The sequence below is a fragment of the Mercenaria mercenaria genome, unplaced genomic scaffold, assembly GCF_021730395.1.
Source record: "Mercenaria mercenaria strain notata unplaced genomic scaffold, MADL_Memer_1 contig_4177, whole genome shotgun sequence".
Classification (NCBI taxonomy): Eukaryota; Metazoa; Mollusca; class Bivalvia; order Venerida; family Veneridae; genus Mercenaria; species Mercenaria mercenaria.
Window position 1 is genome coordinate 6,357 of NW_026462387.1, and position 70,210 is coordinate 76,566.

At 36.2% G+C, this 70,210-nt stretch overlaps 3 protein-coding genes across 3 annotated transcripts in view; 1 reads left to right on the top strand and 2 right to left on the bottom strand.

The window, feature by feature from the left end:
* Positions 1-4,284, bottom strand: part of LOC123544465 (uncharacterized) — a gene marked incomplete at its 3' end in the record, with an annotated part of 5,125 nt that extends 841 nt beyond the window's left edge. Inside the window, 1 exon segment of the mRNA XM_053534855.1 lies at positions 2,995-4,284. Coding sequence (XP_053390830.1) covers positions 2,995-3,897 — 903 coding nt within the window.
* A 21,920-nt stretch (positions 4,285-26,204) lies between these two features.
* On the top strand, positions 26,205-33,210 carry LOC123544463 (uncharacterized). Its single transcript, XM_045330534.2, has 2 exons — positions 26,205-26,661; positions 32,851-33,210. Exons 1-2 carry the CDS (start codon positions 26,397-26,399, stop codon positions 33,195-33,197), a joined length of 612 nt encoding a protein of 203 aa, XP_045186469.1. The 5' UTR covers positions 26,205-26,396; the 3' UTR covers positions 33,198-33,210.
* A 3,488-nt stretch (positions 33,211-36,698) lies between these two features.
* Positions 36,699-60,733, bottom strand: LOC123544464 (ubiquitin carboxyl-terminal hydrolase 47-like). The gene is made up of 12 exons (XM_053534854.1): positions 59,747-60,733; positions 57,618-57,741; positions 57,052-57,222; positions 55,384-55,475; positions 54,216-54,296; positions 51,578-51,658; positions 51,193-51,308; positions 50,260-50,378; positions 48,466-48,596; positions 46,202-46,249; positions 44,998-45,200; positions 36,699-38,341 (listed from the first exon to the last, which is right to left on the bottom strand). The coding sequence occupies exons 1-12, from the start codon at positions 60,647-60,649 to the stop codon at positions 38,215-38,217; spliced, it is 2,196 nt and encodes a 731-aa protein (XP_053390829.1). The 5' UTR covers positions 60,650-60,733; the 3' UTR covers positions 36,699-38,214.
* Between the last annotated feature and the right edge of the window lie 9,477 nt (positions 60,734-70,210).

Below are 70,210 nucleotides of genomic sequence, written 5' to 3' on the forward strand. Positions count from 1 at the left end.
AAACAAATATCTTAGTTAAAGAGGGGCATAATTCTAGAACTATTGCAGGCAGAGCTACACAAAATTGCAATAGTAATGAACATTGCCACTATTAGTAAGTACAGAAATATCTAAGTACTAAAGAAGATATTGGGCTTATGGTGTATCCCTTAAATTACTGCAGGTACAGCTACGCATCTTGTCATACTATTTACATTATCATTACGAGCAAGTACAGCAAGTTTTAGTTTGAAAACAAATATCTTAGTTAAAGAGGGGCATAATTCTAGAACTATTGCAGGCAGAGCTACACAAAATTGCAATAGTAATGAACATTGCCACTATTAGTAAGTACAGAAATATCTAAGTACTAAAGAAGATATTGGGCTTACTGAAAGACTTTGATAAACGAGGACGCCGACGCCGAGTCCAGTGCAATTAGCCTTTCTTGTTGCTCGTAAAGTTAGCAGGAAATGAAAAAAAAAATATTCAAGAAAGACAAAAGAAACAGATGGCTTAGTACAAAAAGCGCATAATTACACAAAAGATAATAAGAGTTGTTGAACCTATGACATTTATTTGGTATTAGCATGGCAAAGAAGGATGACCGAATCAATGTTGTCGCAGAGTTGCCTCGGCCTAGCGTTTGTTTCGGAGAGGGTCCGATATTTCACGTTTGTTCTGAGAAATATTGCATTTCTCATACCTCATTTGTTCAACTTGCATATTATATAACATATTTCCGGCCTGAAATTTAATAATCTGCGCATGTGATATTCTCTTACACAGTTTACTAGGCGCTTATAGATATTTTGCTTATAAACCGTTTGTCTTTTGGCAAACCACATTACCAAAATAAAAACAATGACGAAAAATGACAAACAATGACTGGATTACTGCAAAGTCGCACGACTTCCCTTGATTTTTAATATATTTTTTTTTCTTTTTTAACTGTTGTTGATATTGTGTTTTGTTGTTTGTTTTTCATTGATAATTTTGAAACATTGTTTAAACAATTATACTGATTTTTAAAAAATGTTAACTCTTTTTATCTTATCGGCCGTCGCCTCGGTCAATATTCATATTTCTCCCGGTAAACATTCTTCATATCACCCTCTCAGAACGCAATATTAAACGGCTTTTTTGTCTTTTAAGGTTCTTGTAAAGCCTTTTGAAACCACCTCTAGTGATTTAAAAGGAATTATAAATGTTACCTTTTTTGGTGGAGGTGGGTGAAGGGACTACAAGCAAATATCTACTTTGTTTAACTTTATATTATACAATGAATAGGGATCTTGCAAACTGCACACGTTTTAGTGGTATGAGCAATTTGCATATGAAATTTATGGTTCACTGTACACATCACAGTGAAGATCATTCTAAATTCAAGATGGTAGGAATATCTTTAAGAATACTTTGGCGACCTGTGGAGTTTTAACTTATGGGTCGGCTAGTTTTAAGAAATAAAGAAAAGATCAAACGAAAGAAAAAACACACAACTAGAAGGAAGCGATGGTGATATAATAAGGCCAAAAAGGAAGCCGCAAGCGATTAAGAGGCAAATCATGCGAATCGCACCGAATGGCTGATGTAACTTATATGTTCCATTGTATAAGGCTGAGAATTTGGACACTTAAACGTCTTTAATTAGTGTGTCTGCTGGAATATTGAAGGTTTCAGGAACAAAATATTTCATACTGATTGGACCATATTCTTCTTTTTTAGAAACATAACAACAGCATTTATAGAAATTTACATCAAATTTCGTCCCCGCTGCGATAAAATAGGGTTATTATGATAGAAGCTAGATCTCGGCTTGAGTGGATTTTGCCAGATGGTGCGCAAGCGTTGAAACATCCAAAACATCTTATTTGTCACAAAGGTTAACATACATCGTAACCTTCGAATACATGGTCAATATGTGAAAACAGACTCCATTGCGACCCTCTCATTGTGCGCAACAAATTCAAGCATCGAACCCGGATGTCACACTCACGAGATTTAGGGCTAAATTATAGCCACGAATTACATTATCCGTGGCCACTAAGTTTGTTATGTTCGAGGACGAAGACTTAGCGCATCAAATCACTACATTAGGATGTTAAACAGAAAAAAGCGAATATATGTAAAGACGGTAGAATGGTCCTGTCCTTGAGTCCAATCCTGGGGTACCACAACTGATGACCAAAATTTAAAACAGACATTGCAACCAAAATTTTACAAGATGATCATTATATATTTATATAGATGTGCCCTAGAAGAAACTTTTGCTATGCTTTAACTTGTATTATATATACCTCCAACTTTTGGTTTGTTGTTTTGTTATCGAATGTTTATCGATGTGAAAATAGAACTGAATGAAGTTTTTATGTGCGCTATTGATAGAACGCATATTGAATGAAAGTAGTCAAGGAACTACGGTGGCACAGAGGTTACACATATGTTTTTATACTAATACGTGCGCATGTAATAACTAATACGTGCGCACATACTAGTATAAAACATCTTCGCAGGTATAAAGTAACACTTGCGCACGTAATAGCTATTACTTGCGCACGTAATAAGTTATGTGTGCAGATGTTTTTTGTAAAAAAAATTGTAAAAATGCAAAGTAGAGTTATGGAAAAGCGTTATAACTTATTACGTGCGCAAGTAAAAGCTATTACGTGCGCATATGTTTTTTCTACTAATATGTGAGCTGATATTTTATACAAATACGTGTGGTGATGTTTTTAAACTAATACGTGCGCACGCATTAGCTATTACGTGCGCATGCAATAAGTTATACGTGTGCAGATGTGTTTTTTTCTACTTATATGTACGCTTATGTACATGCGCACCTATTAGTTATTAGGTGCGCAAGTATTAGTATAAAAAATCTATGCCACCTCTGTGCCTACGTAAGCAATTCATATTTACTTGTGAAATACATGCCGCATTTTTGACAGAATTCATATAGGTATATAATAAAAAAAATCAACTGATTTAATTCGATATAAAAAAAAACGCTATTACCTCTAGTGCTTTCTCCTGGACCAAACATTTTGAGATACTGGTATCTTCGGGTTGTTTGAATACAATTTTCCCTAACTGCACAGATGTTTGTAAGATGTGTTCGATATCTGCAACGGATTCAAACTCGTAACTGCTCACATGGTGTTCTTTCATCCGCCTCAATTCGTCTTCAAACATTTTCCCCTTGTTCTGTGCACTCTTCATTGTCATGAACAGTTCGCATCGTTTGGCGTCTTTTAATTTCTGTACTATATCAGACTGTACAGCTGATGTCTGTGACATTATCACAGACAGTCTTGACGAGTTATCTTGTATCACTGTCATGTCTTTGTCATTTATTGCTTTTACATCTGATTTCATTTTCTCTATCCTTGTTTCTACCCATTTCAATATCTGTTCTCTTAGCAATTCTATTTTTGACAGCGCTGTTTCAGAAATCGCCTCTGCAGATTTCGTCTCACTTGCTAGAAAAGAATCCATACTAGATGTTTCATCAACAAGTGCCTCTAAATCGCGTTTAAATGCGGAAAATTCTTGTCCCTTTTCCAGTTGCTTTACCAACTCAGGTAAATGATTTACCTCAGTACAATCTTTGTGGCTGTTCTTCTTGCAAAGAGAACAAAAGAACGTGTTACAACTGGAACAATAGAACTTGATAATCTCTTCTTCGTGACCAGGGCACGGGTTAAAGCATACGTCTTGGGGCATATTTGTCTTGTCCTTGTGCACATGATCTGGTAAAAATTCTGTATGGTAATTCAAACATTTTCCACATAAATACCGTACACAATCCACACAATATCCGTCGGCGCTGCGATTTTTACCTTTCTTCTTGCATAATTCGCAATACATTTCCACAATTTCTTCTGATCCTTTGTCTTCTAAAAACTCTTTTGATGACATGATAATTATATCTAGCAGTCGACACAAACCCTCAAGTCAATAAACCTGATATCACAATATCACTTTTCAAAATCATATGCTCAGTGTTTTACACTTCCTTGTGTAGTTGTATTTATACAATACTACCAAACACAGGTATAAATATAGAAGGATAACAAAAACGTTATCGGAAACGTCAATTATGTCTTTATTGGTAATTCAGGTTTACTTCATGGTAAATCAGGGTTTTCTTTATAGTCAATACGATTCAAAATTGTCACGGATAATGGTTTCACTACCCGATTTACCTTTTCCCAATAGTAACATTTAACATGTTATTGTTACAAATACCGTGCGAGAGTAGTATTGTACAATTTATTTGACCTATCAAAATTTGTTCCCGGCTTTCATTATATTTTGTTCACGCCTATATAAGATTAACATGAAAGCCAGAAACATGTTTTGACAGATCAATAAAATAGTACAATATCGCATATAATTACTACCGTGTCCAATCGTTACTTTGTAAAACCGGATAAAATTGAGCGGTTTGGGTAACAAAAAAATTGGTCTTTTCTCAGTTATTTAGAAATTATTGTCTGAGACGGCAAACAGCGCAAGATGTGCTCTGAACATTATGGAATGCTCGTTCCTATTCGTTTTCCAGCAAATCTAAGCACTTTTCTCAATTATTTCGGAAAACATGCCAAAATAGCGGGAAAACAATGCCATGACTCAGAAAAAGCGTTATTTCCAGTGCGTTCTCTGAAAAACATACAATATTACTAATTCCGTGATGTAACTGATACATTCATGTAACACGTTGGTGCTACAAATGATCAATTAAATTTCTTGGAAGCGATTCATGACTTAACTGATCGGTAACGCAGGAGTCAAAGGATCAGCGACTGCAAAATTCAGTAACCCGTGGGCTTTGGACTTTTCTTCTGCGTTCGTTTCCATCAATTCCAAGGGAAACGTACCATCATTCACTCAGTCTAACAGAAAAAGCCAATAAGTACTGTCACCTGATAACGTTCTAGTCTAATCAGCTTATTGTTTTTATATAGTTAAACATTCTTCTGCTGAAACCCCGTGTATTACTATTGCTTTAATGGCAGCAATTCGGTCGCACTGTGGTCAAAACGTTTTAGACAGAAAAAGGCATGCATGCACTAAATCATGTTATCTATACTTTCTAAATAAAGTAAAAAATATGTACGAATAGTTTGCCCCATTTTAAATTATTAGCACGATGGCGAGAAAGCTATTTTCGAGAGATTTTTCCTGAGATCAAAATTAAAATGATGTGACTTGGAATTACTTTTCATACTACAATTGAGTTTTATTTCTCACCTTAACACATCTGTTAATGCGATTCTACCAAAATGTCAAAACCATTCGTAATGAACACGCACGTTTACCTTAATGCGATTTTACCTCCTTTAGACTAGTGTGTAGATTTTCCTTTTTCAGACTAAAAGTTAGGCAAAAGCTCTTGGGTCCTTGACGACACTGCTACGAACTTTATTCAGTAGCAAAAATCGACAATAATTAAACTTAAGAAATACGGGATTAGCATTCTAGCAGCAATAATTTAATGTGTCTAAAAATGCAAATTATCATACCACTGCTTTGCGAGTTCTTCTCTCAAAATCGCGGCATGTAAGCACTAGCTCCACCTCTTTTTGGAGGCGGGTTGAAAAAAGAGTCAATGATACCTCCATGGCAGCACTGTAATTACCGGAGTTCTAAATGTAAGCAAAGAAAGAGGGTGAGTCGTTGCATTATATTCTTTCATTATTATGACTTATGTGCTACATATGCTATCAAACATGCTCAACAAAATCAAACATGGAGAGACGTATGAAAGATACAAAGACAAAATTCTCTAATGTAACAGAGGTTATAAATCATCCTACTGTGCTGGCGAGCTGATGTAAACCTTCATGGAACAGGGAATCCAATGGTTTGTCCACAGAGTGGAACGCTTTTTAATTACAACCAGCTTTGTATATCTTAAGAATCAGTACTGATTTCAAATTCTCAGATAAGTTGGAGCCGTCCTGTTTGTTCATTTATTCAATTTTAATATACTTCAATTAAGTAGCAACATATGGTGACGTTACTTTTGTTAGTGTGAAGCATTAATCATCTTTTTGATCATGTTGTTCTTTGGGTTGCCACTACTTATCACAGTTTTGAAAGATCTATTAAGTGAATGAATTTGTATGTTTGCCTTAGAAAACGAACACAGAAGAAATATCCGAAGCTCCTATGTTACTGCATTTTGCAGTCGCTGATCCTGTGTCTCCTGCATTAGTGACCAGCACTGTCATGAATCGCCTTATATTGGTCATTCTAGAAACCTAATTCATCATGTATGATAAAACATGTTACAGGAATGTATCAGTGATATCGTGGAAGTGGTAATTTAGTGTTTATGTTTTTTTGTTTGCTTTTTTTTTTCTTTTTTTTTTTGTTTTGCTTTTGTTTTTGCCGAAGAACGCATTACATTAACGCGTCATTGTTTACCTGCAATTTTCGCATGTTTTTCAAAGTAATTGAGAAAAGTTCTTAATTTTGCTGGAAAACGAATAGCTACGAGTATTTCATAATATTTGGAAGACATCTGGCGCTGTATGTCGTCTTTGACAATAATTTCTAAATAACAGAAAAATACGATTTTCTTACCAAGAAACACCAAAACCGCTCCATTTTATCCAAGATCATACGTTTCTGATCCGGTTTTTAAAGTAACGATTGGACACGGTGATTACGGCGTTTAAAAATGTAAACAGATATTGTACAATTTATTTGACCTGTCAAAATTTGTTCCCGGTTTTCATTATATTTTGTTCACGCCTATATAAGATTAACATGAAAGCCAGAAACATGTTTTGACAGATCAATAAAATAGTACAATAATTGATAACATATTAAGATAAAGTGCATAAACAACGTTTCTGATATGTTGATCGAGCGATAACGCGCCCTGTTTTCGTACTTTTCGTCATGAGTTCGATTCCCAGACCCGTACTTTTGTTAAAACGTTCAAGGGAGACAAGTCAATTTAGTTCATTTAGTTCCATCAGAAATATGTCTTTATAAACGCGTATCTTTTTAAAATACTTTTCATGTAAAATATGATGTAATGTTTTTTAAGTTCTACTGTGTTATATTTAAGCACACCGGTTAGTTTTATAAATTTTATGACAATCTTAAACTTCAGTCGATTTCCCGGTTATAATTTCAGTATTGATCAATGTAATGATACTGGCATTTTTATACGAAAATAGAAACCGAAGAAAAACGAACTAATACAAAATAAAACAAAAATGGACGGATGGAAGATTCAAACCGTTAAAAGTATCATTATAACACCCAGTCATCCCCTGCGCCAGCATACCAACTGTTGATCAGACCTCATATATAATTTGTTTTAAACGAGAATGCTATACGAAAATAAAAACGCCATAATACTGTGCAGTATTTTTTTATACCAGTACTTATTGTATACGATAGTTCTTTACATAAATAGTGAATATATATATGCATTTATTGCCCGTTCTATAAGCAATGAACTCGGCCTGAAAATAATTCCAAACCGATCGTGACATTGAAGATGTTTTTCACAATTATTTCTAGCGGACAGATTTTTCTATAACTTTGCATATTTATAGATTGATGTATCACAAGTTAAAATAAAAATATAAAAAAATGATAGCTACCCGTGCTTCTTTTTTCAATATTCAAAGTTTATTAAGAACACCAAATTGGTATTTTTGTCTGAAGAAACAATACATACATGTTATAATAAAACAAGTGCAAACAGCTATTTACTTAAAAAAAATCCATTCTGATGTTACTGTTTTTTCATCACAGTTAATGGATCTACTATAACTATGCACAAAATGTCAACATATAGATATATTAACACAGAAAAAGTACTCTTGACAGATGTCGAATGTATCTGAAACTGAGAAAAACACAAAGTATTTCCTAAAGATATGAAAAATCTAGCGGACAGATTTTTACCAAATTTTTTATTATGTTAGCTATAACTAGGACAAAAAAATACTAAACCAAAAAAAATAATATCAACCCGTGCTTCTTTTCAAGAAAAATTAAAAAATGTTCACTCCACCCACAAAAAATATTTTTTCATTACCCCATCCACCTAAACAATATGAATTTTTTTTTCTTACACAACAAATTGCACAATGTTCTAAACAGTTTCATAACTAATTTTCTTACTCACATGCTGAATAATATTCATTTAAGTTTTCATGCCTCTAAGTCAAATACTTTTTAAGATACGTGCTACACAGGCTGTCATGCCATTTACGTTTATATTTGACTAAGTCAAGGGACATAAATCTGTTTTTACAGAGTTACATCAAATAAAAGCGCCGGTGCACAACTTCGCATGCTGAATTAACTTTTGTATGGTTTCATGACTCTAGGCCATATAGTTTTGAGGTACATGCGACATTTTTAGGCTCTTTATTTACATTTTGACTGTCAATGGCTATAACTCTGGTCTTACTTTGTGAAGTCCGGAATTAGCCTGGCACAAAAAGTATAACGACATTTTTAGCAAGTCACATTTGTACTTTAATGAGATAAATCTACATTCAGATTTTCTGGAATTTTTTGTAACTTAGAGTCTGCTGAATCATTACTCGACGAAATAGTTTAACTTGGCTGTCCACAATGTAATCGATTCGAGCAAGATGATTTTTTGAACACGAACATCCTACGACTACTCCTCCCATAAAGCATCACTTTTAAAAGTAAAATATGCACGACCTATATTGTCAGCATATACGATATTTTTTGCGCAAGTGCGCTGCATATGCGACAATTATGCACCTTCGGCGGCGGTTCCTTATATGATTACAGCCGTTATCGCTTGCTGCGCGATTAAGTTGCGCTCAAAATATTGTGATGAACACCTTTAAAACACAAAAATCTAGTAAAAATGTAGTTCTGTCCAACCAGTTATTAAATACCTTGAAAACTTAACTCTTTTATTTAAGTCAAAAATGTAAAATGCTCCCTGTGTATAAAACAAGAAACTTCCGATGAACAAAATTACATTCCAGCTTTATTTCTTCTAACATTTTATTAAATATACCCTATGACACACCCAGATATTATAATCTAGCAACTCTGTCAATCATCCGCTTGATCGTTGTTGGCTGGAATCCACTGTTTGTTACTGAATGTTATAAAGTCAGACTAGATTATTACAACAGTGGCAATTTTAAAATCGAACAAAATGTATAACAGATCATCTGTGTTATAATATGTTTTGAGCTATAAACAATATCAACAATATTTTAAAACAATTTATTCTAGATGGTCTGAAACAATTTCGTTGAAAATGAATATGTTAATATTGGTGGTAGGGGCCTACATCTAGGTTTGCTTTACTGTTGATTTTGCCAGCGATACATGTAGAGGCTGATTTAGGACATTTTGTTATGGTGCGTTAACGTGCGCGCTGTTTATATGAAGAACATATCCCTGTGTCGTCCTGGCGCGCCTGCCAACGCGCCATAACGAAATTTTGAAAGTTTTGTATGCTGTTTGGCGCACGTGCCAACGCGACAAAATTGAAATAACAACGCGACAGAACGAAACATGGAACGCATCAAAACAAGACATATCATTTCGTACTGGCGCGGGCGCGCCATCAACAATAATTCATGTTGGCGCGCACGCCATAACGAAATAAAATGTTTCATTGTCTCGCGTCAGCTTTTCGTTATGTTGTGTTGTTAGCTTCGTTTTGTCGCGTTAGCACACACACCAAAACATTCAAAATTTCTGCAGCATTGAGTAGTATTGTAGAGGCGTTTGCTTGATCATGTTATATCTATTTACCAAACAATGCTCCTGTGTATCCCCCACTAATCATAGCATCCAGCAATATTTAGTGGTACGGTAGAGTCTTTTGCTTTTGGATACAATATAGGGCCTAATGTTGTTTTTAGCTCTCCAACCTCGTTATAACCTCCGTGGCGTATATCAGCGCCTCCGATTATCGCATAGGAGATGTAAAGAACTACAACGCTGTGCCCAATTCTACCTTTAATCGTTGTAACGTATCACAGAATCATGTAACAACAACGGATATGACGTAGACGTCACTAGCGCGACGTCGTATGTTAAAGCGCGGTAAATAAAGTTATAACATTTTCTACACCGATCTTACTCCTGTAGAATAACAGGATTGATAATAACACTAATACGACGTGCAGTATATTTCATATCAGCTTTGATTTTATAAACGTACAGTAAGTTTCATTTCATTCGAAAGAAAACAAGAAAAAAAAACAACTACAACAGACTATTGCCATATTTCCATTTTACTTTCGTTTTATCTCAGAAACTTAAACGTGTTGTCAAACAAGAAACCTTTGGAGGCATATTTCTGTCGAAAGATATCCTCTTGAGGTTTGCGAACAGATATTCATTAGCTAGATAAAAATCGAGATTTTTTTTATTAGTTTTGTAGTTAATGTTGGCGAACTTTTTTTCCGGTGAGATCAAATTTTAATACAAATGATAGCCCCAAAAATGCTTAGAATTGCCACAAAATTGGACATATCTGCTCAATATGAATATTATCTAGTAAGATTCATCTACTTACATCACACACATCTACCAGGTACTGTTTGTTTTATCAAGACACCAAGACAGTACGTAGATATGTCTACCTACTTACACCACATAGATATACCAGGTACTGCTTGCTTTATCAAGCCACCAAGACAGTACGTAGATATGTCCTTCCTACACTATACAAATCTATTAGATACTTGTTGTTATATCCAGACATAAAAACGGTTAAGTAAATATGGCCTGTTTATATACTGTACAAATCTGAAAGGTACCGGTTGCATTATCTAGACATCATCAAAACGGTATATAGGTTTGTCCCACTAACTTTCTTTGAGCAGATCATCCAAGTACTTGTTGTTTTGTCAAGACATCAAGACGGCAAGTAGATATGTCCTTGTCATACTGTACAAATATACTAGATATTTTATTCAGACATCAAAACGTTACGTATATGTTTGTTACTTGTGGTACATAAATCTCCTTCATACATGTTTTTCATCAGACACCCATATGATATGGTAAGTAGATATGCTCTACTCATTATGTTCAAATCTCCTAGATATTGGATTTTTTTCTAAACACTAGACATCGAGAGGGTGAGTAGAAATGTCCTAGTATATGAATACTGTAAAAATATACTACTTACTTGTTGATTTATCCAGACATCCAGAGGGTACGTAGATATATCCCACTGTATCCATACTGTACATACCAGGTGTTGTGACATAGAAAAAGTCGTCCTGACTAAACTTTGTCAACTTCAAAAATATGCAGAAATAGAAATAAATATAAGAAAAACATTCGCAATCCTTCGATAAAAGTATGTTCCCTTTGTTACTTATTCTTTGAAAATAATCTCTATTTCTGTATTTAAATTTCAGATTTTATTCACATTATGTATAATCTTGGCTTAGAAGTCTGAGACTTAGATTTTTAAATGCTTTAATTTCATTTTGCTCTGGCATTGCCAAATATGCAGGGATTGCATTTTACAAATCTATATTTTGCAGCTAATTATGGCTCAGCGAAATTTTAGCAGTATGGATATGCTATAGATTCCATGATCTCAAAGAACCAGAAATATGATTGAATGGACGTCATCTAACCCTGACTATACGCGGACTTCTTCAAAACAGCTGCCCGTTATCACTAAGCAGCATTCTCGTAACTTCAGCGCCTTTCTTTTTTTCTGTTCATACAAAATAAACGTCATAATTTTCAATGGAAAAGAATAGGACGCATGTAAATACATATGGAATAAATTGTGGTTATGTAGCAACCATCTTGATGTAAAATACATTGGACTGTTTAAGTTGGTACAGACGGAAGACCTTCGGGCGTGCTTTAAATAGCCTAGTGTACAATAAATACCCAAATAATTATAACCACTATATGTTCATAATATCTGTAATTATTATTCTCTTTCTTTTATATAGATTGACTTGATCATGTGCTGCATATTTTTAAAATAATAAATTTTTGTTATGATACAATCGTCATCGAACGGCGGTTGTTGAATAAGCAAACGCTCTAACGTCGCATCACAACGCATGCTTTCAATTGACAGTTTCCGGTCGTATTAGATATGTATATTTTTCATGTAAAACCAAGACGTATGTTAGCAATCAAACAGAGCGTTGTTATCTTCGGAACGTTCAGTCGTAGGGATCAAAAGATTCATAAAAATTGGTATGCATCAACAGTATATAGCTCCATATCTACATCGAAGAACACAGATTTGGACTATAAATACGTGTATTTATTTGCTGCTTAGATTATATTCTTTACTATACAATATTCTTACGCAAGAGAGGATACTAACACGTGTGAGGGAATGTGTATTTGTATACGAAGCAACATATGACAGATTTGGTCAAAACCTTTTCCAGTGGAAAAACTGTCCAGTGAATAGCTTTGTTTTTAGTATGTGCATCGAATATTATGCATATTTCATGGCTTCTTTCAGATTAGTAGATCTATGTGATGTTTCGATAAGAGGCAGACACATTTTTTTCGAAACTTAGAAAGTTAAAATAAATGTGGCAAAAGTTCTTGGGCACAAAATCACTTGAAATATTAAAATATTAAAATATCTATATTAAAATATAGAATGAACCATTTGTATTATCAACTGGCACACAAAAGTAATAGGAGAACACTAAAATAATTTATTCCTAAAGGTGGAAAGAACCGTTACACATACACAAATCCAACTTGTCGCAAATACTAGTTTGCTTCTTACTTTAGGCTTGACTTCCAGGGCATCAAGCTAACCTAGCGTTGCACTTTTTTCAACAAGCATTCCATGTAGTTTCGATGCGAAGGCTGTTTTCACTTGAATCGTGTCTTTAAGGTGGAATACGCCCAAATTTTTTATTGCCGAATATCTTCCTGAAATTTATACTGTACAAAATTCAGGATATATGCGATTGAGTTACGATTTTATTTTGTCGCCATAATAGTCACAATAGTATAAAATATACATTTTGTTAAAAGTGTTCTCCTTTCACCAGTACATGGCATCTGCAGTTCAGATCGAATATATCGTGAAAATTTCTTATAATAGGTACATCTCGTTTTTAACACGAACGTAAGTTGTGTAAGTTGAAAATATATTCTTTTTAACGCTAACGTCATATAGCCTCAAATCAAGTGGGGGTAGGGGTAAAGTTATATTATATTGCGCAAAATAGAAGTCAGTGACCCTTAAGTATTTATGTGTCTGCTAGACATACACATACTGTGAAAAAACATACCAAAGTTCTACGTTTTTTTATTCAGTCATTTTTTTTATAAATTGAATTTTAAGGCAAAATTTGTAGCAAAACATAATGTGAGTTTTTTCGTTCTGACGTCACAATATCGTCTCTGACGTCTTAAGCGTCAATCTTATTTCGCTGAATTTTGTACCATTGAGTAGCATTTTCTGCATGCAAAGGTACCATTATTTTTTATGTTTCATTAATATGACATTCAGAGCGCAGGATAGGAAAAATGCCGAGAGCATTCTGAAACGGGCGTAGCACGAAAAGTGACGTCAGGGGCCACGTTTCTGACACAATAGACCTATGCCAAGAATACAACGATTCTTAATATAGGACCTATTTCAACGGCGTACGCTGTCCTTCTTCCAACCATTTTTGTATTTTTGTACACGAGTAGGCAATGTTTAGCGAGCGATAGACACAACTAAAGTGAACGGATTTTAATGGGTGTGGTATCAATGTAAAGCTAACATGTTTATCTACCAAATTAATCATAATTTCCTCGTGGTTTTCGCATTATTGAGCGAAATAACGTTCTAGATGCATTCATATTTGAACAATCCTCGTAAAAGTATTATCTATCTGAAAAAGGGTTACTTGTAGTTTTGTTGAGTTTAACGTCGCACCAACACAATTATAGATCATATGGCCACTTTCCAGCTTTTGATTGTGGAGGGAGACCCCAGGTGCATTATTTCATCACGGGCAGACATCTGGGTAGAACCACCGACCTTCCGTGAACCAGCTAGGTGGCTTCCTCACATGTAGAATTCTACGTCACAAGTGCGGCTCGAACCCACATCAGTGAGGGGCAAGTGCTTTGAAATCAGCGACTTTAACCATTCGGACAGGAAGGCATCACGAAAGAGTCTATACAGAAGAACTCCATGAACATAAAATGACTGAGTCCGCTATAACTCCCACTAATGGAAGTACGGCTATCGCCGATTTGTTGTCTCTCAGCTTGTATATAACATGTCGAATTTCCATTGCATTTCTCATGATACAGCGTATTTCCGGAGAATAACGGGAATGTACAGTCAGTATTCTGGTTGAAACTGCAGCAGAGAGAGAACTCATATGATGTGTTATAAGTTGAAAGACAGCCAGCAGAATCTGGTTTTGCACCCACCGTGAGATCACCAATAGCTATGACGTGTCCATCATTACATGTTGCATTCATGTTGGTTTCTTCCGAATACGAGCCGTAACAAGCTGACGTGGATTGATAGGCTTGGAGGCTCTGTGGCTGACATTTTACTTTAAAAAAAAATGATTTTGTTTCATAAAACATAGTTTTTTTAATAAATAACCAGTATTTAAACAAAATGCATACATGGGCCTAAGTCACTCGCCTGAGGAGGACCTTAACAATCTGACCCTTAAAGGGGCCAAGCATTCCAAAATAGAACAAATTTATGAGAGGACCTTATGTTAATACTACAGACCAGGTTTGATGAAGATCCGTTGAGTGGTTCATGAGAAGTAGTCATTAAAAGATATTTTTACTTTTAGCCCTAGCACTCCCTAAAAGGGGCTAACTGCCCCCGTTTGAATAAATTTGTGAGAGGATCTTATAATAACCCTACATACCAAATCTGATGAAAATCCATCTATCCATTCATTAGAAGAAGTTGTTTAAATGTATTTCTAGTTTTAGCTTTAGCAGCCCCTAAAAGGGGCCTGTAGATTTCTTTCAAGAATAAAAAAGTACTTTTACTAAAGTTTAGTAATATTTTCATACACTAACTACAGTGTTCCTTCATATCGTTTGATTACAAATACAAGAAGCAGTTGGTTAAATTTATCAAAGTGAATTGTTGCACTTTTTTGACGCTATGGAAGGTCAAGACTGAAGTGCAGGTAGGCTTTTATAAAAAATGGATCTGAAATCCACTAAAATTAAACAATCCTCCAAGATCCACCAATAAAATGAGAAGGATTTCCGAGACCCAAATCCAGAATTATAGCGGCTGCCATATTGAAATGTACCACGAGAAATGAATAAAATAATGATCAATAAAGTGCGTAATAAATCAATAGTAGCCGATAGATTTCTGGGATTTAACAGTAATAAATTACAAATAAATACAGATCATGAGTTGTTCTTAGGTAGAAACAGTGACTATAAATTGAAATCATATAAGAAAATATTGAATATTTCAAATATTTCCGCCAGTGAAACTTTTGATAACGATGAAATCTGAGAAGACTGACATATTTCTGTCAATAGGTAAGTTTTTCATAATGTTATAGTGGTTTTCATGTACAATATGTTCAGCTCTATTCAGTTCACACAAGTTTTGCAAGTTCATAAGGTAAGTGAATCTATAGGGCCTACTTTGTAAAGATCAGTTCACGACACAGGATTTCGCATTGTCACCAGGATTTCCCTGTAGAGTTAAGGTAAAACTCCTATGCGATGCCCTATAGCTCGAAACCTTGTTGAAATTCTGCAACTCTTCTTTAGTCTATGAACTTCAAACGTTTTCTTTTTAATAATTCATCCGTCCTGACAGTGTAGTTGCAATAACTTCCTTATCAAGGTACTGGGATAAATTATTAGTTGAGTCCTCGATGTGTCGCTATTTAGAGTACAGACCCCCGGCATGTCACCAGGCATGCCGTTAAAGATGCTTTTTGAAGCCAAATGGTGAAATTTTACCTCTATGCAATTTCCGTAGAGTATATGCCAAAGATAAGTAATTTTGATGCCAAAAGCCGGTCACTGTCGCGGCCAATGAGACCTAAAGGACAGCTCCCCCATGGTAGCCAATAGACAATATGAGAAGGTGTGGCAAGGGTCGCCCTTAAAAGGGCGGTTGAGGCCTCTAGTGCAAGGTGTCTCCCGTGGTGTTGATGCCCCTCCCCACTCGCCCCTCACGTTGAGCGTGAAGTCTGAGTAGCCCGGGGTCTTCTCCGCATGCTGTCAGTGGATTCGTCGATATACTGGCAGGTCTTCTATCTGGTCAACACGGCTGTGCCACCCAGAAGTGTCCCGCGAAGATATGCCGCAGCGTTCTGTTGTTCACTTGCCGTCTATCGCAATACAGGTGTTCCATCATTACCCCCCGAGTTGAATGGAAGCCTTTTTGTGAATAAACAACCGAAGTTGAGTACGTTGGCTCCCCCGGGTAGAGTCGTTAGAAGTCTGCATGGCCCATCCTCGTCGTCCCACCCTTTGCAGGGCAACTCCCTCCGGATTAGTCAGGACACCGACAGCTGTCTTGGCTCCACTTTTGTCGATGCCCTGTGCCTTCTCCGCGACGTGCACGATCCGGAGGGAAGGAGAAGCGAATGCCCTCTCTGTCATCCATCTACCTATTTATACCTCACCAGACGTGCTATTTTAAGAACTTGTTTCTGACTGGTCCAAATTTAAACATACATTTTACAACGAGTACTTGCTCTATCAAATAGCTGGTTCCCTTTAACTTCCGTATATGACATAATGTGTGATGTTGGGATCCAGCTATCCACATAATGAACCGAATTAGCCACAAATGACCCAAATTCTATTATTTACAGCAATTCAGCAATAATTATAGTAATGATAGCATGGAAAGTTAGTCAAGCACTATCTATGCTTAATGTGTTACGTTATCCAATATATCAAACATACAAATTATTCTGACAGACTCTGTGCATCACCAAATAGGAGGAGTGGTAATGTAAAACTCGTTTCCATAGAAAATGAGTGAAAATACGTTACCATGGATTCATGAGCCCCGCGAAATATACATTTTAAGCTTATATTAGAAAGCTAACGCGCATACTAGTAAAATTATCAATTATGCAGAAACCAAAATACACTGAAAAGTATTAAATATCCGTATTTTCCTACTTATTTAATATAAAATACCTTTGGAGGGATATGTACTTACAACCTACATATAAATTGTACTTGAAGGGACAGAGATAAACGAAATTGAGATTGTAGCAGTTAAAGCATTTAATTACACGTTCAACTAATTTGAATTTACCCTGGTGACAAGGTAACCTACCTCCTTAAAAGCATTGTAGCTCTTGAAATAGTGAAGATAATTACATAAAAAAAATCAGATTTGAAAGGTAAACGAATGTTCTTCTTGCATATTCTGTTATCTCAATTTTGATTTTTTTTTTTTGTCACTAATAAAGACTTTCTCATTGACTGGCCCATAAAGAAATATGCATTCGGACTTGTTTGAAGACTTCACCCGTGTTAGGAAAATGCAAATGCGGAAATCGAGAGACCGGGTTTCAAATTGTTTTACCAAAACATATAATTCTTTAGCAAAACGAATTTTATTTTTGCTTTAAGCGCATTAACAACGCTAGTAACTATATATGTACTTTAAACTAAAACTGCGTACTATTTTTTTTAAATACTTAAAACATAAAAAATCAACATACCTTGGGATACAAGAGTAAATGTAGCTATGAAGAATACAACCAGATGTTTTAATGTTTTCATCCCGTATTCAAACTATAAAGAAAACCACTTTATTATTTCATACTTTAATAAATATATAATGAATGGCAAAAGAAAATTGTAAGGTTCCAAAATTCAACATAGTGTTCGCTTCCTTTCATAGAAATTCAAATTACAAATGTTAGAGGGCTGTCCCGAAAATTATTCTAAAAACTTCCTTTTCTAAAACTGTTTTGAATTACAGTTGTAGTGTGCGTGTGCGATTAAAAACAGTTGATTGAAGTTTGAAGCAGTGTTATAGATGTGCGTGTGTGTGTATTTTCGTGTATACAAATAGATGAGATCCTGCTATTTTACTTGTTACAAATAAAGATAAAATGACTGAAAATAACATTTTATTTTATTTTTATTGGACGACTGGGCGTTAGTATTAATTTTAATTTAATATTTCTACTAAATGTTAGGCTTTTGTCTAAACTGAATATATTGGACAGCCCTTCCGATCAAATCAATTTGTTTTTGTCTTTCAATAAGGAAGAAAAGTGTAGGGTTTCAATAGAAATAATAAAAAAAAGAACAATTTGATTGGTTGCACTCATAAGTTTATAAAATTCCGTTTTAATCAATCGATATACAAGTAGTTCAGTAGGTAGAACAGTTAAGAGACAATCAGGTTTATTATTGGGTTGAATATTAGCGTTTTTAATAATACTGTTATACCGTTATTACTCATTTTGAAATATCTCATAGGCGCTGATATCTCATAGTCGAATCGCCGTAAAATTAAACTCATGTTCACTTATGCGCTAAGAGTAAGATTTATTTTTGCCGGCGGCAGAGTACTGGTTCGTCGTTTATAGTATTTAACACTTACCACATACATACCTATTTGTTTTATATTCACATGAAACAATATTTTAAGTTAAAACTGTATTGATTTGCTACAAATGTGTAGAGTTTAAACGAATATCTCTTTTTTATAATAGAAATACCTTGGCCAAATGCAATACATGTGCATGTGTTTTTAAGTTTATTCATAGTCAGTTGCCTCTAGGAGAATCAAGTATTCAAGATACAGAAGATGTCCTGATTCTAGCATCTTAACGTGCAAGATGTGAAACACATAAACGTAACTTCCACTTAATGTTTATTATCATTTTTATATGGGAAGTCCAGCCTTCGGTGACGTTAAACCGTTAGAACCAAAGACCCCCCCCCCCACCCCGCCACCCAACCCAACCCCGACTGAGAAGCCGGTACACTTTAAATACCACTGAACTACAAAAGACTCATTCAAATGCAATGGCAGTGTATTTAAATGCGACCGAGCACCTCTTTGTAGAGTTACACGGTGTTTTCCTCGACACATATTTATATAGCCAACTTAATAGCAGCGTTTGGGTACCGTCATCATAAAACAAGAGGGCCATGATGGCCCTATATCGCTCACTTTAGTTGCTTGTTTGAATAATTTTCTTTGCTAAAGCTTTCAAAAACAAAAACACTAGATGAGTAGAACAAGGTAAAAAGTATTCAAGATAACTATTGAAATCTGTTAAAAAATCATACAAGTGGTCCAAATCTCTTTGCTGTAGCTTCAAAAATAAGAAAGTAGGTCAGGGTTAAGAATATTCAAGGTGATTACTGAAATCTATATCAAGGCCAAATCTCTTTGCTGTACCTTCAGAAACAAGACAGAAGGTCGGTAGGTCAGGATTAAGACTATTCAAGGTAAGTATTGAAATCTGTATCAAATATTATATATGTGGTCAAAATTTCTATGCTGTAATTTCAAAAACGAAAACGTAGGTCAGTAGGTCATGATTATGACAAGTATTGAAATCTGTATCAAAAAATGATACTTGTGACCCAAATTTCTTTGCCATTGCTTCAAAAACAAATGTCCATGTAAAACTTGGGACCACCCGGGCATGGCCTATATCGACCCCAGGGTCATGATTTGAGCAATCTTGGTAGAGAATCCCTAGAGCATGCCAAATACCAAATATCTAAGATCTGGGCTTATGGTTTCAGAATAGAATGTTTCTTTTTTCAAGGTTTTTCACTATATAAGCCAATGTAAAAACAGTTGACCCCGGGGGCAGTCAATTTTGACTCCATGTGCATTATTTGAACAAACTTGATAATTGACCACTAGACAAACCTAAACACCAAATATCTGAGGTCTGGGCCTTGTGGTTCTGGACAAGAAGGATTTTTCTATATAAGTCAATGTTAAACAAGGGATCCCTCGGGCGTGGCATATATTGGCCCAAGGGTCATGATTTGAACAGTCTTGGTAGAGAACCACTAGAGCATGCCACATACTAAACAACAAAGCTCTGCGCCTCATGGTTTGAGACAAGAATTTTTTAAAGGTTTTTCTCTATACAAGTCTATTTAAACAATGTGTCCCCCTGGGCAGGGCCAGTTTTAACCCAAGGGGGATAATTTGAGCAATCTTTGTTAACGACTACTGTGTAGCCCTAGGTCATGTTGCTTTGTACAAGAAGAAGTTTTCTCTATATAAGCTTATATAAACCATGTGACCTCCAGGGTGGGACAATATTTTACCCTAGGGGGATAATTTGAACAATCTTTGTAGAGGACCACTAGATGATGCTACATACAACACATCAAAGCCCTAGGCCCTATGGTTCTGGACAAAAAGATTTTCAAGGTTTTTCCCTATATAAACAATGCAAACCCCAGGGCAGAGCCATATTTGACCCTAGGGGGATAATTTGAACAATCTTAGTAGAGGACCACTAGATGATGCTACATACTAAATATCAAAGCCGTGGGTCCTGCGTTTTTGGACAAGAAGATTTTCTAAGTTTTCCCTATGTAAGTCTATATATAAACCATGTGACCCACAGTACAGGTCATATTTCACCCTACGGAGATAATTTGAACATTCTTGGTTGAGGACCACTAGATAATGCTAAATACCAAATATCAAAGGCCTAGGGCCTGTGGTTTTGAACAGGAAGATTTTTTAAATTTTTCCTTTGGCCATAGCAATCAGAGTTCTGCATGGAATTCAATTCTTTGAATAAATTTTAAAGAAGACCATCCAAGAAACATCCCTGTGAAGTTTCATCAAAATTGGCCTCATGGTTTAGGAGATATTGTTTAAAGGAAAGTGTAGCCAGACACAAGATGGAGAGGGATCACAATAGCTCACCCAGAGTACTTTATGCTCAGGTGAGCTTAAAACCAGATCTCATTTTGTGGTCGCAAGATAGAGCAAGATTTTGCTTTAAATTCTTATTTTAAATTCTTGTTTTAGTTTCAGATCTGATTTATTTATTACTGTATAGCGGGTTAATTCACGGTGCCAAATGTTCACGTTTTTTGAAGAGTTTTGAATTCACGGTGTCTTGATTTCGCGGAAACTACTTTGACCGCGAATTATAAATCTTAGTTGTAAACAACAGAAAGGGAGGTCACTTTTCTTAGACATGCAAATAATAATAATTACGCCAATTTTTAGGTAGATTGAAAACTAAAGTAGGATTTACATCAACACCGATAATAAAGTACCTCCTTTGCAGAGCGGAATCAGTATCACTGAACTATCGATTTTTGTTTTCTTAAAAATAAAACAAATAAAATATTGTTCTATTTAATGTTTCCTTTTTAAAATTAAATATTATTATGAATGAATAGAAAGCAATTTTCAGTATCTCGGAATGGCATTTTTCAAAATTACATAAACTTCTCAATTCAAACCGATAACAAATGGTGTGATCGTCCTTTGTTGCGATCTGTTAATCTTTATATATAGATGAAATGGCCAGTAATTATCGGCAATTAACGTGATATTTTTCTCGATTAAAGCAGCATGCCTCCAGATTTGGCTAACAAATAATCTTTCTTTCAAATTGAAGTTTGATCATATTATGAACATTAGAATATGAATTTTTGTTTCTAACATATTTTAAAAGTTCCAAATCAAGGAAAAAAGATGACCACATCGGGAATTTAACCCCAGACCACCGCAGCAATAAAGACATTTTCCCTTCGTCGTAACCAATAGCGCTATAACTGAAGTAGGGAATAATGACTTCAAAATATAGATATTTATCATCGAGGCAGTTTACCTGGACTAAAAGCGTGACAAATGCTTTTCAATTTTCATCGTAAAAAATAGTAACAAGAGATCACAGAGTGATCTTGGCGCCCACCATAGAGCTATTTTTGAATGTTCCAAATTTCAAGACTAGATCAAGGTCAAAATTCATTTCGGTACACAAAACTATGTATGTGTTCCAAATTTGAAGCCTGTAGCTTGAGAAATGTGAAAGTACATCACTAGGTCAAAATCAAGGTCAAAGTTCATTTTGGTACATAAAACTACGCATGTGGTCCAAATATACAAATACAAATACAAATACATGGCATTTATATAGCGCAAAAATTATAAAATATTCTATTGCGCTTTACAATTACATAACACACATTTAACATATATACATACAAAATATGAACAGGATTCTAGAACTTAGATTTAAAGATTTGGACATATATAAATACTATTTTACACCACTTCTGAATATTTTGTATTTTAACAAGACTACACTCATTGTTCATAAAACTGCCTAAATAAATGTGTTTTCAGTTTTGATCTAAAGCTGGCTTCAGACTGAATGTTTTGAAGGCTGTAGCTTAACAATTGTGAAAGTAGGTCACTAGGTCAAAATCACGGTCAAATTTCATTTCGGAACACAAAACTATGCATGTGGTCCAAATCTGAAGCATGTACCTTAAAAATGTGAAAGTAGGTCACTAGGTCAATGTCAAGGTCAAAGTTCATTTCTGTACACAAACCTGCGCATGAGGTCCAAATTTGAAGTCTGTAGCTACAGAAATGTGAAAGTAGGTCACTAGGCCAATCTCAAGGTCGAAGTTCATTTCAGTCCACAAAACAATGCACGTGGTCCAAATTTGAAGGCTGTAGCTTAAGAAATGTGGAAGTAGGTCATTAGGTCAAAAGCAAGGTCAAATTTCATTTCGGAAAACAAAACTATGCAGGTGGTCCAAATTAAATGTGAAAGTAGGACACTAGGTCAATGTTAAGGTCAAAGTTTATTTCGGTACACAAACCTGTGCAAGTGGTACAAATTTGAAGGCTGTAACTACAGAAATGTGAAAGTTGGTCACTAGGTCAAGATCAACTCATGTCAAAGTTCATCTAGCCACTCAAAACTATACATAAGGTCCAAATTTGAATGTTGATGGTTATGACTAGAAGATTTTTAAAGTTTTTCCCTATATAAGTCTATATAAACCATGTTACCCCGGGGCGGGGCCATATTTGACCCTAGGGAAATAATTTGGACAATCTTGGTAGAGGACCGCTAGATGATACTGCATATCAAGTATCAAAGTCCTAGGCCCTGTGGTTTTGGACAAGAAGATTTTCAAAGTTTTTCCCTATATAAATCTATGTAAACTATAAAAAATAAACAAAGGGGCATAACTCACTCAAAAATTGTTTAACCAGTCTCATTTTCTGGGGGACATAACTAGGGTACCAATACATCTGACAAAGTTTGGTCAAAATCCCCCCCCCCCCCCCCCCCGCCCCCCAGTAGTTTCTGAGGAGATGCGATAACAAGAAATTGTTAATGGACGGAAGGACGGACGGACAGAAGGACAACGGATCACGGACGCAGAGTGATTCGATGATGGTGGGCTAAAAACAGCAAATTTTCAAGTGTTTCCGTAACAGAAAGTTTGTCAGTAATTTAGGATTTTTCATATTTCTTTCTTCAAAATGCTATTCAATTTGACGCACACCATGTAAAGTAACAAAAACAAAGTCAATAACGCTGATGAGTAAAGTTTGTAATTAAGTTGTCTTTTTGGTGAAATGTGTATATTCGCAGTAACAAAAAATCGCGGTGCTTAGAGTTCGCGCTGTCAATGTTGACCTCAAATATAACTCGCTATACAGTATATATCTCTTGACAGGGCTCACCATAGTGACATGGTGTGAGCTATATAATATCCTACAAATGGCCAGGACTAGTCAATAAACGTAACTCCCATGCTTTTTTTATTATCTACTTTAATTCATTATTTCTAACAAGATTCTGTTAGAGACTGATTTAATATGCATACATATATTCTCAGTGTAAATACACAGAAAACTCTACAGATAAATTATCACAATGAAATCTAAATATATACGCTGTAAACAAACTTTTTGACAAGACTCTTACTATTTAAAGTTTCATCTATACAACAATATTATCTCCCTTGTGGAAGAACAAACACAATATTACTTCTATATTAATATACAGAAAATACAATTTCAAATAAAAGTCATATTTGTTGTATGGTATTAGTATCTTTAAGGTGGTTTCATGGCCTTTAAGAAACATCTTTTCAAATGTAACACTCCCCACGCTATTCATTTAACTTGCCAAAAAAGTATAAAATATATCTTTATAGCTCTTTGTACATGCATAATGACTGTTAAGAGATTTCAAACCCTAAAAAGCTTTATTAATTTCCAACCTTTAAGTATTTCCCTTTAAAGAGAAAGCATTTGAAAGTTGGGAATTACTTTTGACAACTCTAGGCCTTTGTAAACTTAACACTTTCCTAGATATTCATTTAAAAAAACAAACTGGTTGTTTTCAAGTTGTTTTTCTTATCAGAAAAAAGCTTAATCTTGTTTTTGATTATGAACTTAAATCTGTTATGGGTGATATTGAGACTATATAAACGAATGAAACAGGTACTGTTAACTCTTTTCACAGTTTTTATTTTCTTTTTTTAAACATTACTCCCTTCCTTCTAAGTTTTATTGTCTACAACTACCATGAGTTAACAAATTACATTATTTCGGTGTTCCAAAATATTTATTTTACATCATATTCACTTCACCTGGAAATAGTCCTGAAAACTAAAATCTTAATAAATATTACTACTCAATGAAATATAGATCAGTGTACACATAAAAAATCTATAAAAGCAACTTTCCTGGGAGGAGTCAATATAACATATAAGGACAAAGCCAAGTTTTACAAAAATAGATGATAAGATTTACTGGTACAGTAACTAGTTTTAGAGTCTACGCTAAATGTAAGAACTCCTCGGAGGTGTGGACTGACCTCATTAAAAAGAAATGCTAGTAACAGGCAGAACTCTGGTACAAACGACTATATAAAAAGTGCTTTAGTACATGTACTTTTTATGCGGACCCTTTTCTGGAAAATCTAAAGCTCAGCTTGGCTATAATTTACATTTTACAGACAAATTGCAATTATATTTATAACCCTATAAACAGGTTTTGCTTTTTTCTTCCTGATTCATTCAAAGTCAAAAGTACCACCTTATTGTTTGTTATCTCATCACGATATTTCAAAATACCGGTGCACAATTTATATATTTAACTTTGCTAATTCCACACTTAAGACTTTGTTGTAACATTTGAATCTGTAAGAAATACTGACCTATTTCTTTCTGACAGTGAAAACTGGAGGCTATAATTGATCATTCAATTTTGATAAAATGTAACAATATTCCACCAATTTCAATCCAAATAAAGAAACACTATTCCGAATTGTATCGTTAAAAATTTGAAATCAAGGAATTCAAGTCCAAAATGAAATAGCCATTTTTGTCAAAGATTTGAAACCAAGAAATCTTATGCTCAGGAAATTAAATGATTTCACTGTAAACCTAGTCACATAATGTGTGGTAATTAGAGCCTTCTGCGAGATTTTACAACTGTGACCAATATTTTTTGTGGTAAACAGGTGAACTTAATGAATTACATCATTTCCATGTGTTTTACGTTTACTGCAGTTACAAGGACACTCGGTACTGATGCACTCACGCAATGTGATTTTCTGGTCAGCTTATCGTGACTGTAAGAGCTCAATGACTTTACTCTAATCGGTATCAGATCTAGGTTTTAATAAAATAATCAAGAAATAATTTCACTTGATTATGTCTATATCTGACAGAGATAACAACAATGAATTAATCTTTATCCTTCTAAATTTCTAAAATGGACTGGTCCATCATTCAATCTGGGCAATACCATTTATTATTTGAAGGGGTGTTCACTGAAAACTTACTGACTGAATAGTTAACAGAGCAGACCATGATCAGCCTGCACAGACTGATCTTAGTCTGCGCTGGTCTCTAAGGAAGAATCACTTGTCGCCAGCGGGCTAAAGGTGAGTTAAAAAAGTTTGGAAATATACTTGTCCAGAGTATTTAAGAAGTGCAACGTAAAACTATTTGATGCTTCTAGGAAAAACATGCAATCAATATCTCTTCACTACACACACATTACTTCACACTCAATACTAACAACTAATCATATTACATGTTGTATATTCAAACCATGAAGGATACATAGAAAACAAACACTCATATATACAAAATAACAAGACATAATAAAAATTATTTTTAATTTAATATAATTTGATTTATTTATTTCGAGAAATGTTATGTTTGTTGTCATAGAAACGTATCCAATCAGCTGTCAAACTGGTTCCCGATTTTGTAGTCCTTTATTTATAGCACTTAACCATTCAGCCGAGAGCCAGTCGTCTAAAATAACAGTATAAAACCGAAAATCACGTGCAGTCTGTCTCACTTACGCTGTTTCTTTTGACAAGTCACACCGATAAATTCTTAGTTCTGAGTAACATAAGACTAGTAATTTAACTGGTAGTAAGATGCCACGTGGAAGAGTGCGGCAACGAGGAGGCAGGGCTCGAGGTAGAGCGCATGGCAGGGGTATGCCAAGACCCCAAGACAACGACGCCAACCCGGTACCAGTGGCAAATCAGCCGGAGAACCGCCCGAATACACGCGGACAGAAGAGGAGGGCCGATGACCTTGGTCAGGAGGACAGAAGCCCACAACGTGGTCCGGCGGCACAGGCGTTAGGGGACGAAGAGTTTGATGAAGGGGACAACCAGCTCCTGCAAGGAGAAAAAGGTGGGTCAGTTATTGATTTTGAACGTATTTTACTTGATTCAGGTGTTTTCCCTTCAGATAACAGCAGAAACCCATGTAGTCTGTTAGGTTTGAGTAAAAATGCGAGTACGGGGTGTGGCATCGCTCGTAATAATTTTGTTTCCCTGCCTCCTAGTCAACCTAATGAGTCAACTTTGCATGTGTCAGATTCGGGGCGAAGTTTTCCGTCCGTCCGTTTGGCAAACGACGACCTGTCGGCTCACGTACCCTCTACACTTAAACAACAGATCTGTCGAGGGGAATATATTAATCTCGCTTTACTCTTAAAAGGGGCTGTTGAATTGTCTGAATATTGCACAGGTAACATTTTCAAACTGTCGTCAGACGGTCATATTGAGGCGTCACAGCAAGTGTGCAAAGACAAAATAATGACCATAGAAAAATGGACGAACGCTTTTATCATTTACGCATCCATTTATTTACAAACACACAATGACAAAGTCCATGAATTACTTCATTACATGTTCAACATTCGGGATTGTGCTATGCGCCAGGGGGGAAATGGGTGGAGAGATTACGATGAGCAGTTTCGAATCCGCCAAGCCTTAACACCCGGCTCCTGGTCACAAATGAATAATGAACTTTGGTGGCGCTGCATACAAGTTAAGGATGAGCAGACGTCAAATAATACTAGGTTAAATCCTGGAAAGTACACTTGTAATGATTTCAATATGGGTAACTGCAACTGGCCTAACTGCAAATACGCACATGTATGCTCAAAATGCCGTGCACGACACCCAGAGGTTGCTTGTTTTCAGTCAAGATCCTTTGTTCAAGCTCAAACTCAAAAGCTCAGCCTAATTTTCGTGGCAGAGGCTTCCGCCGACCCTTTAGAAGACCAAGAGGAGGTAACCCGAGAAATCAATAGGCCTAAGGTCATTACGCCCTTGATCAATGCATCAGATCAGCCGCATAACTTGGATGTTGTAAATTTAGCAAAATCCCCTGTTAAAATTGAGGCTGTTAGGCGTTATTCTCGTCTGTACGACCCCAACGAATCAAAGTTTTTAATAAATGGTTTTACTCAAGGATTTCCAATCCAATATACAGGTCCCAGGTTAGCACGAGATGCAAACAATCTACGTTCTACGACATTAAACCCAAATATCATAAAAAATCAAATTAATAAAGAAATAGAGACAGGCAGGGTTGCAGGTCCATTCATTCACCGCCCGCTTAAAAATCTAATCGTGTCACCGATTGGCCTTGTTCCTAAAAAAGCTCCTGGGGAATTCCGCATGATTCACCATTTGTCATACCCCTCTGGCGGTTCAATCAATGATCATATCGACCCGGCTTTATGCACGGTCCAATACACTAGTTTTGATGAAGCGGTTAAGGTATTAGATCACTAATAGAGAACCTCCTTTTTGAAGAGTTTGAAGAGTATTCAATTCCTACCATAAACCTACTTTTACTGCAATTCTTAGGGGGGCGTAGGTTCAAGCCCTACTGGGACCAAATTTTTTTTCCCTTATTTTCCTATTTTCTAGTAAGTTTTTACTTCTTTCAAGACTTATTATTGATTTCTTGTACAAAAATGAAAAAAGATGAATCTTATAAGCGATTTCTTGGTGTTCAAAGTGAATTTACTACTTAAACAGAAGGGGTAGAGTTATACATCTTTAAAAATATTGAGTTACACGCGGTGAAAGTTCTCTATTTTGCTTTCACTCTTACATTATATATTAGGGAAGAAATTTAGGTAGGTTTTACGTCTGCCCTAAGGTTATTTTTGAATGGAGTAAGCAAATTTCAAAACAGAAACAGAATTCAACCTTAGTTTTTCAATGTTGAAGTATGAATTCTGTCTCATTAAATCCGTTTACGTGAGGCACCATAGAAAAAACGATATTGACATTTTTATTTTGTGTTTTATAATTGTTTGCCAATAGTTTTATGTTTCTTTTATTAAGATTAATGGTAAAATGAATTCTCTTCAAGCATTTTGGATAGTGGCTATCACTTTAAAATTTGTCTCTACTTGAGCTTGAGGAGATACCATAAGTTATACAAAATTTATAAAAAACGGCACGGTAAAAGTTGTTACAAAATTGCAAAATTGTGCAAAACATGGTTACCTTTCAGAATATACCAAGCAAAGGCCATTTTATAAACATTACTATTAGTGATCTAATACCTTAAACTGGTTCAAAATTTAGGACGAAACTGCAAGCTTTTCAAGTCCGATATAAAAAGTGCATATCACTTAATTCCAATCCGGCCGTCAGATTTCGAACTGCTAGGATTTTGCTATAATAGCTATTTTTATTTTGATAAGGCCCTTCCTTTCGGAGCGTCGATTAGTTGTATTACATTCGAAAGGTTTTCTAGATTTCTGGAGTTCTGTGTCAAGCTTAAGTTAAAAAACGGAAATTTAATTCACTATCTTGATGATTTTTTGGGGGGAGACAAGTCGTTAGAATCATGTACTCGAGCATTAGAAATTTTCAAAAACACAATGTCAGAACTTGGTGTACCTCTAGCTCTCGAAAAAACGGAAGGCCCGACAGAAGTTTTAATATTCTTAGGATTAGAACTCGATTCAGTCAATATGACGGTGAGAATCCCAATGCCAAAAATTCAAACGGTTGTTCAAACAATTAAAGAAATACTTTCACGAAAAAAAAACAACAACACTTAAGAAAATGCAGTCTCTCATAGGGTCTCTGAATTTTTGTTGCAGGGCAATAGTTGTGGGCAGGCCATTTATTCGCCGCCTAATAAACTCTATTTGCGGCCTTACAAAACCTTATCATCATATCCGGGTAAATGAAGAGATAAGACTGGACTTAAAAATGTGGTTAACTCTGCTTCAGAATTTCAACGGCATTTCCATTTTTCATGATCAATATTGGGTCACAAATGAAGACGCACAATTGTACACTGATAGCGCGGCGGGCACGGAGTTAGGATTCGGGATTTACTTTCAAGGTCATTGGTGTCACGCGAAATTGCCAGTCACGTGGCGTGCATTGTAAGAATCTTAACGTTAAGATGATTTAACCTTAACATCGTAATTAAGGCAGTTCACGTCCCAGGTCATTCTAACAACGTTTGTGATGCTTTATCTCGCTTTCAGCTGGACAGGTTTCGGAAGCTAGCTCCAGACGCAGACCAGTGTCCTCACCCGGTACCAGATTTCCTTTGGGACATCTTCAGTTTAGAGCTAAACAGCTCCTTTTTTCAGGAATCGCAGTAAACTTTAGACTGACGTATAATACAGCTTTAAGAACCTTTGAGAAATTCAGGCAGTCTTATAATCTTCCAAAGTGTTGGCCTCTACCCGAAGAACACATTATGTTATTTACTGCATTCTGTTTCGAAATGAAGTTGTCACCAAAAACCATTACGACGTTTACGACGTATATAGCAGGTTTAAATTATTTTCATAAACTGTTCGGATATTATAATATATCCGGGGTCTTTGCTATTAACAAACTGTTGGAGGGTTGCCATAGGAACCGTATAACGCAAGATAATCGAACTCCTCTGACTTTACCAATCTTGATTGATATATGCAGAAAACTCCCTCACATTTGTTTTAGTGATTATGAATCAAAATTGTTTAATTCATTATTTACCCTGGCCTACTTTGGACTTTTTAGGGTTAGCGAATTAGTTTCTCCGTGTAAAGGATTATCAGAGGTTTCTGTGACAGGAAAGGCCGTACCGGCGACAGTAACCATCAGAACAAATCAACACCCTTTACAATATTTACAAATTTATTTACAAAAGATGATTATTAACAATGAATAGATATGAAAAGAAAAAAAAAAACTGATTATCAGAAAGAAAAAAAAAAAGTTCAGTATCTCTAGATACAAAAGTTCTTATACTTCCATTCTAATCTGACGTGACACAGGTCTTTAATGTAATTGTGAACTTTAAGTAGCACAAACAAAACAGATTTCTAAATTCAGTCCCTTTAAACCGTGAATACGTTGATTCCGTGTTGGCTCCCTATGGTGGTAGGTGATTGCATCCCTGAGCTGACTTCAGAGGATAACAAAAATCATCGTCTTTGCGGTTTACGGCACAACCATGGGACGAAAGCTCTGCGCTGGGAATATCACATCCAGGCGAGTGAAGACAAGTGAACCTCGGGCATTGTACTTCCGGGTTATGACATCACCAGGTAAAATCGTCTGGCGGAAGAAGCTAAAATATATAACATATGGTAAGCACCATAGCAAAACAAAAAGTCAGGGCATAAAACTGCTCCTTTGGGTACACCATACCTCCGTAGGCTCCCATAAATAATACGTGCTACTTATACAAAATATATGTGCTACTAAGTTCAAACGTCACATGATTAAAATACGTCACTTATTACTTCCATTATTACCAAAATTAATTACTTACTTAAAAGACTAAAGTTAAAGTATGAAAAAGATATGAAAAGTATATGATGAAACATTATAGATACGGACATGATAAACTGCAGCCATTATTTACAACTACAAATTAACAAAATTCAATGTAAATCAAACGTTATATGATAGTTGGCATCCATAAAATATCTAATGCCATACACTAAAACGGACATTGTATGTGTATGCAATAGACTGTCACACAATTTCATATTACAATAATATATACATGGTACTAGACTTGCCATATAGATTTATACATAACAATACAATGCAGTAATGGCGTTCCATAATAACGAAATGTTACAAATTTCAGTACAAATTTTACATCTTATATAAATGAAACATTTTAGATTCCTCTTTCCAAATAATTTACAAAAGTCTGAAAAATTTAATAAATCATCCTGACATACCGAAACTAGCCAAAATCATATGCCGAAAAGTAAATGTTACAGAATTCTGTAGAATGCACAAAAATTTACCAAATAAAAATCGTAATGCAAAAATCATACAAAAATCTAACAAATAAATTTCTTACCTCGATCGAGCATAAATTTCTAGCAAGAAAATAATTCAGACATAGATTCGTCTATAAAGTCGTAAGGTGGTGTGCGCAAGGCATATCTAGTCCAGTCTATTTAAAGGATAATGTCCCGCCAAATACTAAATTTCATGGGATTCACGGCCTATGCGTGAACTCTTACTATTTCTATTTTCACGGGATTCACGATATAGCCGGGGAATCTAACTACTTTGGTGCGGATTTAAATTGACAATTTGAGGCCCATTATAGTGGTTTTGGGGATAAAAACATAAATTACTGAAGTTTATAAAATATCAACTTTCTTATTACTGAACCGAATTTAATGAAATTTACATGGAAATTTAAGTTATGAAATACAGAAAAACATGAGAGGTATTTTATGCGTGAAATCTGACATTTACCTCAATAACTCAAAAATTTACAAAAAGATGATGCAATACCTGCATTTACACTACAGATAAAATAAGGCCCGTATGTCAATTTGTGACAGTTTCGCTTCAGTTATCTGACTTGTCCCGGATAGGAAGTCAGTACGCTATAATTAATCTTCGTCATTCTAAAACAAATCAAAGAGGTAAAGTGGTTACATTAAAAATACCCAGAGAATCAGGTTCTGTCTGCTCAGTGCAATCACTACTTGAATTCTTAGCGGTGAGACCAAAACAGGTTGGAATATTGTACTGTCATCAAGACGGCACCCCCGTTACGAGGTCACAATTCTCCGCTGTATTGTCAAAATGCGTTGGAAAGTGTCAAATTCCTGGTACTTTTCGATCACATAGTTTTAGAATCGGTCGGGCTACTGATTTAGCGTCTCAAGGTTTTCCACCAGAAGTTATTATGAAAATGGGTAGATGGACATCAAACTGTTATAAATTATATATCCGCTATCAGAAATAGGTCAGGGCACACAACTCTATCACTCTTGATTCAATAAATATACTTGTTTCCCAAGTACAGCATTTGCGTGGCCTTTGTGTACTTACGAAATATACAGTACAATCTCTTTAAGGCTATCCTGCTATTAAGCAAAAACCTCTTTAGAACAACATTCAAACTTCCTCATGCTGTAACATACCGCCAAAATTACTACCTCCGGGCAACAACCTTTACATAATAGTCAATATTTGTATTTGCCAAACGGTGTTACTTTATAGGGGTTGCACTGTACTTATTTCATTTTCGCTTTAGCGACAAATTCTGACTACCATTTCTGTTTCTCGATACTTGTAGATGTATGGGTTTTAGGGGATTCAATCCCTTACTGGGCCGGCATCCGAGCGACGGACACAGGAAAGGTCAACCTTCGCTTGCCTGACTTAACAATTGCTTGGTGGGGAGTGAGGGGACTCGGCTGGACCTCTTTCCGCAACTCCATAGAGACCCAGGTGCTGCTATCGCCTCCACCCAAGATTATCATCATACATTTAGGTGGTAACGATCTTGCCTCATTATCTTTGATCAAAATGAGAAGAAGTATAAAAGGGGAAATCGAATACCTCCGTGAGGCTTTTCCCGACACCGTTCTGATATGGGTTGACATTTTACCCAGGCGTGTTTGGAGGGGGTCACGAACATAAAGTCATTGGAGACAAAGCGCAAGCGTATCAATAGGTTGGGCCGTATAGCAACATGCCGTTCTAGCAGGGGAGATTTCATAAGCCCTGACATAGATACGGAAACTAACTTTTTTAGGGATGACGGTGTACACTTAAATGATGTGGGGTTGGAGTTTTATCTAGATTATTTGAAGACTGCAATACAGGAAAACTCTGCTCAATAATAATTTTTTGGGGGATAAATTAAAATTTATTGTGGCGGAAAAAAATGTTTATTGACCGGAAGGTGAGCGGGCGCTGTGGTTTAAGCTAAGAAAATTGAACCATATACTTCATAATTTTACCTTCGAAACTTCCGGTTACGGGTGTATCAACTCTCGTCGATGGCATTATTTGCGCTACAGATGAGACTTGTGCGTCTGTGACTTAATTGAGTTGACAGTTTCGGGTCCGTAGACTGTTTAATTACTTTTGTTTTGGGTTATCTCAGGTCACAAGCTTAGTAACGTGGTAAAATAATTGTTATGGCTCGAATGTTGCTTCGGGTCATTATACTGTGTTGACTCGAATGTCGCTTCGGGTCCTTATGCTAGCTTTGACTGTAGACTCAAATGTCGCTTTGGGTCTTTTGTTATTGTTGTTGTTGACTCGAATGTCGCTTCGGGTCCTTATTCTAGCTTTGACTGTAGACTCAAATGTCGCTTTGGGTCTTTTGTTATTGTTGTTGTTGACTCGAATGTCGCTTCGGGTCTATAGGTCTGGCCCTTTGTGTATTGGTAAGACCTAGTTAATGTGGTTACCGTTTTAGATGTATTTAGCCAATGGCATTCCCTAACGCCGAATGTGTGGTTGTGCATTTTTAGTTTCCTAAGCTGGTACCTGTTGAGGGTACATTACATTGGGGAACTGGGGGTTTACGATTACACAGTCGGTAGGACTCTTATGGCTATAGGTTTTGTGTATGGATACAGTTAATATCTCAGTGACCTGAGTATAAATATGCAAGTGCGTTTTATTTCATTTAAAATTTGTTGCCTTTTATATGACACGCCCGGTCTCCTTTCGGTTAACTTCCTTATTGCATTTGTTATTAGTTTTCAATAGTTTGGTAGCGAGCTTTAACGCCTAACATACCGAACTCAGAGCGGCCATTTTACCCAACTCATATTAATAAATATTTGAGCATTCATTTTAATGTAAACCGTATTAGATGATTGATTAAATGTTTGATTATTCGCCGCTCAGGCGCTTAATAAATAGAGTGAAGACTGCACGTGCTTTTGTCTTTTATTTTGAGTAATTACAAATAAATACTTGAAACTGTATGCAGTCTTCAATACTGTACAAATTTAGTATCATACAAAACAATCTGATAAAATATTCCAAATTGGGCTTTTTTCGCACTGAGTTCTAGCATTTCCCAGTACATCAAAATACTAGCCAAAACAAAACAAGGCCTTAATGGGCCACAGTGAGATGCTCACCTAAGGAGAGAACAACCAGACAATATGTAGGATTTCTTTGTTGAAACCCTCAAGATATTTTTACACATGTAAGTGCATGTTCCTAGGCCAGCCCAAGGCAAATTTAACCAAATTCTGTATGGAATAACTAATACTGTCAAATCATAATTCTTCATGGGGGACTATTTTTTGCGTCTTTTATGGATACGTAAATTTACTAATTTAAAAATAACTCCCAGCAAACAAATAAAATTCACATTCATTTGGTCTTCAAAAGTGATAATTCACAAATCCATATCCAAAAGAAACTGCGGTTTTGATGTACGAAACATAAATGTTTTACAGAACTAAATGTAACTATGTAAAGCGGTGAAATGTATTGCAACCCTGAACCTGACACCTAGGACCTGACTTGATCAATCTCTGTAGATAACTAGTCTACCTTCAACATATCTTATGTCTAGGCCTTGCAGAAGTATGATCCTAAAGACATAATCTGACAATGTCAGGTTTTAGGTCTTGCCACATTTTGTTGCGTGTGCGTATGAACTTAAATGGGGTCATTTATGTAGGCTGTAGGCAATCTTGTTATTACGGACAGCTCAATTGCTATATGTCCAGGGGCATAAAAACGTATTAGACTTGCTTAATGGTGTGCAAATGGATACTCATCAAAATAAATCTTGTACAGAACAAAAATGCTAAATTGCCTGACGAGACGACTTTCCAATATCTACATCTTGCATTAGTATCACTTCTGCCAGCAGACAAAAAAATATGTACCCAGACACCACCAATGCCAGGCATAACTTTCATATTTTCACGCCCTGTGTGGCTGTGTTTGCTATATGTAAGGCGCCTTTGAATGTGTTTATCATGAAAAGGGCGCTATATAAATCTGGTATAATAATGATTTTGTTTGTTTGTTTTGGGTTTAACGCCGTTTTTCAACAGTATTTCAGTCATGTACACGGGCAGTTAACCTAACCAGTGTTCCTGGATTCTGTACCAGTACAAACCTGTTCTCCGCAAGTAACTGCCAACTTCCCCACATGAATAATATGTGGAAGACTAATGATTTCAGAAAAAATGTCGTTTATCAAATAGACATACGCCACGCCAGAGGATTGAACTCATGACCCCGCCATCTGTAGACCGACACTCTACCTACGGAGCTAAGCGGGGCTGGTATAATTATAATAATAATAATATTGTTTATTAACGTTTTTTAGCCACCTAGAACAAATACGTCTTATAAAGAAGCTGTCCCTGTATTCTACTAACTGAAGGTGGTAAGGCAAAAAGTGACAAAACATTATTAAGATAGACATGAAAATATCCTTAATTAAAACACCTTTTATTTGAAAATATTCTTCTACAAAATCAAATGACATTAAAAAACAGAAACAAAATCAAATGAAAGACTTTATAATGATTGAGGCATATACACCTGTGAAAACACAACATGTATACAACAAGTTTGCTGGAATATCAGAAAGATTTCATCATTCAACTGTCTAACATATAAAACTATCATATACCTGGACTGTGGAACAACTGATCAATCAACCTTTAGCCTGCTAAACTTCTAAAGTGGAACTTGTCTAATAATCTGAACAGTATCATTTATTATTTGTAGGGGAGTTCACTGGAAATTTCCTGACTGAATAGCGAACAGTGCTGGTCTGCACTGGTCGCAAAAGCAGAATCAATCGTCACCAGCAGGCTAAAAGTTAAAGAGAATTTGTGCAGTCGCTATTAATATTCAAATAACAGATTTTTTGTGAAGGCGTTAGACTGTCAAGCCCAATGTGTGCCAAACTCGTTTTAAGACGCAAGTACGACAGTTCAAAACAAGCTTACATTGGCTTCCTATCAAAGCTAGAATTGAATTTAAGATTGTAACTGTCATGTTTAATTGTTCAATCGGCTAAGCTCCATCTTACTTGACTGAATTATTATCGGAACAAGCACCAAAACGTAGTTTAAGGTCTTCAGACTCTGTTACAGGTTGTTACGAGGTACCATTTAACAAACGTAAAACATTTGGCGACAGAAGTTTTCAAACTGTAGGGCCGACACTATGGAACAAACTACCAGTAGAAGTGAGAAATTCTGATTCGGTAGACACTTTTAAGAAAAAGCTCAAAACACTGTTTTTTAAAAGCTTTGAATCATGGTTCTGATTATTTCTCTGTTGGTGGACTGAATTTAGTAGAGACGCTGAGTATACTCTGCTATGTAGTGTGATCGACGTATGCTTTATACGCAACGTTGTAATTTGCACTGTACAGAAATTTTGTCAAATATGTCGTGTTTCATTGTTTGATACCATTATGTATATAATTTATCATGATTTTTCTTTTTTAATTTAATGCACAGCGCCAGTGAATATACTGTGTAAAATTAGGCGTTTAATCAAATAAAGCAGTTTCAGTTTCAGTTTTTCAGTTTCAATAAAAATTCATTAAAAATGTGGGTTTTTTCCATTTAATGCAAAACCTGGAATATTTCATAACATCAATATTGTTTTAGTATATGAAAATACCTTTACACCTTTGGTAAATTTGTTTAGTTATCACCTCTATTAGCAAATTAAATGCAGTTTGTTTCCCTTTTATCTGACAGCTGAAATAACTAGAACTGTCACAGGAGTGACTCATACCCCCACCATACGGTCTTGTCACAGAAGAATGGCAACCATAAGTAATCATAAAAATACTTAGAATAATATAAAAATGTCAAAAAAGCTTAATACTTAAAAAGAAATTTACTCGTCTTTGGAGTACTTCATCCTGGGCTTCCACATATAAGTAATACTAGTATAATTATGTGCCCTGGATGAGGGATGAGGTAAATATAAAAAATCTCTAATATTAGAGGTACAAAAAAAAGTCTTACCGACCCATGTTACCGCAGAAAAATGTATTTACTTTCTACATAGGACTGATAATAAGAAAGTTAGAAAAATACCAAAAATATTGAAAATCTAAAAATAGGATTTCTAAAATAGACTAATTCCTGGAATTTAAGGGGAACAAACTCAGTACAAAAGTTAATTAAAAAAAGATTACCTCCCTTTAGCTCTAAGCCAATCAGAATGAGATATAGTGAAAATACATCAAAATTAACCTTAAATTCTAAGAAAAAGGGGACATAACTCAAACAAAAATGGTGTCTGAGTTATGCACCTTGTGTCACATGATGTGAGTGATGTGGTGGAACATCTATTTTAAGTTTAAATCAAATCCATTTAGTAGTAACTGAGATACAGTGAACATACATCATGTATTCTTAAATTCTTTAGTTGTAAACGTTTCCTGCTACATTCCTTACAGTCACCTATACTTCACTAAAGAGAAAGAAATGACACATTTCAAGCTCAAACTTTACAAACCCAACTTTAAAGACCAGTATCACTATGCCATTTGTCGATTTCAAACTTGAACAACCAATCAGATGTTGAAGTTTTCTGACTGGTTTACTGCTATGTGACCTTATATCTTATACTGGGAAATCCTGCAAACTGCTCCACATAGGCATTTGAACCAAAAGAACAACAAACAGGTCTGGATTTAGTCGAGATCTGGGGAAGCATTTGACGCAGACAGATTGTTACTAGGTACAGGTTCTTCTGTGTATATTTTAAGGGCTCTTTCCTTTCTGGGACTGTAAGTGACTCGTTGTGCAGACTTGGACAATCTGAAAATACAAAATCAACATCAATACAGTTGAAACTTGGTGTCAGAATTAGAGTGACTCAGATATGCGAGGTGACAAGACCAGCCATTAGAGTGACCCAGATATGCGAGGTGACAAGACCAGCCATTAGAGTGACCCAGATATGCGAGGTGACAAGAACAGCCATTAGAGTGACCCAGATATGCGAGGTGACAAGACCAGCCTAAAAGCTTGACTATCTCAAAACACTCATTTTTTGTTTGCACGTTTGTTTATTTTGGGTTTAGCGCAATTTTTCAACAGTATTTCAGTTATTTAACAGTGGACAGTTAACCTAACCATTGTTCCTGGATTACCAGTACTTCATCTTTTACCAAATCGCCATAAAAACCATTTGTACATCTGTGCTCTCCTAACTGAGCTAAGCAAACAGGCTCAATTTTTCTTCTGACTATTATACCAAGGAATGAACATATAAATACATATATATATGCATTGAAAAAATGATATAACAAATGAGGAATTAATTAAAGGAAAAAATTATAAATTGCAATTAGAAAACCATACTATAGAGTCAAGATATAATAAATTATAATTCTCAGAGCTCCAGATAAGATTTTAGGTTAAAGGGTATTTTACCCCCTAGATTTTTTTTCAAAGGGTATTTTACTCCTAGATGTTTTTCAAAAGGGTTTTTAAAATTTCTAAATGGTATTTCATACTTTGAAATCGTTCAAAGGATAATAATATTAACTGTTAGTTTGTATAATTTTCCGTGTATAATTCATGTGGTCTGCTGATGTGCCTTTGTCTATGTTGTCGTGGTGGTCTTCCTTGTCTCCCTTGTCAACGGATGTTATGGTCAGCTGATCGTCGTGGCAGCCAATCAGAATCGAGCATCTTTGGTCTGGTAAATTCGGAGGGAGAAGGCAACATTCAAGAGCTTTCTGTCGAACCAGATACATCTACCTTGTTATTGTGAGTTACTTTATATTTTTGCTTGATTATTATTCCTTTATATTTACATTTCACTCGTCCAGACAACAATTGGCGTTGTCGCTTGTTCTGACCTGTATTTTTTTAATTTAATTTTTGCTTGTGATATTGGCAATTTTTGATACCGCCATTTTTTCACGTACACTCACTTCGTGATAGTTTATTGTGGGTGATTTACTTACAATTTAAAATTTCATCCTCTTTCAATTTAGGAGGAAGGAGGATTTATGAAAATAGTTTAGGCGATTGATACTTAAATTTACAGGCTGAAAATTTTCGGGATTGAAACTGTTTCGGGAAATCTCGATTGAAATATCTCGATTTAAAATCTCGATTGAAAAGCCTGTATTCTTCTGTATTTTTCTATTGCCTTTTTGAAAATTGTTTTGTTCCATTATGGCCAGTAGGAAGATGAATATTGGCCGTATATCGGTGAATTTTGTGGACCCAGACGTCCTTGCTTGTTTTGTCCCGGGGGTGGGTCCCCGGACAGTTAAGCATTTGGCATGTTTCCGAAAAGATTTTGGAAATTTCACAAAAGAGGTCTTTTTGGCCTACATGGGCTCAAAGAACAGGTCGGTCATAGAGGAATTCTGTGACTTTGAGCCAAATCCCAATTTGCCAGGCACAGAAAGGGAGGTGCTCCTGCCATCTGAGTTTGAGTCTTTTCACTCAAACTCAACATCAAGTTTACAAAATAAAGAAGGTGCCTATGATACACAACATGAGAAGGAAATTGATGAGTTTGAGGAATTTTTGAATTCAAAATATGAAGAGCATTGCTCTGGCCCTCCAGTTGGTTCTGCTGAAGAAAATATAGGTAATTCCTTCACTAATCAAGCTAACCAAAGTACTGACAATTCAGTACCGAAAAGTTATTCTTTTGAGGGTAATTCTAGTCAGTTATTTTATAGTTGGTTTGGCTAGTCACCAGATGTTTCACACCCGGGTAGTACTCATGTTACTGAAATAAATCAATTAGCCCATACTAGCTCTTCTAGCAATGCTAATATTCCTGGCTTAGATCAGATTTCTGAATTATGTAGACTTAGGAATGAACAAACTAATGCCCTTTTTTCAAATTCAAATGGGGGTGAGTTACAGGCTGATAGATCTGAATCAAAATATGGCCCCTATGAAAAGAAAAATGGTTCAAAACCACATGTAACAGTTTGCACAGTTTCAAGCACCCAGCCGTCTAAACCCCGGGGAAATCTAATGATCATAGAAAATACTAGCACCCCTTCGGTTAAGCCAGAACTGTCTATTCCGAAGGATAACTTTAAACCTCAGTCACATGATGACTTCAAACCCTTGTCACATGATGATTTGAAACCTCGTTCACACAGTGGTCATCAGGGCGATTTCAAGCCTTGGTCACATGACAATTCTTCATGTGACTTCCAGAGTGAATTCAAACCCCGGTCACATGGTGATTTAAAGCCTCAGTTACACAGTGGTTATCAGGGCGATTTGAAGCCTTGGTCACATGGCAATTTTTCAGATGGCGCACAAAATAAGTTCAAAACCTTGTCACACGATGGTTTAAGACCCCTGTCACACAATGACATTTCAGATAAATTAAGGCCTCCGCTATTTGATATTAATCCTCAATTACGAAGTGACTCTCAATCGCAACATACTCTTGCGCATGCCCAACTGAAAAATGTTCAGTTTTCTTATCAAAATTTGACATTAGGTCAGGTTTCGAACCAAAGTGCACAGCCTGTCTATACTGCGCCAAATAGTGCACAGCCCAGTTACCTTGCGTCTCGCAATCAAAGGCCCACTAGTGTACATTTCGCGTACTCTGGCTCCAGTAACATGCAGGATAGTTCTGCTGATTCTAGAGGGATTTCAACTACCAGTATTTCTCATTATATTAATCCTACATTTCATTCCTCAGTGCCACAGCCAGCGTATCATGCCTTTGCACAAACTATTCCTCAAACAGTCGTACAATCAATCTTTTCCAGCTAATGTACCGGCAACGCACACTACGACTGCACTTCCGGGTTACCCGGCACCCGTCTTGTCTGCTCCGACTAATGTGCCGGCATCGCACACTACGACTGCACTTCCGGGTTACCCGGCACCCGTCTTGTCTGCTCCGACTAATGTGCCGGCAACGCACACTACGACTGCACTTCCGGGTTACCCGGCACCCGTCTTGTCTGCTCCGACTAATGTGCCGGCATCGCACACTACGACTGCACTTCCGGACACCCGGCATCCGTCTCATTAGCCTTGACTACTGTACCGTCACAATACCCAGCGGTTTCACAACCAGCTCCTTCTACTGTACAGCTACCGTACCCTACCACGGTACATTCAGGGTACCCAGTTGCCGTACCCCTAGCTCCTACGGTACCGCTAGGGTACCCTGTGACAACAACAGTGTGTTCAACAATTACAAGTATACCTTCAGGCTACCCAAGTGCTGCTCAACAAGCTCATCTCTCTGCTCAGCAGCCGATTTCCACATCAGTGCCCCCGGGTTACCCGGGGACCGCACACTTAGCACCTCCCTATCCCGTCTCTGGGCACCATACTCTCTCCGGAATTACCCGACCAATGATCAATGCTCACTCATTACAGTCTGTCGTCACGCAGACTTCTTTTCTCCCCTATCCGCCATCAAATTTAAGTAGCGTCGCACCGGCAATAACACAATTGCCGTATCCGACATCGGTACATTCGGCGTTCCCAGCCAATGTACATCCAGGGGGACCTCCCTCCACTTCATCGGCATATCGGAGTACTATGCCATCAGTGTTACCAGTAACAACACAGTTGTCATCTCCGACACCGGTGCATTCGGTGTATCCAGCCAATGTACAGTCAGGAGGGTTTACCTCCAATTAGCCAATGTACCCAGCTACGCCATCTACATTACCTGTCGTAGCACCATTACCATATCCGGTGTCTGCGCCGGTAGGGTATCATACTACGGTTCAAGCAGGGACTTTCCCCCCTGCTACTTCAACGCAGCTTCCTATGGCCAATCAAGCGCCCTTTCGGAGTCAGAGCATGCCCCCTGGGGGAACACCACAAGTATCAGTTAATCATACAGCTTTTACATATAGCTCAGAGTTACATAACTCTGGTATAAGTTGCCTAAAATGCCCGAGTTTGATGGCACATCCTTAGACTGGCGCTCCTTTCGCGAAAAATTTAAAATTTAAAATTTCGCGAAGTTTGAAGGGTGGGATGATAATCAGTCTAAGTTTCAGTTTGAACTAAGTTTGAGTAAAAAGGCTAGTGAGTTTTACTCAAATCTCTACCGCCGTAAACCCAACCTTTCATTTCAAAATATTCTGACAGAGTTAGAACAAAGATTTGGTGACTCCACCCCACCAGAGAGTTACCAGATAAGATTTCAGTCTGCGACTCAGTTCCCTGACGAAAGCATCGAAGATTGGGCCGACAGAGTATACAAATTAGCTCTGGAGGCATTCCCTGGCGCTGATGAGTTTTTTATTGAATCTCAAGCTGTGACCCGATTTTGCTATGGCATGACCGATGTGAATATGGCCGAGAAAGTACTTGACCTTAACTTGACCTCAGTAAGGGCCTGCCTTAATATGGTTAAAAGATTACAGTATACCCACCTTGCTTTACAAGGAAAACCATCAGAAAACTCATCTTCTCCTTCACGTAAAAAAGTCTCCTCATATCCGGGCCGATCCGACCGCCCACCCTTTCAGAGGACTCCAGAATCTAGTTCTATTGACCAAAGTGAGCCTTCCTTGCCCGAGCTCATGAAAAGTATGCTCACAGCTCAAGAAATAGCCAATCAAAATTTTTTGAAGTTTCAGCAGTCCGCCAATCAACATCAAACAAAACTGATGGATGCTGTGTCTTCTTTGAACGCTAGGATTGATAGGTCTCTTTCCCCAGCTAGGTCTAGCACAAATAGATTTAGCCCCAGACTGGGAAGTCCCCGAAGGCTTAGTCTGGACCAAATCAAATGCTTCAACTGCGGGGGGCACATTTAGTTAAAGATTGTCCTAAACCCAAATTACCCATGAAATGTTTCAACTGTAATGGAGATCATTTAAAAAAGATTGCCCTGAGATCAAAAGAACTCCATCTCCATCCGACAGGAGAGTTACCTTTAAAGAGTCTCCTCAGTCAGTGAGAATGATGTCTACTAGCCCTCAGTCTGATTCTTTGACTGAAAAGTCCTGCAATTTGGAAGTTGGGTCCAACCCCCAACTTGAACCAAATGAGGTTCAGACAGGCACTTCCGGTTTAGAGGAAACAAGAAACGTTAACATAAGGCAGTTAAAATCTGCTTCAGTTTCTAAGATTAAGATCAAAGTGAGTAATAGAAATACTTTTGCTGTGGTGGACACCGCAGCAGAAGTAACGCTAATCTCGGACGCTTTCTGCCATTCATTGAAGGTTCGCCCGCCTGTCTTGAGTAAGGTAAACTTATTGACAGCAGGGAGGGATATGCCCATTCAAGGCCTTGTAGTAGGCCCCGTTACCCTCAGATTAGGTAACAAGTATTATCATGAGAATGTGTATGTCGCCCCAGTTTCAGATACAATGTTGTTGGGTTTCGACTTCATTTTTAGAAAAAGAGCCGTCATCAATTTAAGACGTGAAGTACTGCATTTCGGTAGTTGGGAGGTGCCCTTAATTATAGATGGCCCCTCTTCTACACCCCAGGTCTCTAAATTGACAGTTGGCAAAAGAGTTGTGATACCTCCTGGTACAGTGGCCCGTATCCCTTGCAAAGGTGAATCCATGACCCGAGATTATATAGCTGAACCAAGACCAGGTTTAAAGGTACTTCTGTCGAGAACTCTCTGTGCTGGAGGGACTCCCCCTTCATCTGATATCCCCCGTACTCAGGTTATATCACCCTTTCCTAATCAAAGTGTGGGCAGGGGGAAATTATTTGATCAATTAAGGGAACAGCTCAAAAAGCTTCCTCAATCCCAAAGTACCAAAAATCCCCCTAAATCCAGTCCCCGCCAATGTTTGTTATGTAAGGAGGTCTTTAAGGGGCGAGAACTAACCTTACATTTTAAAAGAAATCATTCCCCCCCCCCACCCTGTTTTAACGTACCCCCAGTAAACAGGGAAATTTACATTCAGCGTGGTCAACGCCTTGAGTACTTGTCTACTCTTGTCCCGGGGGCGGGGAACACAATACTCGGTCTCCTCCAGGTCTTAAGAAAGCGAACTATACCCTTTTCCTCCCTGGGGATAGACCATCAACAGCAAAGAGAGTTCAAGAACCTTGCTGAAGCTAATAACTGGCCCAAATGTCAAGCGTCACTCACCCCAGTCTTTGGAGTAGCCACTCTGTCAGACTGGAGGTGTATGTCAGTAGCCTTATCCCTTGTTTCGGCTGCCGACAGGTTAATCTTCCATCAGGACACTGCCTTTGTCGCCGCCCCTAGCCAGTCTCTACCCGATACGGGTACTGCCAGTGTTACAACGGTTACTACCGTTGACCATGTTGCCTCGCCAGTGAGCTCATCAGGAACATTTAACTCCTATAAACCCACTTACCATAAAGAATCATCACAAAAGGTAGGAATAATAAAATTTGTATTCTTGCAATTTGGTTTGAATTTTGAGCATTTTAGCTTTCTTTTCTGAACGAATAGTAATTTTATGTTATTTCTATCTGTCCATGCAGTGGTAAAAAAGAGTTGTCTAACCTGGTATTTTCCTTCGTTTCGATTTCTTTCTTCATGTCATCACTTAGTTCGGCCAGTTTTTCCTTGCTGTCCCTATAGTACACGAGACAGCCATCATCACATATATACAACGGCCACATTCCTAGAGCCTGCACTGGAGGGTTCCAGTCTAAGTCTGTATGTATCTCCATTACAGATACATCATATGGAAATGTCCCCCGACCCTAGAAAGTTAACAATGACTTATTTGTTCATCAGCAATTGGTTTAAATAACAGTATTTAGTTTTGCAAGAGCAGTGAAGGAAACAGTCTATAGATGTATGTAAATGGACAGGATATATATCTAAAGAGAATTAAAAAGTGGTTTAAATCTTGGCTTGAACAACAGGGAAAACTAGTTTCTGTAGAAATCTTCAATTGTTCAAATAAGTCAACTATTTTGTGAAATATATATCACTGCGCCTAAAGGTTGCTACTAAAATCTTGGTAAAATATATGGTTAAATGAAAAGAAACTAGAGATGCTTTTGAGAAAAAGCGCATGTCTCCCACAACTGCCTTAATCATCTAAATAGTAAGTCAGTCTTTATAGACTGTTTACTTAGAGCACATGTGCATGCGCTTTTTTTGACACCAAAAGGACCTCTATATTACTATACAGTATAGTATATAAGTAGTATAGGCACTGGTTTGAGGTCAAAAATGTGCAAAAAATCAGTGTTTTTGGCAATTCAAGGGCCATATTTCCTAAGTGCCTGGGCCAATTTGGCCAGCTATCGAACTTGGCCGAGGTCTTATAAGCAAACACATTTTGTTCAAGTTTGGTGGAGCTTAAACATAAAGTTGGATAATAAAGTGCCCCAAAGGGACTTCTATACTACTAATGATTAGTAGAAGAGGGGTCGTTTTAGGTCCCAAGACCTGAGCATTTTTCGGTAATTCATAGGCCATATTTCCGAAGTGCCTGGGCTAATCTGGCTAGATATCGAACTTGGCCGAGGTCTTATGGTCAAACACATTTTGTAAAAGTTTGGTGAAGATCGGATGAGAAATGTTCAACTTAGAGTGCAGACAAAGTTTGTGACAGACACACAGACAGACAGACACAGACTGGAGTCAATCAATATGTCCTCCACACCACTGTGTGGTGGGAGACATAATTATGGCCCTTTCCAATTTTGTACATCCCAGATATAATGCCACTAAAACCGAAATGTAAATTTACCTTTGCCATTTCGATATCTTCAGTGTTTATTCCATGTAATTCTGAAATCTGCAAAAACAAAACATCTTGTCCTTAATTCATAATTTCTTACAGAATTGTTTGATGTAACAAATAAGGTAAGTATTTCAACAACAACACCTATTTAAGTTTTGTGTATAGTAATTTATCACATCAAAATTTCGGCTAACGCCTTCATCAAGATAATTCATATACAACTGTTCTTTTTCTCTTTTTTGGATGTTACTATGAAGTTTTTACAGCAGAATATAGATATAAACTTTTAAAAAACATTTCTCAGATCATTATGTCATACCAACACAAATCCATCAACTTGAAAGATTTCTATTTAGTTTAGTTTACACCAAGCTGCAAAAATACTTGTATGCACATACTGCTCTTATTAATTGAAATAAATTATGTTTGCTCATTTCTGAAAATTTATAGTAAAGTAACTTGGCAAATGAAATAAATCAAGCCTAAAGGCTGCAAGATAGCTTCTGTTTATTACAGGTGTCTTCTTTAGGGAATTTATTTGGCAACAAAGATATACACTCAACAAAATTCCTAATTGGTCAGTTTATATTGTATAACTATTTTGTTAATAATGCATGTATTCACACGAAATTTCACATACCGGCATTTGAATAGGTACTGCAGCTAATTATTGATTTATTTTTGGCGACTCAAAGTCAAAGTAACCGCATTAGGAGTTTTGACTAACATTACATATTTTGCACGTGCAGGGCATGTGCACCAACATGCACGTGTTCGTTTACACTTTTGGCATTACTGGCGAAAGTCCTACTAGAAAAACACATATCATGGAGAAATTGACACAAAAGCGACGCGATCGAGCTGTCGGAATGTTGCTAGCCGGGACACATTTACGACACGAGTGTAATTATTTTTTGTAATTTCAAAATAAAATTGTAGCTGTTACTATGATGGTTATTTCCATTTTTAACCTTATTTCCGTTTACAAGAACCTTCAGTCGTTGGTTATCTACCATCAGCGCTCTTTTGGCAAAATTTAACCCAAGGACAATTCATTGAAGTGACCGATTTTGAGTTTTGTTGTAAAATTCCGACAGCCCGGGTGCGTTGCTCTTGTGTCAATTTCACAATGATATGTGTTTTTCTAGTAGGACTTTCGTCAGTAATGCCAAAAATGTTCACTAACAAGTGCATATTGGTGCGCATGTCCTGCACGTGCAAAATATGCAATATTAATCAAAACGCCTAATGTGGTTAAGCTGGTCGTGAATCGGCCAAAAATAAATCAATAATTAGCTGCAGTACCTATTCAAATGTTGGTATGTGAAATTTCTTGTAAATACAGTGTAACTACCGAAAACAGGACCTTCTGAAAACCGGAAACCTTTGAAAACCGCACGAAACTCAAAGTCCCATTTTTTCTGTTCTTATTTCTATATATTTTTAACTTCTGAAAACCGGAACTCCCGAATTCTGAAAACCGGACGATTTTTGAAGCACCGTTTATATTTTAACACTAAGATTGACTTCCGAAAACCGAACAGCAAAATTTTTGCTGGATTAAAAGTGTCACCTGATAATCCAAAAAAAAATGTGTCAACATCTTCTTTTGTTTATCTATTAGCGGCACGTGTTTATTTTGACACGCTATATAATCACAATGATCATCTGATGCAAAAGTAAGGAAGTAATTAGCGATTATTTTCATCTGTATTCAATTTATGAAAACATGAAGAATTAAATATCTTACGTGTTAAAACTTTTCTTAATGTTTGAATGAAAGAAAGACAGGTGTTTTAAATGATTTAGTTACATCGATTAAACTATGCATTATCAATATTAATTAAAATTTAATGTTGACAACTCGGGTCTCCGAAGATGGTAAAATGTAAGTGGAAAATGTTTGCATAAATGCTATTACTAAAGTTATGTTGTTTCTTTTTATACTTGTTATTTATGTATTTATTATCCTTAATGTTTGTAATTGATTATTAATTAATTTCTTTATGTGAAATTGTAAAATTAAAAAAAGATAATAATCTCCTTCATCCTACAAGTAGGAAAACTTAACTCTTTGTGCACCATGTCCACTTTGCCTACAGACTTCCAAACTTCTGAATTCCGGAAACTTCCAAAAACCGAACTTTTAGGCTGGTCCGGAGGTCGTTCGGTTTTCGGAAGTTACACTGTACCTGCATTATTAACGAAATAGTTATGCAAAATAAACTGACCAATTAGGAAATTTGTTAAGTGTAGATATATTAACTTGCCTTCTTCCTAAGTTCTTCTACTGTCTGTTCAGTAATTACAACCTCCTCAAATGGTCCAAGCTCGTACTTAGATGGATACCACCTTCTCAAATACACTGCCAGCTGGGCAGACGACAACATCTGTTCTGGACCTACATCAATGTACAAATATTGTCAAATCATTTAAATTTGCATAAAATCTTGGATGTTTCAGCCAATATGGCCTTTCTATTAGGAAATTAATTTGTGCAGTGTTTTGCCGAGGATAAAAAAATGGCTGGGACACATGTTCCCTTTGTAAGACAAAAGTGGGAACATTTTAAAGATCTTGGAGATGCCAACTTTTGGAGCATTATATCACTGAAATAAATCAAAAATAGTACTAAAATTTAAGCTTTTATTGTAACCTAGCCAAGAAAAACCCTTCAACCCTGAAATTTGCTATCACTTTTCTTTTGCCTTAGCAAGAGTTTTCTAAAACCTGGGTGGGGAACGGTCACCAACAATGGCTTTTAAGCTATCTAGTGGCTTTTAAGGTAGTTCTGCACATATGGATCAAATTTTTTTCTACAATGTAGAATTTGATTAAACTCTGATTTTTCAAAACTTCGAAATATACCTAGAAAATTTAGCAAATAAAAAAGATAGGATCGTGTGTTTGATTTTTTGCTACACTGATTTGAAAAATTTGGACCTCACACAATATTTCATAATGGGGGTCTATTGGAAAATCGTAACTTTCACAAAATATTCGCGAATAGAATTTGTTCTATAATGTAGATTTTGATGAAACTTCTCAGTTGTAAATAAACATATGGCCTATAATTTGGCGAAATAAAATGTATAGGTCCGTGTGCTTATTTTTGAGATATCTGACCATGATTAAAAAGATCTGGACATTTCACGCTAATTTTAAGACATTAGTTTGAATATTTTAACGTGTCATATGTTTTAATATCATATTTTGACTTTAGAAATATAGCAACAGTGCTATTTTAATAAATGTACTCACAGGTTTCGATTAATCCGTAAAATGATTTTCATTTCCATATTCCGAATCCAGGATTTATTCTGTTTCCCTCATAAATGACGTTAGGCCATCACTTCCGGTTTATCAAACGTGCAGAACTACCTTAAGGGGGACCATATAAAGAAAAAGCCTGATTATCATTAGTTTGAAAGTTTTGATTGCCTGTAGATGCAGAAAAGTAGCTAGATAATTGTTCTACATTTTTCTCGCTTGCAATTTTCCATGCCTTGCTGTTTTGTGGGAAAATTGAGGCAAAGACGTAAATGCTTCATATTCAGTTCTGGTCATTCCCTATGCTGAATAGTCCCTCACAAATTCCTATGCAACAACTGACACTTCTAGACAAATTTCAACGCAACACTCATATTTACGCGAGATTGCCTCCTCAGCTGAACACTGTTTATGGATGTCAAATTTTAAGGGTTTTAAACATTTCATTCATTCATCTTACACAAGTCATAAGAAGTAGACCACAACTACTGATATTGACTACACAGTATTGCTTTTTCTTTTCACAGGTACTTTTGAATTATCTATTATACAGTGGGGACTACTTTTCATGGAGTTAGTGTTTGCATCAAATTTATTAAAACAAAAATTATTTTTAACTATGATGTAAAAACTTTTAAATTCAGCTAAAATTCTTTCCTATTTATGGCGGTATTATAAAATTGAACGCAATGAATAGTTATGATATTTGACTGTATAATATATTTATTTTACAAAACAACAGAATAAAATTTACACAACACAAAAACATTCAAAGAACATCTTTGTTAACTTACCGTCGAGGATCTCGAGGAATACTTCCCAGTTAGGATAGATTGGTATTTCTTCCTCATACACCTGTTTATCTACATAAATAGTGCCAGGATTCTTCCACGTCTTCTTTCTCAATCGACATCTATAACGGTATAAAACATAGGTATGTACATCAACTGATTTATGTATGATTATTTCTTAACCTAGTAAATGTAAAATATTAAAATTCATTCCTAAGACCAAAATATCTTTCACAGAGTAATATTTTCACAAGTGAGGAAGCCAATGGTTATACTGTAAAATCTGAGGTTTAGAAAAGAATGATTTTACGATCTTTCATGTTAAAACCAACAAGCACTCCATTTCTCTTTTATCTTCTCAATGGTTTTAACCCATATTTTTCAATGTTTTTATATTACCAACGCTACATCAAGCATAACCTCATGATGTAACAGCAGGCCTCCATGGCCAAACGGTTTAAGGTTAAACACTATGGATCTCTTGCACTTCACCGCTACAAGTCTGAAACCTTGCTTAGGGAGTAAATTCTTTCATGTGAGGAAGCCGTCCATCGGGCTTATGGAAGCTCAGTTGTTTTACCCAGTGCCCACCCTTGCATGAAATAATGCTCGGAGGGGCACCTGGGGTCCTCCTCCACTATCAAAAGCAGGAAAGTCCCCACATGACGTATATTGTGTTGGAGCGACGTAAAACCCAAAACAACAAACATGATGTCACACAGATTACCGGTATGTCAGGCAATCTTACATAGTTTGATGAAATTTATATACTTTTACACCTGAGTTATGGCAAATATATATATTTTTGTATAATCAATTTGCAGGTTTGAACTGGATAAAATTACATAATTACAAACAGTGGTAGTCAATTTTGTGTATGCATACAAAATTTATTGGATATTTCTACAAAGACAAAACCAACCAAGTAAAACATACCTGTCAAGAGGAACATCCAGGTTGTGTTTTAATTTTATCTCAGGAAGAATAATCTTCTTCGAGTCTAACACTTTCATCCCTCGTGCAAATATTGTATCCAGTAAAAACTTGGACGGCTAAGGAAGGTATATATAAAAAACTTAATTTATTTTCATTATTAACAAAGGGACCTCAAACATAAATCAAATTATTATTTTCAAAATAAGTAACATTTTTTTATGAAAAAATGGCTTGACAAAAATCTGTTTTGTGTTGGGTTTTTTCCACCACTTTTACGTCTTATTATAAGTTAATTTAACAAGTTAACTAGAATTTGAACTAGAGTTTGATAGACCTGTGGATTTAAGTGTGAAATCCAATAAAAGAGTTGTTTGCGACTACATACCTCTGTTTCATTGACTAGTAACTGGAACACTTTAACCCTGTATTCTCCATTCTTCAAAGCTCTACCTAGTTTGATATTAATCTGAAAATGGAAGAAATTATGCATTTTGTGTTACTCCACTTAATTCATAAACTACTAGAGCTGCTTTTGAGAAAAGCACATGTCTCCCACAACTGCCTAATCATCTGAATAGCAGTATATGAGTCAACCATGCAACAAGACCTCAACTGCCTTATCACACTTTCAGTGCTTTGATTATCAAAAACAAGCTTTGACTTAGAGTGCAGACAAGATTTGTGACAGACACACACACAGACACAGACAGGAGTAAATCAATATGTCTCCCACACCACTGTGTGGTGGGAGACATAATTATTGTATATGCAATGTGTTTGAAATTATCTAGAAGATAAGATATTTGCTGTTTTTTCTTCTTCATCAAATTGTGTTGTACATGTGATAAATAGAATATGTAACTTACATATTACATGGTACCAGATTATGTAGCACCCTTCACATGATAACACGTTCAAAAACACTTAGCACAGTACATAGCAGCCACTCATGGCACCAAATTCATCATCTACTAGTACAGACAGAGAGTGATCTGACCAGAGGGACAGAACAAGAGAAAGCCTTCTTAACAGAGTGAGAGAGAGAAATCCATTTATGTTCTGGCCTGTCTGGCTAACTTAGCATGGCTCTTCAAGTACAGACAGTCTAGAGTATAGTATCTGTACAAGCGAAGCTGTTTCCCTCTGAAGTACCAGTATTAGCTTCTTAGTCGTATTATTTAAGGCTGCATGGTTGGTTGATCGGTTATTACAGTGCATCAACACAGTTTTGGTTATATGGAACCAGGCAGGAGTAAACATGTTGATTTTACATACATCAATATAACAAGAGGGTCATGATGACCCTGGATCGCTCACCAGAGTAATATGAGCTACATGTTTCAAATGTCAAACTGATGAAGATTTTCCTATGTAAAATCAAGTGACCTCATGGGGCGGGGTCAAATTGACCCCGGGGGTCATGATTTGAAGAAATTTTGTAGAAGTCTACTAGGCAATGCTACACGTCAAATATCTAAGCTCTAGGCCTTTTGGTTTATTTTTAGAAAAAAATTGAAGATTTTCCTATGTAAAATCAAGTGACCCCTGGGACGGGGTCAATTTTGACCCCGGGGGTCATGATTTGAACAGATTTTGTAGAGGTCCACTAGGCAATGCTACACCTGAAATATCTAAGCTGTAGGCCTTCTGGTTTATTTTTAGAAAAATTTTGAAGATTTTCCAATGTAAAATCAAGTGACCCCTAGGCCGAGGTCAATTTTGACCCCGGGGGTCATGATTTGAACAAATTTTGTAGAGGTCCATTAGGCAATGCTACATGTCAAATATCTAAGCTGTAGGCCTTCTGGTTTATTTTTAGAAAAAATTGAAGATTTTTCTATGTACAATCAAGTAACCCCATTGGGCGGGGTCAATTTGATCCCGGAGGTCATGATTTGAATAAATTTTGTAGAAGTCTACTAGGCAATGCTACACGTTAAATATCTAAGATCTAGGCCTTCTGGTTTATTTTTAGAAAAGTTTTCAAGATTTTCCTATGTAAAATCAAGTGACCTCTGGAGCAGGGTTAATTTTGACCCTGGGGGTCATGATTTGAACACATTTTGTAGAAGTCCACTAGGCAATGCTACACGTAAAATATCTAAGCTCTAGGCCTTCTGTATATTTTTAGAAAATTTTTGAAGATTTTCCTATGTAAAATCAAGTGACCCCTGGGGCGGGGTCAATTTTGACCCCGGGGTCATGATTTGAACAACTTTAGTAGAGGTCCTCTAGGCAATGCTACATGTCAAATATCTAAGCTCTAGGGCTTCTGGTTTTTGAGAAGAAGATTTTTTAAGATTTTCTTATGTAAAATCAAGTGACCCCTAGGGCGGGGTCAATTTTGACCTCGGGGTCATGATTTGAACAAACTTGGTAGAGGTCCACTAGGCAATGCTTCACACCAAATATCTAAGCTCTAGGGCTTCTGGTTTTAGAGAAGAAGATTTTTAAAGTTTTTCCTTTCTGTTACCATGGCAACAAGAGTTCTGCATGGAATTCAATTTTTTGAACAATTTTTAAAGAAGACCATCCAAGGAACATCCCTGTGAAGTTTCATCAAAATTGGCCTGTTGGTTTAGGAGGAGATATTGTTTAAAGGAAAGTGTGGACGACGGACGGACGGACGGACGCCGGACGGTGAGCGATCACAATAGCTCACCCTGAGCACTTTGTGCTCTGGTGAGCTAAAAATAGGAGGTATGTAATGAAAACTTTTTATACCTGCTGGAATCATAGGCATTGAAAGATTGAACCTTTGATGAAGTCAGTGAATAAAATTTCATAAAGCATACGAGAATTGTTGAATAAAACAGTATGAGCCTCCCACAGTATCATTTTAGTAAACTCGTTAAGTTCAGTACAAAGACAATAATCACTATATATCTTCAATATATCTGTGCATTTTTGAGACAACACACATATGCTTAATACACACATATCCAGAACCTTTACTAGCCGACTGAGAAATCAATGGAAAAACACTGACTATCTGACATCTGGATGAACAGAGAAGAGCTTACCCTCCCATCCTCTAAGAATGACAGTGTCTCTGTGAGTCGTATACTCTCAAATTCTTGATTGTTGGAGTATACTCTGTACACCTGTTATAAAGAGAGAAAAAAAGACATGTCAATTTAAAAACTTACATGTGAGGATGTCATTCAGCCGACTATCAAAAGGTTAATTTAAGGTCAGTTGATAAATTAGTAAAAATCCCGCAATGGACTGAGATCTTGAGTTTCTCTTTGAAAAAAAAACATGAGACAATTTTTTTTTTATTTAACGTCGCACAGACACATGAATGATAGGTCATATGGCGACTTTCCAGCTTTAATGGTGGAGGAAGACCCCAGGTGCCCCTCCGTGCATTATTTCATTTCGAGCGGGCACCTGGGTAGAACCACCGACCTTCCGTAATGCAGTCACTTTGTTACGGATTTGATGCCATTTTTCATTAAGCATTCGGTATGTCACTATCATGAAAGCAGCAATATACATTAAAAGTATTTCTGAATTCTGTACTAATAATGACATTTTCATTAATGTTCTCTACTAGTACTGACATGTTCTGCACACAAACAGACATGTTCCGTACATAATCTGACAAGTTCTGCAAATATAATTACATGTTCTGCACATATACTGACATGTTCTGCACATAAAACTGACATAGTCTGCACATAAATAAATTATACTGACATGTTCTGCACATATACTGACATGTTCTGCTCATATAGTGACACATTCTGCATATATACTGTCATATTCTGCACATGCAATAACATATTCTCCACAAAAACTGGTTACAATTTTCTAAAAGTAGCGGCAGTTCTCCAAGATTACATTATGTTCTCCACAAGTAACTGACACCTGCCTCACATAAATCAGAGATTGGAAACAAACAATTTGAGACCCACTGTCGTATGTGAAATTGCCCTGGAAAACATTTGCCTTGCATAAGGACAAAATCCCATCCTTTCAATTATTAGTATTCTGCTACGCCTTCTGTGCCCAACTGGAAAAATGCAGAAACAAAACTTTGTAAAGCTTAGACATCTACACCAGTTCTTTTATGTTTTAAGCTTAAAAACAAAGTTCCTCATCCTTATATAAACTAAAGACTATCCCCATTATGTTTAGCAGTGACAAAAAGGTGCCGAAAATATCACTTAATTTTTCTAGACATACCTTAAAGTTATCTGCAGACACTCCTACATACTGTTCAAGTTCTGCTTTGAAACATCCCAGCGTGATTCTTTTATCCACAAACACTGATAGACCTGTGATAGCAAAAATTTGATTATATAATTTGGCAGTTCATTAGTTTAAAAAAGAGTGTATGTGTCCACACAAACATTACAATATCAATTCTTTAAACATATAGAAACTCCTGTAAAATACTAAGCACTGTCACATTCCATATATTTCACATTTGATATTTACTACATGACTGACAACACTAGATGGCATTTTTCTGCAAATTTAATAGGTAATTCTGGACAGTGTTTTTAAAAATAGATGCTGCCTAACAATGATCTGATCACTCAACATTCAATTTCATTTACATATCTACAATTCTAACATGAAAAATCCATGCACATTTTCATTGTACCTGGCAATAATTATGCCATGTCGATATATTATTTGGTGTCATACAGGCGCTGAGAAAACTATTTTATATAACATGAATTTCAGGATCGAAATTATCTATAAGTATTCAGCATGCTTATAACCTCTATATATTGTTTCAATATATTGAAACATGGTTCCACTACAAATTACTTCTTAAATGCTTACAACTGAAAGTACTTTCCAAATTACAAATACAACCTTTGTGAAACAATATAATCAAGTCTATAAAATAAATTTCCGTGATATATCATCTTATCTAAAGAAAAACAATTTCGCAAAATCATTTCAATAGTTATTTAGTTGCAAAATTATTTTTGTAATTCTTTAAGTTCACTCCGATGCTTTTCAAAAAACAACCTACTCTAGAAATTTTGTTTAAAGGGAAAGGTACTGTTGTTCTGATGTTATTTCTATCAGGTATGTCTTCATATTTCATTTAAGGAAGTGAAAAGAAATATCAAAATCAATCAAAACTGTCTGACAGATTGTTTTCAGAACAATTAAAATAATTATTGTTGTAACACATTAGCTTTAAAGTAGTCAGTGTGCACGTGTATGTCATAAATGCAGTGTGCACGTGTATGTCATAAATGCATGTCACTTTTATGGGCACACTTGGTGAGACATCTAATTATTAGGGGCTTTGACTGGATACTTGGAAGGAAATTGTCATTGCTCCTGGGAGTCAAATTTAGCATGTAAACGGGAATCGGACTGGAAATGGTGGTCATATTAGTGGATTAGTGGGATAGTCACATTTCTGCACAAGCGACCATCGAATTTTAGAATAAATCATTCCATTTTCTGTAAAATCGGTCTTAGCTGGATCATCTTAATTTAAGAGTGATCGTAAGTAGGGATTCTAATGTAGTCATTTCATAGCAATTTTCTTAAATTTCAAACTGCTATATGTTTTTCAAGAGTGGTTTGATTTTAGAAATTCTTCACTTTTTTGAAGTCTGACAATGTCTGTCATTTATAATTATTGTGTCAGGCATTCCTTCCCCTTCATAGAGGACTACTTTAATGACCAATGAAATTTATATACAAGCAAACAAACAAATTTCTCATTAAATCTTCAGTTTGAAATGGTCAAACATCTTTCACTCAAAATGCCATCAGAGTGTCTACTACTACCATATAAATCTGGATCACTTTGACTTAACTGTGATTGTAAGTTTAAAGTTCTTATTTCTGTATCTAGGTCCCTACAGAAAGACTCACGGTCTGTCAGATTTTCTCTTGATCTGTATGTACGTCTTTCATGATTGCACATTTCACTTCCGTTATCAACACTATTTGCTGAACTGTTAACGCCACTTTCAACTGCCGAGTCCTGACCCAGCGGAGAATTTTCACGAGCACATGAGTGTCTTTTGTAGTCAGATACCTCAGCTGTTGGTCAAAACATGTGATATGTGAACATTAAACTTAAATTTAATATACCTATGCTTAACTGAAAATAAACAAACTATATTATTTAGCAACTAAACTTTAACAACTTTTAAGAAGAATCAACTTCATGATATCTTAAGAAGCACATAATAAAAACTGAAAAAAAAATAATTAAAAAAATAAAATTTTACCTGGCCATAATTTTACCCAAGGAGAAATGCATTTTTGGCCGTATGTTAACGTTATCAAAGATACAATTTATCTTTAAATTTAAAAAAATCCTAGAACCACCTGTAGAGATCTTTAAAATGGCGTAAAACTTATATCTGATATTGCAATATGAAACTGACATTCTTGAAGAACCCCATTAAACAATTAGCAAATTAAGTGATTACCTAGCGAAGGTAGACTGACTTGTATATTAATTGTGTTTTGATTTCTGTCTAACAGAGTATAGAAGTGACTTCTATCAAACTGTGTATTCCTTTCTTCCTCTGTCGCATTTAGTTCTACATACACCTGGAAATATTTAACTGCACTAGAGAACAGTTTCAACATTGAATACATATATCAATTACAGCTATCACTAAAGGTGATGAATGTACCCCCACATGTACTGACACAGTACATTGCAATTTGACGCACACAAGACTACATAATTATGTGGACTGTATGTACATAGACTGTATGTATTCAGTATAGTAACAAAAAACAAAAGTTCCATAACTATGTAGAATATTTATCAAAAAGAACGTAACATGCACCATGCACAACTAGGGTTGGTACTGATCACTTGTGTGAAGTTTCATTAAATGTGTGCAAGGGTTCGGAAAATAAGGCGCACACAATATTGCATATGCAGACTGTATGTACATAGTATGTTAACAAGAAACAAGTCTCAGAACTCTGCAATTTTTGTTGTTGAAAGAACTTAACATGCCCCATGCACAACTACTGGTGTTACTGATCACTTGTGTGAAGTTTCATTAAATTGTGTCAAGGGGATGTGAAGAGATGGTGCGCACAAGATTGTGTCTATGTATATAGTATAGTAACAAAAAACAAAGTCCCGTAACTTTGCAATTTTTTTTTAAAGAACCTAACATGCCCTATGCACAACTATTGTTGTGAACGATCACTTGTGTGAAGTTTCATTAAATTGTGTCAGGGGATGAGGAAAGATGGTGCGCACAAGATTGTGTCTACGGACAGACAGAAAGACAGAAAACCTGAAACCAGTATACCCCCCACCCCCTTACAACTTTGTTGTCGGGGGATACAATAAAAATCTACAGATTATGAGGTATTTAAAACAATTTATGCTCTGGATAAGTATAATGGTGCAGTGGCCCTGACTCGTTACCCTGTGATCGTATGTGTATTAGACAGCAGTACAGTACCCGATTCAAGGTCATAAAACCAGTCCCAAAACTTTAGTATCTGATTTCTTGTTTCCAAGCAATAATCTGAAATTGACCAATGGCAAGGCTGCTTTCTTTGACTGCTTTCAAAACTTTGGTAAACCATTAGAGAAAATTAGTACAAGTTGTTAGTATTGTCTGTTAAATGTTATGTAACATTCTCAAAAAAACTGTATTTTTTTATTTTTTTAATCTTATAATAATGAAAGAAATATATACAGTCAAACTTGGTTTGCTCAAACACGATGGGACCAACAAAATTTATTCGAGTTATCGGTAGCCCATGCCATCGAACAAAGTACATTATAAGGGATTTTGCCGGGACATGAGGATGAAGTTTGTCTGTATGTAATTGATAAAACATTTCCAACATATAAACATTGTTAAATCACGAAATGCTTAACTTTTCAATCCTACAGAATTCTAGCAGTGTTTCTTACCTTGTTAGTTTTAAAGAATCCTTCACTTTTTAATGTTTTATTGGGCGTATAGAGAAGTTTAAGATCATTGTGAAATCTTTCCAACACACATCTCATATCATCTTGTTTCAGTCCCAACACCTGTGAAACAAGTGTTTAAATTCCTGTACAGTCTGTACAAGATATGCCCTAACTGTGGCAGCAGGCTCTATAATGGTATCTTTTGCTAAATCTGCCACATATACCTTCACCGTTACACCTGTAAACTGAATAAATTGTCAGATGAAGACGGTGAAAATTAAATATTTATAACTTATAACGTGCGCAAGTAATAGCTATTACGTGCGCATATGTTTTTTCTACTAATATGTGAGCTGATGTTTTATACAAATACGTGTTAGCTATTACGTGCGCACGCAATAAGTTATACGTGTGCAGATTTTTTTTTCTACATATATGTACGCTTACGTTTATATACTAGTACATGCGCACGTATTAGTTATTAGGTGCGCAATTATTAGTATAAAAAAATCTATGCCACCTCTGTGCCTACGTAAGGAACATACAATACAAAATTCATATTTACTTGTGACATACATGCCGCATATTTGACAGAATTCATATAGGTACAAAATAAAAAAAAAATCTCTGATTTAATTCGATATAAAAAAAAAACACTATTACCTCTAGTGCTTTCTCCTGGACCAAACATTTTGAGATACTGGTATCTTCGGGTTGTTTGAATACAATTTTCCCTAACTGCACAGATGTTTGTAAGATGTGTTCGATATCTGCAACGGATTCAAACTCGTAAATGCTCACATGGTGTTCTTTCATCCGCCTCAATTCGTCTTCAAACATTTTCCCCTTGTTCTGTGCACTCTTCATTGTCATGAACAGTTCGCATCGTTTGGCGTCTTTTAATTTCTGTTCTATATCAGACTGTATAGCTGATGTATGTGACATTATCACTGACAGTCTTGACGAGTTATCTTGTATCACTGTCATGTCTTTGTCCTTTATTGCTTTCACATCTGATTTAATTTTCTGTATCCTTGTTTCTACCCATTTCAATATCTGTTCTCTTAGCAACTCTATTTTTGACAGTGCTGTTTCAGAAATCACCTCTGCAGATTTCTTCTCACTAGCTAGAAAAACACCCATACTAGATGTTTCATCAACAAGTGCCTCTAAATCGCGTTTAAATGTAGAAAACTTTTGTCCCTTTTCCAGTTGCTTTACCAGCTCAGGTAAATGATTTACATCAGTACAATCTTTGTGGCTGTTCTTCTTGCAAAGAGAACAAAAGAACGTGTTACAACTGGAGCAGTAGAATTTGATAATCTCTTCTTCGTGACCAGGGCACAGGTTAAAGCATACGTCTTGGGGCATATTTGTCTTGTCCTTGTGCACATGATCTGGTAAAAACTCTGTATGGTAATTCAAACATTTTTCACAAAAATACCGTACACAATCCACACAATATCCGCCGGCGCTGCGATTTTTAGCTTTCTTTTTGCATAATTCGCAATACATTTCCACAATTTCTTCTGATCCTTTGTCTTCTAAACACTCTTTTGATGACATGATAAATATATCTAGCAGTCGACACAAACCCTCAAGTCAATAAACCTGATATCACAATGTCACTTTTCAAAATCAAATGCTCAATGTTTTACACTTCCTTGTGTAGTTTTATTTATACAATACTACCAAACACAGAGATATCGCATATAATTACCACCGTGTCCAATCGTTACTTTGTAAAACCGGATCAAATGGAGCGGTTTGGGTAAAAAAAACATTGGTCTTTTCTCAGTTATTTAGAAATTATTGTCTGAGACAAACAGCGCAAGATGTACTCTGAACATTAAGGAATGCTCGTTGCTATTCGTTTTCCAGCAAATCTAAGCACTTTTCTCAATTATTTCGGAAAAACGTGCCAAAATAGCGGGAAAACAATGCCATGACTCAGAAAAAAGCGTTATTTCCAGTACGTTCTCTGATAAACATACAATATTACTTATTCTGTGATGTAACTGATACATTCATGTAACACGTTGGTGCTAAAAATGATCAATAAGTTTTCTTGGAAGCGATTCATGACTTAACTGATCGGTAACGCAGGAGTCAAAGGATCAGCGACTGCAAAATGCAGTAACGCATGGGTTTTGGACTTTTCTTCTGCGTTCGTTTCCATCAATTTCCAAGGGAAACGTACCATCATTCACTCAATCTAACAGAAAAAGCCGATAAGTACTGTCACCTGATAACGTTCTAGTCTAATCAGCTTATTGTTTTTCGGCGACGCCGTCTAAATTCGTTTTCGTTACCTATGCCACGTGACTTCAGTTTGCAAATCAAACTACTTGATAACGCATTATAGATAATTTATCAAAATGGAAGATTTATGCAACACCCTGCCTGATTGGACGAGAGTGTCAATTTCTTTCACTCTGTTGATTGTGCTACGCTGAGTGAAATGTAGACAAAGCGTTTATCCTAAACGACGCTGTTCACAGTTTTAAAGCTAACTTTGGCTAAGTATATTTAGCAAGAATATTGATATATCTCAAAATGATAAGTAAGTTTAATAAATATGATAAAAAAACCTGTTCAAATACCAACATATATCAAATGAAAGAAAGAGCTGAATACGGTCTGCGTATCACATGAATAAGGGTGTGATAAGAGTCTTTTATGTAGAGAAGTGCTTTTTAAAAGATTTTCTTTGTTACAATTGTCGTCTGTATATGAAAAGGTTTCTTGCTTTTGTGACTTATTCAGATTGCATATTAAAATGAATACTTGTTTGCTTTGATATATTTGTTATGAATTATTTAACTGACTTATTATATATGAATATTTTTCTTTAGTATGGTATGCAAATATTGAACTCAGTTGAAATCTGTTTTATTATATATATGCTATATAATGACTGAATCTCATTACATTGAAATGAAGGTAAGCTGGATACAGTTTATCTATGTGATATGACTAGGGGTCAAACTTTGCTTACGAAACAGAAATATTGAAATAATTACAATTGTATGTTTTGCTTGACCTTCACTTTTTATAGGTGTGACGTAATTGTCCAAAGATTCATGAATAGCGAATATGCATTTGTTAAAGCGGGATCAGTTGGCCTATTTTAGAAATAAATAAAAATAATAAATAAAAAATCCTTTAATTGATTTTTTCTCATGTATTCTAATCAAACTTGATTTGTAGCATCTTTATTAGGCCCGCAGCCAACTTTGTTCAGCTGGGACATTTAACCCCTTTTAGGGGCTGCTAGAGCTTAAACTAGAAATGCCTTTATACAGCGTCTCATGAACAGCTTGGTGGATCTTTGTCATACTTGGTCTGGAGCATCATTATAAGGCCCTCTTCCAAATTTATTTATATAGGAACTTGGGCCCTATTAGGGACCACTATAGCTAAAAGTAGATATGCCTTTCTTCGCATTAACCACTAAAATGTAATGGATTTTTATCAAACTCGATGTGTAACAATATCGTAAGGTCTCCTGCTATTTTGTTACAAATGGGGATAGGGACCAATTTAGCTAAAAATATAAACACGTTTAATGACCTCTTCTAATGAACCGCTTCATGAATCTTCATCAAACTACTGCTGTAATAATTCGTCTAAGGATAAACGAAACAAAATTGCAACCCTACGAAACCTTTGCGAAAAATTAAAAGAGAACCATTTAAATTGCTAAAGTGCGGTGTTTAGTTTTGCAATTTGAAAAATGTTAGAGGAAAGATGAATGTTAGATGAAAAATTCATAAACTTCTTTCCTTATTACAATTCGCCGACCATCATTTTTAAAGATATTTCTTGTTATATAGTTAAACATTCTTCTGCTGAAACCCCGTGTATTACTATTGCTTTAATGGCAGGAATTCGGTCGCACTGTGGTCAAAACGTTTTAGACAGAAAAAGGCATGCATGCACTAAATCATGTTATCTATACTTTCTAAATAAAGTAAAAAATATGTACAAATAGTTTGCCCCATTTTAAATTATTAGCACGATGGCGAGAAAGCTATTTTCGAGAGATTTTTCCTGAGATCAAAATTAAAATGATGTGACTTGGAATTACTTTTCATGCTACAATTGAATTTTGTTTTCGCACCTTAACACATCTGTTAATGCGTTTCTACCAAAATGTCAAAAACATTCGCAGTGAACACGCACGTTTACCTTAATGCGATTTTACCTCCTTTAGACTAGTGTGTAAATTTTCCTTTTTCAGACTAAAAGTAAGGCAAAAGCTCTTGGGTATTTGACGACCCCGCTACGAACTTTATTCAATAGCAAAAATCGACAATAATTAAACTTAAGAAATACGGGATTAGAATTCTAGCAGCAATAATTTGATGTGTCTAAAAATGCAAATTATCATACCACTGCATTGCGAGTTCTTCTCTCAAAATCACGGCATGTAGACACTAGCTCCACCTCTTTTTGGAGGCGAGTTGAAAAAAGAGTCAATGATACCTCCATGGCATCACTGTAATTACCGGAGTTCTAAATGTAAGCAAAGAAAGAGGGTGAGTCGTTGCATTATTCTTTCATTATTATGACTTATGTGCTACATATGCTATCAAACATGCTCAACAAAATCAAACCTGGAGAGACGTATGAAAGATACAAAGACAAAATTCTCCAATGTAACAGATGTAAAATGTTTCGCAGTGTAACAGAGGTTATAAATCATCCTACTGCGCTGGCGAGCTGATGTAAACCTTCATTGAACAGGGAATCCAATGGTATGTCCACAGAGTGGAACGCTTTTTAATTACAACCAGCTTTGTATATCTTAAGAATCAGTACTGATTTCAAGTTCTCAGATAAGTTGGGGCCATCCTGTTTGTTCATTTATTCAATTTTCATATACTTCAACTTAGTAGTAACATATGGTGACATAACTCTTGTTAGTGTGAAGCATTAATCATTTATTGATCATGTTATTCTTTGGGTTGCCACTATTTATCACAGTTTTGATAGATCTATTAAGTGAATAAAATGTATGTTCCCTAGAAAACGAACACAGAAGAAATATCCGAAGCTCCTATGTTACTGCATTTTGCAGTCGCTGATCCTGTGTCTCCTGCGTTACTGACCAGCACTGTCATGAATCGTCTTATATTGATCTTCCTAGAAACTTACTTCATCATGTATGATAAAATATGTTACAGGAATATATCAGTGATATCGTGGAAGTGGTAATGTAGTGTTGTTGGGTTTTTTTTGCCGAAGAACGCATTGCATTAATGCGGCATTGTTTACCCGCTGTTTTCGCATGTTTTTCAAAGTAATTGAGAAAAGTTCTTAATTTTGCTGGAAAACGAATAGCAACGAGTATTCCATAATATTCGGAGGACATCTTGCGCTGTATGCTGTCTTTGACGATAATTTCGAAATAACAGAAAAATACAATTTTCCATTACCAACTTTTAGTAACATCTCTAAACTATGGTGGCTGATTTCTGCCATCTCGTTCTGGCGTGTTGGCGCGTTTGCAGGGCGCCAGAACGCCAGGACGCCAGGACGACAATTATACGCGCCAAGACGACAAACAAGGCATTTGTCGTTCTGGCGGGGGCGCCAACACGCTAAATTGGGAAGTTGTCGTCATGGCGTTCTGGCGTCTTGGCGCGTTTGCAGGGCGCCAACACGCCAACACGCCAGGACGACAAATTATACGCGCCAAGACGACAAAATTCATACTTGTCGTTTTGGCGCGTTCATTTGTCGTCTTGGCGTCTTGGCGCCCCCGCCAACGCGCCAACACGCCAAGACGACAAATGAACGCGCCAAGACGACATTTTCATACACGCCAGAACGACAGCACGACAGATACATTTGTCGTCCTGGCGCCTTCAAAATGGCGTGTTTGGGGCCGCGTATTTTTTGCCCGTTCGGCGTCTTGGCCCCCTGAAAACGCGCCAAGAGGGCCAGAACCCCGGGAACGACAAAAGTCCTATTTGTCGTTCTGGCGTGTTGGCCCCTTGGGGCCCCTTCCGCAAAGGGAAAGGTAAAAAGAAATTACAATATCCGTTTTTCAATCATTTTGCGAGGACAGCCCTAGGTGGGAAAAATAATGTTTAAAAATCTTCAGGGGTTAAATATTTTTTTGATATCATATGGGCTATTAACCTGGGTTTAAAAAAACGCAAAATCTTCGGGGATTTTTCAAAAAAATGTGTTTTAGGGGTGGTTTTTGGCATTACATCACAAAAATACTGTATTGCTTCGGGCATTTGACGAAGTTTGTTAACCCAAATTAAAAAAAATTTCATTCGGAAACATCTTCTTTTACGGATGTAGCCTGCAGACGGCACAACTTGATGTACACTCAGTTTTAATTAGACATTTAATCTATTTGGTTGCTTCTTTTGCCAGTGCTAACGGGTATTTATTTTTTTTAATATTAAGAAATTCGAACGGGAAACCCTGTACCCGAAATGGAGCAGAAAATTGAAAGAATTGGTTTGGCATTTTTCCCAAGGACATTTTCCCGGCAACGGGAAGGGTAATGTGTTTCAAAAAATTCTTTATTTGGGGGCGGATTATTGGCCCCTTTTACCTAAATTTAAAATTTCCCTAATTGTGGGCCCGAAGGGGGGTACAGTAATTGGTAGCATAAAAACGGCCCCAAAAAAAACGCCGTTAAAACCCCCCGGTATTTAGACATGCATATTTTACATCCCGTGTCCCAACAACAAACCGAAAACCCAAAAGGAAGATATAAATATATACGTATATAAATAAAAAATTATAACGGGGCCCAAAACGATTTTAAAACTTGGGGCCGTTTTTTAAAATCTCACTTTGGGAGGGAATTTTTTTTATATTATCCCCAAAGTTTGAAAAAATTTAAATGCTTTTTTGATAGGTTGGGAAATTTCGTGTTTTTAATATGGCTTCTTTTCCCAAAACACGAGGTTTTTTTGCATTTGAAATAATCTTTTAACCCAAACCCATAACAGTTTTGAAACACAAATTTGAAAACCCCACAGGGGGTTATGGGTATTTTTTTTTTTTAAAAAACCCGTGAATAATAAATTTAAAACCCTTTTGGAAAGAAAAAAAAATACACTTCGACACAAAATCAAATTCTTATCCCGTTTTTGCACATATATACTTTATTTTTTTGCCTAACATTTATTTTTTTTTGCACACTGACATCACATTTTTTTCCAGGACTAAAAAAAAAGATCTTGGACAGAAGGGGTTTCAAAAACAAAAACCATGAAAAGGTTGTATGCCCGTTGCTCTACTGGGCTGAGTTCCCACTTTGCCACGACTCTACGGATTTTAAATTTTTGCACCTCCACACCCCCCCCCTCCAGGGTTAAAATTAAATTCCCTGTTTTCCCGAATGTCGGGGGAAAAATTTGCAAGGCTCCGGCTGAATTTATAACAAGGTCGGGGTCAACACAACAAGAAAATTTCCCTTCAAAGGGCACATCTAATACATAATAATGATAAACTTGTAAAAATTTCGGTTGTAATTTTCTGTTTTAAAAATATTGGTCAAAACCCGCGCGTACAGACAAACCCGAAAGTGATCCAAGGGGGTAAAAAACCTGTCTCTCTAAATTGTTTAGCTACCTAAAAAATAATTTAAAAAATTGTTCTTCAGTCAGGGTAAAAAACCCATATTTCTTCTTACATGGTTTCCCTTTCCCCTTTTTTTGTATTTTTACGTACCCTTTTCTCCAATTTCAGTTCATAGAAAAAATGGGGCCCCGTGTCCGTGGTCATACACACGGGAAAACCACAGAGAGAAATTTAAAATTATCAAAAAAATTTTTTGGCACATTTATTTTTAATTATGTGTTGGCCCAAGGGAACTTTATCTTTTTCCCAAGGGCAAAGAGTTTTGGTTTTTTAAAAAAAAATTTAAATTTTTTTTTTGTTTTAAAATTAACATTTTTACGCCTTTCCATAAGCATTTGGACTACAAAAATAATATTTTCCGAATTAAAATCCAATTGACAAATTATTTTCCAACAAAGGCCAGGGCTTTATCCATAAAAAAATTTTGAAATATCATATCCCTTTTTTAAAAATTGGGTTTAAACCCCTTAAACCAAGTCCCCCGGGTTAACAGCCCCAAAAGTTCTTCAAATTTAAGGTTTCGGACTTTTGGGGGACAGGGTGAGACAACGTAAAAAATGCAAAGTGAGTTAAGGGTGAGAAAAAATTTTTTTAAAAAAACGAGATTTGTATGTTTTGTGTAAGCCAGTGGCAAACGGTTAGGGTCCCGGGAAACTTTTTTGACCCCCCGATTTAGATTTAAAATGATAATCCAAAGAGTAAATAATCCCCAAAGTAAAAGGGTCACATGGGGGAAACCATTCTAAATTTTGGTTTTAGAAGAAAAAGGAAATTTTCGTCGTTTTTTGGGGTAAACAAGAAATGGTACAAAAAGCAAAGTAAAATTCATTTGTCCTTTGATCGCAGGGACTTGTAGAAGAAAAGGGGAAAGCTCCCTTGGTCCCGTGGTAGCGTGTTCGCCTAAAAAGCCGCTGGGTCCTGAGTAAATCCCCCAACCCCCGGTCCCTTTTGGGAAAAGGGACACTTTAACCCCCCCCTTCCCTTTCTCAAATTTTTCCCAAAGGGGGAGAGAGTACAAGAGTGAAACCAAATTTAAAATTTAAATTTGGGAAAACCCGAAAATTTAAAGAAAATAGTTTTAAACTTGACATTTGGGAAAAAAATTAATTTTTAAAAACAGCATTTAAAAATTTTTAAATTATTTTTCAAAAAATTATTTAAAATTCTCTAAATTTATAAATTGCTCCCTTAAATTTTAAAAAGTAAAAAAATTTCCACGGGAAAAATACTACATTGCCTTAAAATGCATGACGTAAAATACAATTTTCTAATTCTGCAGTTTCTGCCTTTGTGACCAGTGCAAATCAATATCAGCATGCACATCCGTGATGTTAAATACATATTATCTTAGACGAACATTCGCTTACCCTTGTACAGAAATACGTACAAATATTAGATTTTCCGCAAATCTGGACACGTTCAAATCTAAGCTGAAATCCTACTTATTGTATAAGTTTTAAAGTTTTTTTTAAAAAAAGAAAGGGATAAAATAATAACTAAAGCACGATTTCATGTCCGTCAGGTCCCAAAAAAGTTACAAAAAATCGGCCCTTTCGGCACAGTTTTTCCCCAAATAAAACTAAATAAAATTATATAAATATGGGGATATATAAGAGGGCCCTGAAACTGTTTGCATTTAGGGGGTGTATTTTTTTTCTTTTAAACCCAAGGGTATTTGGGTTTAAGTTACATAATAATAGAAATAAAAATTTTATTAGTATCTTTTTTAAATTTATTTTTATTATTATAAATTATTAAAATAAATTGTTCCCTTACCCGTTACCTTTTTGTAAAAAAAGGAAAAAACCCATATAGGAAAATAACTCTGCATATCCCTTCAAAAAGTAACCCGGGATACATAAAAAATTAAAAACTAATTTAGCCAATAAAAGTTAGGATTAATAGCTAGAGAAAACGGATCTTCCGTTGCCCTATAGAAGGGGCAGCGCCCAATGGATATTTTTGATTTTGGGACATAATTGCCCCTCCAAAGGGGGGGTTTATATTTTCCCCTATTGACGTTGTGGCATACTTGCCCAACTGGAATTTTGGGGGAAACTTTTTCCCTATATAAATGGGGCTGGTTCTTTTGGGACCAGGGCCATCCCTGCCCAGGGAATTGGGGGCATCCTTTTCCAAAGGTTTTTGGGAAAAACTGCCACGGAAGTAGGGCCCACATACCTGTCCTATGGAAGTGGGGTTTCCCTTTGCCCTATCGAAATAGGGGAAACCCCCTTTTCCCTATAAATTTGGGGGGCATACTTGTCCAAAAAAAAAGGGGGTTGGAATACATGTTTTATGGAAGTTTTGGGAAAATTCCCTGTCATAGGGATTTTTTGGGGGGGAAAAAACCTGTCATATGGAAGTAGGGGGCATACATGCCCCTGTAAGGGGGGAAAGTATGGGGCAACCTCCCCCATGAAAAGTGGTGGCACACTTGTCCTTTGGGATGTTGGGCATCCTTTCCTAGGGAAAGGGGGGCAATACTTGCCCAAAATGAAACTTTTAGGACATCCCTCCCCAAAAAGGGAAAATTTGGGGGCTCCTTGCCCTTTATCAAACCCCTTTGGGGACATATATGCCTATGGAAGGGGCACTGTGTGACATACTTCCCATATTTTAACAGGGGGGGACTATTTTGCCCGAGGGAAGGGGGGGGGCTTTCTTGCCCCAAAGGAAGTGGGCACATACTTTTCAAAATTTTAACTGTAGGAAAAACCTCCCCTATGGAAAGTTTTTCCCTTTTTGGAAAATCGGTATCGCCTATGGAAGTGGGCGCAAAATTTTCCTCTAAAAGTGTGGATATCATTTTCCTATGGAATGGGGGCTCTTTTTTACCTTTGGGGAATTTGGGGGAAATTTTTTGGCCCTATTGGAAGGGGGACAACTTGTCCAAAGGAAGGGGGGGCATATTTTCCCCGGGAAGTGGGGGGCATCTTTTTTCCTATGGGGTCCTGGGGGAAGTGGGGGCATCCTGTCCTAGGGAAAATTGGGTCATACTTTTTCCTAAAAGCACAAATTTATTGCTTATACATGTTTCAAAGGGAAAAAAAACTTTTGAAATATTGCCCACTTTAGAGACAAATGGCCTGCCCTTTTTTTTTAAACTATTTTGAAAGGAAGAAAGTGCATTTTTTCAAATGATAAATATTTTTCTTTTTTCCTTTTTTTTAAATTTGTATAGGGGCCAAACTTGAAAGTGAAAGTTGCCAGGAAATTATAAAATTTTTAAATGCAGTTTTTGTTATACCAGGAAATAAAACCAAATGTCGCCAAACAATGAGAAAACTTTTATCAATCAAAAAGAAAACCAAAAGGCAAGGAAATGCCCATTTTTGATAAAAAATTACACCTTTTTCTTTTCATTTATTTTTTTCCAGTTTAAAGAACCCCAGCTTTGATTAATGAAATTTAAAAGTTGCACATATTAACTTTTTAAAAGCACTTTTTTTAAATTTTGATTGTGGGGGAAATGTTATAAATTAGGGTTTTAAATAGGGTTTGGCAACG

What these genes read in the sequence shown, in the direction of transcription:
- LOC123544464 (XM_053534854.1), bottom strand. Translation starts at nt 60,649, where the DNA reads ATGTCATCAAAAGAGTGTTTAGAAGACAAAGGATCAGAAGAAATTGTG. An exon ending in CTGGATGTTCCTCTTGACAG is followed by an intron (nt 50,379 to 51,192) that starts GTATGTTTTACT and finishes ATACCGTTATAG; the next exon opens with ATGTCGATTGAGAAAGAAGA. An exon ending in TAGAAGAACTTAGGAAGAAG is followed by an intron (nt 46,250 to 48,465) that starts GCAAGTTAATAT and finishes TTGTTTTTGCAG; the next exon opens with ATTTCAGAATTACATGGAAT.
- LOC123544463 (XM_045330534.2), top strand. Translation starts at nt 26,397, where the DNA reads ATGCCACGTGGAAGAGTGCGGCAACGAGGAGGCAGGGCTCGAGGTAGA. An exon ending in GCTCCTGCAAGGAGAAAAAG is followed by an intron (nt 26,662 to 32,850) that starts GTGGGTCAGTTA and finishes CGATACTTGTAG; the next exon opens with ATGTATGGGTTTTAGGGGAT.